Source organism: Muntiacus reevesi, chromosome 9 (genome assembly GCF_963930625.1).
Source record: "Muntiacus reevesi chromosome 9, mMunRee1.1, whole genome shotgun sequence".
Lineage (NCBI taxonomy): Eukaryota > Metazoa > Chordata > Mammalia > Artiodactyla > Cervidae > Muntiacus > Muntiacus reevesi.
Window position 1 is genome coordinate 9397120 of NC_089257.1, and position 72089 is coordinate 9469208.

Genomic DNA, 72089 nt, shown 5'->3' on the forward strand with positions numbered 1-72089 from the left:
CTGCAGGGGGCCCAGATTCAATCCCTGGTCAGGGAACTGATACCACAACGAAGCCTGAGAGCACAGCTACTGAGCCCTAGGGCTCTGGGGCCCACAGGCCAGGACTAGAGAAGCCCACGAGCCTGAAGCAAGACCCAGTTCAGTTCAGTTCATTCGCTCAGTCGTGTACAACTCTTTGCGACCCCATGGATCGCAGCACGTCAGGCTTCCCTGTCCATCACCAACTCCCGGAGCTTACCCAAACTCATGCTCATAAAGTTGGTGATGCCATCCAACCATCTTATCCTCTGTTGTCCCCTTCTCCTCCTACCTTCAACCTTTCCCAGCATCACGGTCTTTTCAATGAGTAGTCTCTTTGCATCAGGTGGCCAAAGTATTGGAGCTTCAGCTTCAGCATCAGTCCTTCCAATGAATATTCAAGACTGATTTTCTTTAGAATTGACTGGTTGGATCTCCTTGCAGTCCAAGAAACTCTCACAAGTCTTCTCCAAAACCACAGTTTAAAAGCATCAATACTTCTGCACTCAGCTTTCATTATAGTCCAACTCTCACACCCATACACGACTACTGGAAGAAGCATAGCTTTGACCAGATGGACCTTTGTTGGCAAAGTAATATCTTTGCTTTTAAATATGCTGTCTTGATTGGTCATAGCTTTTCTTCCAAGGAGTAAGAGTCTTTTAATTTCATGGCTGCAATCACCATCTATAGTGATTTTGGAGCCCAAGAAAATAAAGTCTGTCACTGTTTCCATTGTTTCCCCATCTATTTACCATGAAGTGATGGGACCGTATGCCATGATCTTAGCTTTCTGAATGTTGAGTTTTAAGCCAAATTTTTCACTCTCCTCTTTTGCCAAAATAAATATTTTTTAATTTTTTTTAATTAAATTTAATTTTTAATTTTAAAAAATTAATTAAAATTTTTAATTTAAAAATTTAAAAAGCAGGGCAATCTCATCCTTATGACCTTATGAAAGGAGATTGACTATGAAGAACTTTGTATCTAATAGGTGATACGAGTCTAATGAATTGTTGAAAATATACTTGTGGAATAAAAGCAAACTGTATCTGGTGTTATTATCCCACTGGTCATGGCTACACGGCTGTTGCTCAGCTGCCTAATAAAAAGCTCACCATCTCTCTGGAACTCCCCTACCTCAGGCAGAGCATTATTTTATTTATTTTTATATATTTTAATGGACAACAGCAGGATGAATACATATTCATACCAAATACATTTGTTAATTTTAAAAAATTAACAAAGGAAAGTACTACAGTATAAGCCAATCGTTATGTACAAACTAGTGCAGATGGAGAAGAAAATAATTTCAAAGGAATTTCCTGTTATATGGGAATCAAAAATTTTTGGAATCACCACCCAGTCACTAGGTGGGTCTTCTCAGACTCATACATTTCAGGTCTGTGAAAGAAAGTCCACTTTCCAATTGGTTAACACATGAAGGCTAAAAGGTTTCAAGAAGAGAATTCTAAAGATTCAAGGGAAACATGAGAGATTTAGTTTATTGGCTGTTTATGTTAGAGGGGTGCAAAATGGTTTTGGTAAAGCACTAAGGCTGTGGGTCACATAGGCTTAGATTTAAATTCTTTTTCAGCCCAACTTTAGATTACTGATCTCTAGTCATATAATTAACCTCTCTGACACTTCGTCTCCTAATTTATGAAATGGGAACATTAATATGACTGCAATTATTGGGCTGTAGTGAAAATTAAATAAAACGAATATAAACCACTTTGCACAGGGTGAAAACACAAGTAAGAAAAGCTGTCATAATTCTTTACAGTAGCATTGATTTATTTACATTCACACCATCCTTAGCATAGGTTCACCATTATGTTCAGGTGAAGAAATATTTAAGACAGAAATAAGTTCTACAGTTTGAGACAAATTAAAGAAGGACATAAATTAAGGTCACAAATCTATTTCCTCCAAAACATATAAAATGAGTGAGTGCTCAGATGAAGACTTTATTCACAGAAAGGGCTCAGTAAACAGCTATCATTATCATCACTATTGTCTTTGCTTTTACATCATCCTGTTTTACTCCAGCTTTCTTGGGGACTACGACTAGATGTTTAAAAGATATATGTGATTTTTTTTAAACACAGTTGCTTACATATATTTACAAAATGATCACTCATAGGAGGTTATGGCAAAATAAAATATCTATTTTTAAAGCCTTTACATATACAGTGAGATCTAACCTGATAATAAAGTCCAAAGAACATGAGAAATGCAAAGCCAGCATTGCCTGATATTCAAATCCTTGGTTGAGAAATCTCATGAAAACAAGTTTCTGAGCTCTCCCTCAGAAATCGCAAGCTCTATACGGAGATCGGCCTTTTGGTCTCTGGAACTGAGCTGTCCCTTCTCTTTCTTCCAGAGGATGGAATCAGGACAGGATCCACCATCAGTGAGAGCTTCTGAAATAAGTGCTGCTCAAGTATCTCACAGCTGATTCCACCGGCTCTCCCACTTGTCACTGTACAGATATTTAAGGACATTTTAATCCCAGAATAGGGCGTCGGTGAGGACTAGCTCTCAATATTCAGAGACCTGCTCACGGGCTGACATGCCACATTTTGCAATGAAGTGAGGCTGGGATGGACGTTTGGTCTCCCTGTGGTTGTGGTTAGTGAAAAACAGTGGTGGTTTCTGGGCTCCTCCGTCAGGAACCACTGTTCCCAGCATCCCATGTGTTCTGGTGGCATCTCTGAAGGCTACAACGTCTGAGCTATTTTAGATTTTCAGCAGACTCACTTTCCCAATTCAGTCATTTAATCCTCACAACTTAAGCAAGTGCATAATGTTAATTCCCTTTTACAGATGAAAAAACAACAACAAAAAAGCAGAGAGGTGAAGCAACTTGCTAACACAGACAAAGCTCATTCACGCTGTAGACAAGATGCGAAATCAAGACTTTTTAAGCCAAAGCTCTTAATCTCTGATTTCAAAACAACTGCCTGTTTCTAAATCTCTTGGAATTTCACTCCATTTATGGTACGGACTCTTTGCTGCAACGCAGATTTGTGATTGCTACCAAGTTCTGGGCACACATTCTTGCTCTTGGTCACTTAGTCATGTCCCACTCTTTGTGACGCCATGGACCGTAGCCCACCAGGCTCCTCTGTCCGTAGGCTTTCCCAGACACGAGTACTGCAGTGGGTTGCCTTTCCTTCTCCAAGGGATCTTTCTAAACCAAGAACTGAATCCACGTTCCCGGCTTGGTAGATGGATTCTTTACCACTCCGCCACCAGCAAAACCCTCTATGACACACACTTGTTCTTAAATCACTGGTAATTTCCCAAAAGAGCTGCTTCATTTTCAGACTCTTCTTTTCTTTTGTTGGAGTCTAAAACTACTTTAACATACAGGTACTTTCTGCTTTAACTGTACAGACTTTATAAATGATGTTTCTTTTATGCTCGCCAATATTCTATTTCCAGTTCTTTTTGTGAACTATGGTATACTGCAGGGAATGATGGAAATTTAATTTTTGAAAACTACTTCTGTGTGCAAATTCTCTCTTCTTGGGAAAGTGATAAGTAAAAAGTTGGTTTTTTTAATTACTGCAGTGGGAGAACATTTATAAACCTCGCAAACCTAGGGTGATCAGAAAAAGTATACTTTGATAAATGTACATTTGGAAGATTTCCTTTACTGTATAACATTTTTTTCACGTGTAGTTGCTTTCCCTCTTTTAAAATAAAGCTTCACTCTAGCTGTCGTGCTGGGTATAGTGAGCATTCAACAATATTGCTGTTGGTCTCTTTCATACCCACAGTCAGGGCAACGTTATGACCTTTGTGAGCCCTTGGCACTTTCATCCTCATGGACTATTTCCTCCATAAAATATTAAAAATCATATTTTCTGACTGCATTGTTGTATAGAGGACTATAATCTGAGTTGAATTTAAATTATGTTAATTTTTTCTTGTTGCTTTAAAATTAAACCATTTCAGGGGCTTTTTAAACTATTGTGGGCTGTAGGCACTGTGTCAACTATGCCTTAATGGATATCAGCCCTGGCTTACAAAATATGAGCCCCTGAAAAAAAACTGATCCAGACTAAAACAGGAGATCAGTTTCTATAAAATATCACTCGTGATTTTTTTTTTAACCTGCACAAGGTTTATTCATCACCAGTTTTCATTATTTGTCCCCAGAGCTTCTTCATGATATTTTTCACTTATGCATTTCTCAGGGTGTAGATTAAAGGGTTCAGCATAGGAGTCACTATGGTGCAAAACACAGTCACAGCTTTGTCAGTGGGGAAGGAGGTCGTGGGTCTGAGGTAGAGGAATGAACAGGGTACAAAGAATAAGACGACAACTGTGACATGAGAGGCACAGGTGGACAGGGCCTTGCGGCGCCTTTCAGAGCTGTGGGTCCTCAGGGAGCGCAGGATGGCAGCGTAGGAAGCCACCAGCATTGAGAAAGTCAGCAAACACAGTGACCCACTGTTGGCAGAAATCAGGGGCCCCAGAGTGTGCGTGTCCGTGCAGGCTAGCTCCAGGAGAGGTTTTAAATCACACATGAAATGGTCAATGACATTGGGGCCACAGAACGGCAACTGAGCCAGGAACAAAATCTGGACCCCTCCATGGAGAAAGCCTAAAGCCCCAGCCATTCCAACCAGGGAAGCACACACAGGTCGACTCATATCGGTCCTGTAGCGCAGGGGCTTACAGATGGCTACATAGCGGTCGTAGGCCATGACAATCAACAAGACAATCTCGGCTCCAGCAAAGAAGTGCTCAGCAAAGACCTGAGTCATGCAGCCACTGAAGGAATGGTGTCCTTTCCAGAGACCAAGTCAAAGATCAACTTGGGTGCTATGGAGGAAGAGTAGAAGCCGTCTATCATGGACAAATAGGACAGAAAATAGTACATGGGAGAGCCGAGGGCTGGGCTGGTGAAGATGGTGACTGAGATGAGCAGGTTCCCTGCCAGTGTGATCAAGTAGAGGATTAAAAACACAGCAGATAAGAGTGTCTGCAGCCCTGGGTTCCGGGTCAGGCCCAGGAGAATGAATTCTGTTACATTGCTCATCCTCTCCATCAGTTCTTCTTGGTCCATCTGGAAAGATTGCAATTGTCCTCAATGATGGTCCCAAATTCAATATAAAATAATTCACATGTACAGAATCAATCTATTTGCTGATACATAAATACTAACCACAGTTTTGTAAAGTGACTTTTGTAGTTTTCAGCAGCATCTTTTTGGGAACATTGCTGTTGTTTGGTCACTAAGTCATGTCCGTCTGTTTTGTGACCCCATTAACTGTAGCCCTCCAGGCTCCTTTGTCCATGGGATTTCCCAAGCCAGAATACTGGAGTGTGTTGTCACTTCCTTCTACAAGGGATCTTTCCAACCCTGGGATTGAACCCATGTCTCCTGCACTGGCATGCAGATTCATCTACCACTGAGCACCAGGGCACGCTTTATAAAAACACTGAGAAACATAATTCTGAATAAAATCTAAATTTGAACTAAAAAATAGATTTGAATTCTTGAGAAGGTACATGCAAATAAACAATCACTCTGCTAGTTTGGCTCTTATTTCATCCTGTCATTGGAAGGTGATATATGTATTTTCCATAATTGTCATCAAAACCACCACCATTTTCCCCACCAACTTCCTAATATGATAAAGGGTCCGTTATGTTAGAAATAGAGCTCTGTGATAACAAACACAGTAGCAGCAAAAAACAGCAACAGATCCAAGTTATCTTACTTGAAATTCATAGAGTTCAGAATTATAGTGAGACAAATATAGTTATGTGCCAAAAATTATGATGAATTTTGCAAGTATTAAATAATGTTTTGTCTTCCTACTGTCTGATCATAAACCTGAAAAAAGGTGGAAGTGTCCTGAATGAAAAGAGAGTTTCCTTTTGATGACTAAATCCCAGGTAAGTCTAATTTAACACCCTCTTCTTTTAATTATTGTGTAGTTATGTGTAATTCTCACATTGACACAGTTTTTATTTTTATACACCTGCACCTTCCAGTATGCTTTAAGAAAAGTGCCATTAATGACAGTCAAGACAAAATGTCTTCATTGACTAAATGCTGAATAAAGGAATGAATGGATAAATAAATAGGAGCACTGTGAACATGAGAGATACTAAGGGATTAGGTGTACTTTATATAACATAAGATTCCTTTGGGCTACTCAGGCAGAGTGCTGTATGTCTGAAATAAACCACATTAATATCATACCAGTTTCAGGGGCGGGGAGCCAAGACAGCGGAGGAATAGGATGGGGAGACCACTTTCTCTCCTACAAATTCATCGAAAGAATAACTGAACGCAGAGCGAAGTTCACAAAACAACTTCTGATCGCTAGCTGAGGTCATCATGCGCCCAGAAAAGCAGCCCATTGTCTTTGAAAGGAGGTAGGACAAAATATAAAAGATAAAAAGCGAGACAAAAGAGCTAAGGACGGAGATCCATCCCGGGAAGGGTCTTAATAGAGGACGTTTCCAGACACCGGGAAACCCTTGCACTGGCGGGCCTGGGGGAAGTGTTTGAATCTCAGAGGGCAACCTGACTGGGAGGGAAACAATAAATAAAATCCACAGATTACGAGCCTAAAAGCAACTCCCAGCAGAAAAGTACCCCAGACACCCGCATCCGCCACCAGCAAGTGGGGGCGGAACGGAGAGGAGCGGGCGGCATTGCTTGGGGCAGGGTCCGGGCCTGAGTGCCCTGAGGACAATCGGAGGGAGCTTTTGTGAGTTCCCAGCTTGAACTGTGGGAGAGCAAAGAGAGAGAGAAAATAAAGGGATCGAGATTCTGGATGGTCGACATCCGCCGGGAGGGTCGAGGCGAGACACAGGGCGCAGGCACCCCACCGGGGCGGGCGGAAACTGAGACTGGGACCACAGAAGGGAGTGGGCGCGCGCACCCGGGGAGAGTGCTCCCATCAAGCGTCAAGCCCCTGGCTGCCTGGACCGCTCTGACGGGGAGGGCACAGGGAGCAGGCGCAGCTTTCTGTTCCGCGCTTTTGTGGATCACCCGAGGGCTGGAACCCCCGCGCAGCGCGGGGCCGCTCCATACAGAGCAGACGGAACCCTGAGCAGCGCGGACAGAGAAAACAGCACCAGCCCATCGCCGCAGCGCGACGGAACTAGCAACCTGAATAAGAGTCCACCTCCACCCGCCTATGTCAGGGCGGAAATGAGGTCCTGAAGAGACCGGCAAACAGAAGCCAAATAAACAAAGAGAACTGCTCCAGAAGGGACTGGTGCAACAGATTAAAATCCCTGTAGAAAACACTGACTACACCGGAAGGGCCTGTAGATATCGAGAAGCGTAAGCAGGAACGAGGAGCTATCTCAAACCGAGCCGAACCCACACTGACCGCAACAGCTCCAGAGAAATTCCTAGATATATTTTTACTTTTATTTTTTTTTTTAATTAAGAAAAAAAAATTTATTTTATTTTATTTTTTATTTTTTCTCTTTTATTTTCCTTTAAAATTCCCTATTACTCCCCCATTACTCCTTAACTTTCATTTTCATAAATTTTTACGATTTTTTTTAATTAGGGAAATTTTTTTTTCTCCTTTTTCTCCTCTTTTTTTTTCTTCTTCTCTTCTATTTTCTATTTTTCTTTTTCTCTTATTTCTTTTAAAGTCCTCTAGTATTCCTCTACTACTCCGTAATTTTCATTGGCAATACACTATAACCTTACCAAAAAAAAAAGTAAAAAAAAGAAGAGAAGCCCTATTTTTAAACTGAACCTTATATATATTTCTAAAATTTTTTGGGGGGTGTTTTGGTTTTTGTTTTTAATATAGTATTTTTAAGAGTCTAACCTCTACTCTAGATTTTTAATTTTTGTTTTTCAGTATATGATATAAACTGTGAACATTTAAGAATCCAATATTCAGCTCCCATTTTTATTCAGGAGCGTGTTGATTATTCTCTCCCAATCTTGACGCTCTGTTTTCTACCACAGAACACCTCTATTTCCTCCTTTCCCCTTCTCTTCCCAATCCAATTCTGTGAATCTTTGTGGGTGTCTGGGCTACGGAGGACAATCTAGGAACAGACAACTACATAGATCTGTCTCTCTCCTCTTGAGTCCCCTTTTTCTCCTCCTGCTCATCTCTATCTCCCTCCTCCCTCTCCTCTTCTTCATGTAACTCTGTGAACCTCTCTGGGAGTCCCTAATGAGGGAGAATCTTTTTGCCATTAACCTAGAAGTTTTATTATCAGTGCTGCATAGTTGGAGAAGTCCTGAGACTACAGGAAGAATAAAACTGAAATCCAGAGGCAGGAGACTTAAGCCCAAAACCTGAGAACACCATAAAACTCCTGACTACATGGAACTTTAAGTAATAAGAGACCGTCCAAAAGCCTCCATACCTACACTGAAACCAACCACCACCCAAGAGTCAACAAGTTTTAGAGCAAGACATACCACGCAAATTCCCCAGCAATGCAGGAACATAGCCCTGAAAGTCAACAAAGAGACTGCCCAAGGTCACACCTAACACATAGACCCATCTCAAAACTCATTACTGGACACTCCATTGCTCTCCAAAGAGAAGAAATCAAGTCACGCTCAAGAACACTGACGCAAGCTTCGCTAATCAGGAAACCTTGACAAGCCAATCGTCCAACCCCACCCACTGGGTAAAAACTCCACAATAAAAAGGAACCACAGACCTCCAGAATACAGAAAGCCCACTCCAGACACAGCAATCTAAACAAGATGAAAAGGCAGAGAAATACCCAACAGGTAAAGGAACATGACAAGTGCCCACCAAGGCAAACAAAAGAGGAGGAGATAGGGAATCTACCTGAAAAAGAATTTAGAATAATGATAATAAAAATGATCCAAAATCTTGAAAACAAAATGGAGTTACAGATGAATAGCCTGGAGATAAAGATTGAAAAGATGCAAGAAATGTTTAATAAAGACCTAGAAGAAATAAAAAAGAGTCAATTAAAAATGAATAATGCAGTGAATGAAATCAAAAACACTTTGGAGGGAACCAAGAGTAGAATAACGGAGACAGAAGATAGGATAAGTGAGGTAGAAGATAGAATAGTGGAAATAAACGAAGCAGAGAGGAAAAAAGAAAAAAGGATCAAAAGAAATGAGGACAGCCTCAGGGACCTCTGGGACAATGTGAAACGCCCCAACATTCGAATCATAGGAGTCCTAGAAGAAGAAGACAAAAAGAAAGGCCATGAGAAAATACTCGAGGAGATAATAGCTGAAAACTTCCCTAAAATGGGGAAGGAAATAGCCACCCAAGTCCAAGAAACCCAGAGAATCCCAAACAGGATAAACCCAAGGTGAAACACCCCAAGACACATATTAATCAAATTAACAAAGATCAAACACAAAGAACAAATACTAAAAGCAGCAAGGGAGAAACAACAAATAACACATAAAGGGATTCCCATAAGGATAACAGCTCATCTATCAATAGAAACCCTCCAGGCCAGAAGGGAATGGCAGGACATACTGAAAGTAATGAAAGAGAATAACCTACAACCTAGATTACTGTACCCAGCAAGGATCTCATTCAGATATGAAGGAGAAATCAAAAGCTTTACAGACAAGCAAAAGCTGAGAGAATTCAGCACCAGCAAACCAGCTCTTCAGCAAATGCTAAAGGATCTTCTCTAGACAGGAAATGCAGAAAGGTTGTATGAATGTGAACCCAAAACAACAAAGTAAATGGCAACGGGACCACACCTATCAATAATTACCTTAAATGTAAATGGGTTGAATGCCCCAACCAAAAGACAAAGATTGGCTGAATGGATACAAAAACAAGACCCCTATATATGCTGTCTACAAGAGACCCACCTCAAAACCAGAGACACATACAGACTAAAAGTGAAGGGCTGGAAAGAAATATTTCACTCAAATGGAGACCAAAAGAAAGCAGGAGTCGCAATACTCATATCAGATAAAATAGACTTTAAAATAAAGGATGTGAAAAGAGACAAAGAAGGACACTACATAATGATCAAAGGATCAATCCAAGAAGAAGATATAACAATTATAAATATATATGCACCCAACATAGGAGAACCGCAATATGTACGGCAAACGCTAAAAGTATGAAAGAGGAAATTAATAGTAACACAATAATCGTGGGAGACTTTAATACCCCACTCACAACTATGGATAGATCAACTAAACAGAAAATCAACAAGGAAACACAAACCTTAAATGACACAATGGACCAGCAAGACCTAATTGATATCTATAGGACATTTCACCCCAAAAAAATCAACTTCACCTTTTTCTCAAGTGCACACGGAACCTTCTCCAGAATAGATCACATCCTGGCCATAAATCTGGTCTTGGAAAATTCAAAAAAATTGAAATCATTCCAGTCATCTTTTCTGACCACAGTGCAGTAAGATTAGATCTCAATTATAGGAAAAAAATTGTTAAAAATTCAAATATATGGAGGCTAAATAACACGCTTCTGAATAACCAACAAATCATAGAAGAAATCAAAAAAGAAATCAAAATATGTATAGAAATGAATGAAAATGAAAACAAAACAACCCAAAACCTATGGGACACTGTAAAAGCAGTGCTAAGGGGAAGGTTCATAGCATTACAGGCTTACATCAAGAAACACGAAAAAAGTCAAATAAACAACCTAACTCTACACATAAAACAAATAGAGAAGGAAGAAATGAAGAACCCCAGGGTTAGCAGAAGGAAAGAAATCTGAAAAATTAGGGCAGAAATAAATGCAAAAGAAACTAAAGAGACCATAGCAAAAATCAACAAAGCTAAAAGCTGTTTTTTTTTAAAAAATAAACAAAATTGATAAACCATTAAAAAGACTCATTAAGAAACAAAGAGAGAAGAACCAAATTAACAAAATAAGAAATGAAAAGGGTGAGATCACAACAGACAACACTGAAATCCAAAGGATCATAAGAGACTACTACCAGCAGCTCTATGCCAATAAAATGGACAACTTGGATGAAATGGAAAAATTCTTAGAAGAGTATAACTTTCCAAAACTGAACCAGGAAGAAATAGAAGATCTTAACAGACCCATCACAAGCAAGGAAATCGAAAGTGTAATCAAAAATCTTCCAGCAAACAAAAGCCCAGGACCAGATGGCTTCACAACTGAATTCTACCAAAAATTTAGAAAAGAGCTAACACCTATCTTACTCAAACTCTTCCAGAAAATTGCAGATGAAGGTAAACTTCCAAACTCATTCTATGAGGCCACCACCACCCTAATTCCAAAACCAGACAAAGATGCCACAAAAAAGAAAACTACAGGCCAATATCACTGATGAACATAGATGCAAAAATCCTTAACAAAATTCTAGCAAACAGAATCCAACAACATATTAAAAAAATCATACACCATGACCAAGTGGGCTTTATCTCAGGAATGCAAGGATTCTTTAATATCTGCAAATCAATCAATGTAATACACCACATTAACAAATTGAAAGATAAAAACCATATGATTATCTCAATAGATGCAGAGAAAACCTTTGACAAAATTCAACACTCATTTATGATTAAAACTCTCCAGAAAGCAGGAATAGAAGGAACATACCTCAACATAATAAAAGTTATATATGACAAACCCACAGCAAGCATCACCCTCAATGGTGAAAAATTGAAAGCATTTCCCCTGAAATCAGGAACAAGACAAGGGTGCCCACTCTCACCACTACTATTCAACATAGTGTTGGAAGTTTTGGCCACAGCAATCAGAGCAGAAAAAGAAGTAAAAGGAATCCAGATAGGAAAAGAAGAAGTGAAACTCTCGCTGTGTGCAGATGACATGATCCTCTACATAGATAACCCTAAAGACTCTACCAGAAAATTACTAGAGCTAATCAATGAATAGAGTAAAGTTGCAGGATATAAAATTAACACACAGAAATCTCTTGCATTCCTATATACTAACAATGAAAAAACAGAAAGAGAAATTAAGGAAAAAATAACATTCACCATTGCAACAAAAAGAATAAAATACTTAGGAGTATATCTACCTAAAGAAACAAAAGATCTATACATAGAAAACTATAAAACACTGATGAAAGAAATCAAAGAGGACACAAACAGATGGAGAAACATACCGTGTTCATGGATTGGAAGAATCAATATTGTCAAAATGGCTATTCTACCCAAAGCAATCTATAGATTCAATGCAATCCCTATCAAGCTACCAACGGTATTTTTTACAGAACTAGAACAGATAATCTCACAATTTGTATGGAAATACAAAAAACCTCGAATAGCCAAAATAATCTTGAGAAAGAAGAATGGAACTGGAGGAATCAACCTGCCTGACTTCAGACTCTACTACAAAGCCACAGTCATCAAGACAGTATGGTACTGGCACAAAGACAGAAATATAGATCAATGGAACAGAATAGAAAGCCCAGAGATAAATCCACGAACCTATGGACACCTTATCTTTGACAAAGGAGGCAAGGATATACAATGGAAAAATGACAACCTCTTTAACAAGTGGTGCTGGGAAAACTGGTCAACCACTTGTAAAAGAATGAAACTAGAACACTTTCTAACACCATACACAAAAATCAACTCAAAATGGATTAAATATCTAAATACAAGACCAGAAACTATAAAACTCCTAGAGGAAAACATAGGCAAAACACTCTCCTACATAAATCTCAGCAAGATCCTCTATGACCCACCTCCCAGAATATTGGAAGTAAAAGCAAAAATAAACAAATGGCACCTAATGAAACTTAAAAGCTTCTGCACTACAAAGGAAACTATAAGTAAGGTGAAAAGACAGCCCTCAGAATGGGAGAAAATAATAGCAAATGAAGAAACAGACAAATGATTAATCTCAAAAATATACAAGCAACACCTGAAGCTCAATTCCAGAAAAATAAATGACCCAATCAAAAAATGGGCCAAAGAACTAAACAGACATTTCTTCAAAGAAGACATACAGATGGCTAACAGACATGAAAAGATGATCAGCATCACTCATTATTAGAGAAATGCAAATCAAAACCACAATGAGGTACCATTACACACCAGTCAGGATGGCTGCTATCCAAAAGTCTACAAGCAATAAATGCTGGAGAGGGTGTGGAGAAAAGGGAACCCTCTTACACTGTTGGTGGGAATGCAAACTAGTACAGCCACTATGGAGAACAGTGTGGAGATTTCTTTAAAAACTGGAAATAGAACTGCCATATGACCCAGCAATCCCACTCCTGCGCATACACACCAAGGAAACCAGATCTGAAAGAGACACGTGCACCCCAATGTTCATCGCAGCACTGTTTATAATAGCCAGGACATGGAAGCAACCTAGATGCCCATCAGCAGACGAATGGATAAGGAAGCTGTGGTACATATACACCATGGAATATTACTCAGCCGTTAAAAAGAATTCATTTGAATCAGTTCTAATGAGATGGATGAAACTGGAGCCCATTATACAGAGTGAAGTAAGCCAGAAAGATAAAGAACATTACAGCATACTAACACATATATATGGAATTTAGAAATTTAGGGTAATGATAACCCTATATGCAAAACAGAAAAAGAGACACAGAAGTACAGAACAGACTTTTGAACTCTGTGGGAGAAGGTGAGGGTGGGATGTTTCAAAGGAACAGCATGTATATTATCTATGGTGAAACAGATCACCAGCCCAGGTGGGATGCACGAGTCAAGTGCTCGGACCTGGTGCACTGGGAAGACCCAGAGGAGTCGGGTGGAGAGGGAGGTGGGAGGGGGGATCGGGATGGGGAATACGTGTAACTCTATGGCTGATCCATGTCAATGTATGACAAAACCCACTGAAATGTTGTGAAGTAATTAGCCTCCAACTAACAAAATAAAATTTAAAAAAAAATATCATACCAGTTTCAGTTTTACTTATTATCACATGCTTATGTCAATATAACTAGGAAAATAAGTTCTTTAATTTTTAGTGAAATCACTTTATATTTTAATTTTCTGTTTTAAATATAACAAATCATATTCATTTTACCATTTGTAGGCTTCTTCGCATCATATTATTGAGTTGAATCCTGCTATTGGCAATGAATTAGTTATTGCCTTATGTTGTAGATAACCAAGTGCTTCATGCTGGCAATAAACCTGGTTCCAACCACAGAGACAAAACGATTTGGCTGCATCATAGACTATGTTCCCCATTTAGAAATGTTCACTAATAGAAAGAAAGGGTATGTGATAGAAAAAAAAAGTAGAGAGGATTTTAGCATTAACATATAAAATAAACACGGAGAAGGCAATGGAGAGGGAAATGGCAACCCACCCCAGTATTCTTTTTTGGAGAACCCCAGGGATGGGGGAGCCTGTGGGCTGCCATCTAGGGGGTCACACGGAGTCGGACACGACTGAAGCGACTTAGCAGCGGCATAAAATAAACAAGATGTTTCTTTCCTTTTATATTAACACATAAGCCCTCTACATATGAATGAGGTCTGTTCCTACAGCACATTGGTAAGTCCAATTTGCTCATTAAGTCCAGCAAAGTTAGCCTAGGTATGCAGCTAACACAGTCAGCTATATAATTTTGTCCTGCAGTCGGTTTATAATAATTTTTGCACAGCTAATGCATAAAAACAAACACAAAAGAGGAAGGGCATTTTTAATCTTACAGTGCAGTGCCTTGAAAGTGCAGTGCTGCAGAACAAGAGCCGGCATACAGGGGCCGGCGCCGCGTGAGCAGGAAGAGAAGCCACCGCCGCAGAGCAGCGAGGAGCCGGGAGGCGGCAGCGCTGGCGGTCTGCGGCGACAGTGACAGGGCAAGCGGCGGGTCGCTCAGGCCTGACGCCGACCACAGGCGTTTGTGCCTTGCGGGTTCAGTTCCAGCGATGAATGCCCTCCTGAAAAATCTGTGCAGAGATGTCTGAGCAGTCGCTCTTTCATTCTTCTCGCAGAGCCCGGCTAGCAACGGACTGCGCTCTGAACGGCGGCTGCAGCTTTCATGCGCCATCTACACCCGGTCCTGTGCCTCCAGAAACTAGCGGTGTCTCCTCAAATAAATCAGATCCGCTCGCCGTCTCCTGATTCCCTTCCGAGCGGTACCAGCTCCATCCCTGCTGCTTTCACGCTTGCTTCCGCCCAACCTGCGCTTGGAATAAAGATTCTGCGCTACTGTGCTCCACATAGCAGTCAGTGCAGCAAAATGCACAAAAGCGCACCGATTGTAGAGGACGGACAAGGCTCGCCAGGCGTGCAAACTGACATGTGATTGAACACGTGAACGCACGTTTACGCCTTCGAAAGTCCACAGCTTGGGGGTTTGTGTGAGGGGACTTACATACATACGTGCATACATGCACACACACACACACACACACACACACACACACACATATATATATATAGAGAGAGAGAGAGAGAGAGTGTGTGTGAGTTAGTCACTCGATCGTGTCCAAATCTTTGTGACCCATGGACTCTAGCTCACCAGGGTCCTCTGTCCATGGGGTTCTCCAGGCAGGAATGCTGGAGTGAGTTGCCATGCCCTTCTCCATTATATATATATATATATAATATATATACACATATAATATCTCACTTACTATATGTAAATATAGACATATGTTTATATGTAACATTTTGTAAAATATATATTTTATAAATTATATACATATATATTTCCAAAATTTAGCAAGTTTTATTGAGTCCAAGGAACTATTAGATATGCCCATAGAAGATCTCATGAAGCACCTAAAACAACCCTGTAAAGTAGTTATTGGCTGTTGAAATCTTGTGACTGCCACATAAGGTAGCATTACATATCAAAATTTAAATTCCCAGCTGAGTTTCATGTTTTCTAAGAATAATATATAATCAATTACAGTATGTAAGTTTCTAAGCATATGAACTGGGCCCCAGTAATAGATAAGGGAAGAGGATGGTTTATCTCTAGAGAAATTTCTCTAAAAAGCAATCCAGATAGATTTGGGTTTTTTTTTTTTTTAGAGTGCAATCAATTCCAATGAATGTGAACTTAGAATTTTGATTATTGTTTGTTAGTTCTATTTTTTAAAAATTAAAATCATGCCCAAATTCTCAATTAACTTGAAGTCATTTAATATTTGCTTCCCATCTGTTACTCTCTCATTATGGGAGTCTAGGTTAGTGCTGGTTATCATTCCTTTGGGCTTGAATTTCCTCTAACTTTTCCTATCATTTTTCAGCAGAGAAGTCAAGGGTCTGAGTGGACAGAAATGGCTGGGAACAACTTCACGGAGGTGACATTCTTCATCCTCTCTGGATTTGCAAATCACCCTGAACTACAAATCAGCCTCTTCATGATGTTTCTCTTTATTTATCTCTTCACTGTTTTGGGGAACCTTGGACTAATTCTGTTAATCAGTATCGACTCTCAGCCCCACACACCTATGCACTTTTTCCTTAGCAATTTAGCATTCATTGATGTATTTTATTCCTCTACCGTAACACCCAAGGCACTGGTAAATCTCCAGTCGATCCGGAAAACCATCTCCTTCGTTGGCTGCTTTCTTCAGATGTACTTTTTTGTGGGTTTGGTGTGTAGTGAGTGCTTTCTTCTGGGGTCCATGGCCTATGACCGCTATGTAGCTATCTGCAATCCCTTACTGTATTCTGTGGTCATGTCCCAGAAGGTGTGCAGGGGGTTGGGAGTCATGCCTTATATGATCGGCTTCACCAATTCTCTGGTCTCCATCTGTGTGGTCAGCAGGTTGGCATTCTGTGATGTCAGCATCAATCATTTTTTCTGTGACACAGCAGCTCTTCTGGCCCTGTCCTGCGTGGATGCATTCAGCACAGAAATGGTGATCTTTGTTTTAGCTGGCTTCACCCTTCTTAGTTCTCTCTTCATCATCACAGTCACCTACATGGCCATCATCTCAGCCATCGTGCAGATCCGGTCTGCAGCAGGCAGACAGAAAGCCTTTTCCACCTGTGTGTCCCACATCATGGGGGTGACCATCTTCTATGGGTCCCTGATTTTCACGTATTTGCAGCCTGAGAACACATCCTCCTTGACCCAGGCACAGGTGGCATCTGTATTCTATACCATTGTTATTCCCATGCTGATTCCGCTTATCTATAGTTTGAGGAACAAAGATGTAAAAAATGCTCTTCTGAAAGCATTTCAAAAACTGTTTCCATGACAAATCTGTGCATGTTGCAATTAAAGCAAACCTGGAGTGTTTCAGGCATTCAGTGGCTCAAACATTTGGGAACTAGTGGAGTAACACCCAAAAGAATAAGACGAAATAAATGGTAACAGAGTCATGAAATGCAGGAGGTGAATTATCATTTTATTTGTTGATATGGAATACTGGATCATCATGTAAGGAGTTCATTTCAGTACATAAATTATTCAGACTTAGACATGCCCAGATTTGTAAAATATCTGAATGGTGACTGAATCCCACCCTGATGTGATTATGCCATCACACTGCAAAATGTTGAAATACTATTAAATTGATTTTTCATAAGTTTTGACATGCTGTTTTCTCCACTATCAACAAGTTGAGAGTATAAAATTGGTAGATTAAGAAATGATGACTCAAATATTATTAACAAGAAATGATTGACTGCTGATTAACTGAGAGGAAGTGAAAGCATAGAAAAATAATAAAAACAATTATAAATCTGTGGTTGGAAGAGAATGGTTAGGGTTAGAGTTGTTAATTTTCATGAGGTGTAAATACAAGTGATAAGAGGACATTGGGTGATACAGAGAAATCTCTCGGTAATGTTCATTCATTTTGCTGTGAGAGTTAAAATTCTTACCATTTATCTGTGAAACCTCATCTTGTGAAGCAGAGAATATTTCAAAAACCACAGAGCTCCATTTCTTAACAAATACAATGTGCTTCCTTAAGTTCAAAGACTGAATAAACTGTGTGCATGTGCGTGTGTGTCTGTGTGTGTGTGTGTGTGGATTAATAAAGCACTGGCTATAGCACAATTCCTGAAGCATTTTGGAGATATCTATAGAGTTAGTGGCTCAGATTCTAAGGAGTCTGCCTGCAGTGCAGGAGACCGGGGTTTGATCCCTACATTGGGAAGATCCCCTGGAAAATGGAATGGCCACCCTCTCCAGTATTCTTGCTGGAGAATTCCATGGACAGAGGAGCCTGGCAGGCTACAGTCCATGGTATCCCAAAGAATTGGACATGACTTAGCAATTGAGCACATTAGCACTCAAAAACTATTAGTTTTGTTGAAAATTCTATTTAAGAAATTATTTCAAAGACATCTGTCAGGGTCTGGGTGTGGTTTGGAAACAAATTTCTAGACATGAGGCAGAATGAGAGGGAAATAAAGTTCATTAGAGTGGGAGATGCTGTTAGAACAGTGGACCAGCTCAAAGGAGAACTGACCTTGAACAGGGGTCCTTAGTCCACCTTTACACCCAGGGTACAAGGGGTGGGGTAGGGGTCTGGCGGGTCATTTGCTGACTGGATGAGGCAGGTATACTGAGCGGGGGCAGAGTAAGGCAAATGCCTTCTCCCTACGGAGTAGGAGGGGAGACAGGTTATACTGCTCAGGAGGACCTGAAATCTGTTAATAGTTACAACCTGGGGCGGGAAGGACCATAAAGGTCTGGTGTTTCTGTTCCTGCATGCCAGGACCGTCCTTGGTTTTATCTGCTCTTTCGTCCTTGGCTCACCACAATATCTTTTATTTATAAATATCTTTCCAAATCACATGTTTCTTAGTGGTTAGGACATTGAAATATATAGAATTATACATTGTATAGGTGATTTTAAGTAGTTGAAATCAACCGGTTAGGTATTGTTGAGAAATGTTGCTGTTTGGAGCAAAGAAAGCTTTATTCTAAGGTTAAGTAAGGTGGATGTGGTGCTCATATTCAAAGGGCTTCTCAGGTGGCTAGTGGTAAAGAACTCGCCTGCCAAAGCAGGAAACATAAGAGATGGGAATTCGACCTCTAGTTGGGGAAGATCCTCTAGAGGAAGGCATGGCAACCCACTGCAGCATCCTTGTCTGGAGAATCCTATGGGCAGAGGAGCCGGCAGAATACATTTCATTCCATCGCACAAAGTCAGACACAACTGAAGTGAGTTAGTACACATGCCCACATGTTCAAAAGACCCAAGCTCCCAGAGGATTTTCAAGGAGAAGTTTTACAGGCAAAATTTGCAGGCAGTCTGCAGGATACGTGGCCTTGCTCTGATGGCTGGTGGTGAGGTCACAGGGTGGTGCTCCAGGGATCTGCCTTCTGGTACCAACCGGTCTGGGGTCCTGGTTCTTGCGCTTAGCCTGAAGCTTCCGTCCTCCACCTGGGTGGGGTCTTAGTTCCTACAGGAGATCTCAGTGGCATGCACGGTTATGTGCCTCCCTTGTGGAGGAAGCTGGACGCTGGCCCATTACTACACTACTGTTTCTTTCCCCATGTGTTCACTGACCTAAACAGTTACTGTTTGAATATGCCCTTCAGAACTCAGGAAAGGTCAAGGACGATGAAAACCTTCTTTCTACAAATAGGAAACTGTGGACTAGAAACTGCATTTGTACCTGGGAGGGCCCCGCAAGGTCCTGCTGGGTCTCAATCCCTCTTTTCTTTGATAATACTCAACTTTGTGGGGAACAGGTGTTGGACAAGGAAGGGAATAACATTTTGGATAGCTATTAGTTGTAAACTCAGCAGCAGAGCTCAGATTTATGAGGACTTGGTATCAACATGATAAAATAAATGGTCATGGTCAAATAAATAAATATTCTGAAAGCATAATCCTAAACTTTAACAAAATGAGTTTCAACATTGGGACATTACTGAGCAAGAACTTGCTTCTGGTAATTTTGCAATCACCATGGTTCTTGAGGTGACTTTACACTGAAAACAACTGAGAGTTTCTCAGTTGGTTTAACTCCCAAAGTTTCTGTTGTCAGATAAGTTTACACTGGCATTTTAATTTCTAGAGATTCCTGTTTTAGTAGCACTGTCTTTTGAGGAATACAGTTGCCTTGCATCAAATGTAAAACACATAAAAATGTAGCTTCTTAATCAATACCAATAAATTATTACCTGAAATTCTGGATGTATAGGCAAACTTCCCTGGAAAAGTCACTTTTAAATCTACATAAACATTGATTTCATTATCATTAATCAGCAGAAAATTTATAATAATATTGTAATCTGATATTTAGTCTACCCCTTTTTAGAGTATTCTTCATCTTGGGCAAATAATCCTCAATGAAATATTTAATATTTGATGAACATTTCTGGAGGGGCCGAAATTACTTTGCTGACAAAGGATCATACAGTCAAAATTATGTTTTTTCCGGTAGTCATGGAAAAAGTAGTAGTAGTTTTTTCCAGTAGTATGAATGTGAGAGTTGGACCTTAGAGAAGGCCGAAAAGCAAATAATCAGTGCTTTTGAACTTGGTGTTGAAGAAGACTCTTAAGAGTCCCTTGGACTGCAAGGAGATCAAACCTGTCAATCTTGAAATAATTACTAAATATTCATTGGAAGGACTGATTCTGAAGCTGAAGCTCCAATATTTTGGCCGTCTGATGTGAAAAGCCTACTCATTAGAAAAGACCCTGATGCTGGGAAACATTGAAGGCAGGAGGAGAAGGGGACAACAGAAGATGAGATGGTTGGATGGCATCATCAACTCAGTGGACATGAGTTTGAGCAAACTCCAGATGATGGTGAAGGATAGGGAAGCCTGGCATGCTACAGCCCTTGGGGTCACAAAGAGTTGATATGATTCAGTGACTAAACTGAACTCTGGAGGAAAGTTGGTCAAGGGGTATCAGTCAATGCATAAGGCATTTAATTATGGGATTTATGAAAGGCTAGTATAAAATTGGTCACATTATATTGTGAAATTTTAGTTAAAAAATTCAGATGCATACTAAGTATGCAGTATAAATGCATATTTAGTATGATAAGTATGCAAATATAGCAGAATACAATTAAGCATTCAATGAACAAAAATAGCTCAGACATTCACCAAAATTTGAGTTTGATTATTTTCATATCATTTTTGAATTTTGTTATGTATTCATTTTATTTTTGTGCACGCTATATTTTAGTATATGATGGTTATCTTTAGAAATCATTTTTTACCACAAAACACACACATGCATAGAAGAACACAAGGGAATTTTTTGGAGATGATGGCTATGTTTAGAACCTTGAATGTGGTGATGGCATTTGGATATGTGCAGATGTCCAAATTCATTAATCAGTATATAGTAAATGTGTATAAATCTTCCTGTATCAATGATGCTTCAGTATAGCTTAAAAAATCAGTTCTGATCACCGCTAGAAGAATTTTCCTTTTCATATTTGGGGATTTCATTTTGTATCTAATGGACATATTTACTCTTAGTGTCACACATATATTTAAATTTAAAATTTCATTGTAAAAAATGTATCTTTCCATTCCTGATGGTTACAGTCATAGATTAATCATTTCTCTAGAAATAATTACTACCACAGGAATAAATTTAGAACATTACAAAGGAAAACTAAAGCATTGGGCTCTTCATTGTGTGGCTCCTAAGGGAAAATGCAACCACCTTTTCAAAGCTTAGCACAGCTACATTTAGTCTTTGAACTCTTGTCCTTGGAGACATGCAAAGCAATCTTTGATGGAAATTGGTCCATAGGGATGACCAGATATTGCATAATCACCAGTCCCCAGTATATGAGGTTCCCTGGAGTTACCAGAGTGAAAGGCAAGGCGTATTCTACTCTGTATTCATGCACAATTAGACCCCTGATATTCTTTGTAGACACAACTTCCTGACAAATTTTACATTTGAACAGCAGTTTACAAAATTTCTACATTGATTTACTTTTCTCACAGAATAAACAAAAGAACTAAAATTTAAAAAGAACTTATCAAAAAATATTATGTTACAGAAACGTTCAGCTGAAATGGTCTCTATATTTTATTTGTGAGGGAACCTTTGTCATACTTCTAGTCAGATAATATTGGAATAGTTTTTTTCTAGCAACTCTGGCTGCTGGTAAGTATTATTCTGAAAATCAGAAAATTTTAGTTAGGTTCAAATAAAACAAGGACATTAGAGAAACATGCATGCAGATATCATTTAACCTTACCCTAGGTACTCCCAGGACTTGTGGAGGATAACATTGATGTAATCAGGGTCTGCAAGGAATGTGTGTATTTCAGAAATATAATTTCTTGAAGAAATTTGATTTTGAATATCGTTATGAAAACTCATATTTTTTTGGAAATTAGTGCTAACATGTGATTTATCACTTTAATACACCCTACTGAATTCCAAAGCTCGGATTTATATTTCATTAGTATTAAATAATATTGGAAAAAAAGAATTGTGCATGATATATTGAAGCAATTCTTTCATCATTATTTTATATCTAGCATTTGTTTTTCACGGTTGCGGAAATTAATTATGAGTAGAAATTAGTATTATGGGCATACACTATGTGATCAATCTATCTTCATAGAATTACTGAGACAACATGTACTAGCTCTGACTGTTGGTAAATTACCTAAATTATCTATGTACTTTTTTTCATCTAAAAATGTGACAAATATTAATATCTATGGCATAATTTTCTCAATGGGATTAAAAGCTTTAATAAAATGAAATGTTTAGAACACTACAAGGCTATTTCTAATTTTCCAGTACAGTAGCTTTTAATATACTACATCTAAATGTCAACTTATACACATTTCTATATTTAGAAATCAAGTAAAGATTTTTCTCTTCATACTTGAGACACCCCTCAATATTATCCCTTTTCAGAAAAAGCTAATATAAATATGCTTTGTTGTTCATAGAAACACAACTCTTATTTGCAGCGATTCCTGGTAAGAACCAACTTTGATTGCTCAACAGTTTGAAGCATTTGAACACTATGGGCAGAAGGAATATCACTCACGTGTCTGACTTCATCCTCATGGGACTGACAGACTCTGAAGAGATCCAGCTGGTTCTCTTCACCCTATTTCTCTTGATGTACCTGTTTACTGTGCTGGGCAATGCAGGAATGCTGTTGGTAATCTGCCTGGATCTCCAGCTTCACACACCCATGTATTTTTTCCTCAGTCACCTGTCATTTCTTGACCTCAGTTTCTCAACTGCCGTCACCCCTAAAACTTTAGACAACTTACTGACTTCCAACAAGCATATTTCATACCTGAACTGCTTCATCCAGATGAATTGTTTTGTCTTTGTGGGTGTCACTGAATGTGTTCTTCTCTCCTCGATGGCCTATGATCGCTATGCAGCCATCTGCAACCCTCTGCATTACCCCGTCGTCATGTCCACCAGACGCTGCTGCTCTCTTGTCTTTGGATCCTTCTTGATTGGCTTCATGGACACCTTTGTCAATGTGCTTTGCTTGAGCAGATTGCATTTCTGTGACTCCAATGTAATCTATCACTTCTTCTGTGATGCACCCCCAGTTTTAGCCCTGTCCTGCACAGACACACGTGATATTGAAATCACAATATCCATTTTTGCTGGCTCCACCCTCGTGGTGTCTCTTATCACAATAGCTGTGTCCTATGTGTCCATCCTGTCCACTATCCTGAAAATTACTTCCACTTCAGGGAAGCAAAAAGCCTTCTCTACCTGCACCTCCCATCTCCTGTCAGTCACCATCTTTTATGGCACTACGATTTTTACTTACGTAAAACCAAGTAAGTCCTACTCTTTGGGACAGGATCAAGTAGTTTCTGTTTTTTATAGTATTGTCACCCCCATGCTGAATCCACTTATATACAGTCTTCGAAATAAAGAAGTAAAAAATGCTCTCAGAAGAGTCTTACAGAAGAGAAAGAGCTCCAAAAAATTAAAGTAACATTGATCCTGAACTTTTAAGCTCCTCTGTTTGTTTGTGATTTTTTTTGTCCCTATAGTGTATTTCCTTGCTCTTTTTCCAAATACACATTGAACTATTTATTTCTTTATTCTATTGATCCAACCTTTGCTTGAATAAATACAATCTCAGGCCTTTCTAAGAATATGACTTAAGAAATCTACACTATAATTGGAAACCATGAAACATGTTTAAACCATGGTCTCAATATCTATGTTTTTAAGGGCAAATGATTTGCAAAATGAAAAGCATAGTTGTCAGTTTTTGAAGGCTCCTGTACAAATTCCCATGCATAATCAAACCTTAGAGAATTTTATGATTGAAAAGAGTTCCATTTGGGAAAAATGATACCAGTTTCAGAAATCATTTCCTTTACTTGGTGGAGAAGCAAGAGAGCAGAGTGAATATGAGTACTTTGTTGAGAACCAAATGTTCAAGGATTTAGATTCCAAACTTTCTACACAATTACCTGTAGAATGCTTTAAAAAAATCACTGAAACTTTAAGCTTCAAGTTCCTAAACTGCACGGATAAACAACAATTCCAGGCCAAAAGAGTTGCTGTAAAGATTAAACCAGTTAATGGATGCTAACTTTTTAAGGCTAGATCATTGAAAAAGCAAGAGAGTTCCAGAAAAATATCCATTTCTGCTTTATTGGCAATGCCAAAGCATTTGACTGTGTGGATCATAATAAACTGTGGAAAATTCTGAAAGATACGGGAATACCAGACCACCTGACCTGCCTCCTGAGAAACCTATATGCAGTTCAGAAAGCAACAGTTAGAACTGGACATGAAACAACAGACTGGTTCCGAATAGGAAAAGGAGTACCTCAAGGCTGTATATTGTCACCCTGCTTATTTAACCTATATGCAGAGTACATCATGAGAAACGCTGGGCATGAAGAAGCTGGAATTAAGATTGCTGGGAGAAATATCAATAATCTCAGATAAGCAGATGACACCACCCTTATGGCAGAAAGTGAAGAGGAACTAAAGAGCCTCTTGATGAACATGAAAGAGGAGAGTGAAAAAGTTGGCTTAAAACTCAACATTCAGGAAACTAAGATCATGGCATCCAGTCCCATCACTTCTTGGCAAATAGATGAGGAAACACTGGAAACAGTAGCTGACTTTATTTCTCTGGGTTCCAAAATCACTGCAGATGATAATTGCAGCCATGAAATTAAAAGATGCTTACTCCTTGGAAGGAAAGTTTTGACCAACCTAGACAGCATATTGAAAAGCAGAGACATTACTTTGTCAACAAAGGTCCGTCTAGTCAAGGCTATGATTTTTCCAGTAGTCATGTATGGATGTGAGAGTTGGACTCTAAAGAAAGCTGAGTGCCAAAGAATTGATGCTTTTGAAATATTGTGTTGGAGAAGACCCTTGAGAGTCCATTGGACTGCAAGGAGATCCAACCAGTCCACCCTAAAGGAGATCAGTTCTGGGTGTTCATTGGAAGAACTGATGTTGAAGCTGACACTCCAATATTTGGCCACCTGATGCGAAGAGCTTACTCATTTGAAAAGATACTAACACTGGGAAAGATTGAGAGCAGGAGGAGAAGGGGATGAGAGAGGATGAGATGGTTGGATGGCGTCACTGACTCAATAGACATTGGTTTGGGTGGACTCTGGCAGTTGGTGATGGACGAGGAGGTCTGGCGTGCTGCGATTCATGGAGTCTGCAAAGAGTTGGACACTACTGAGCGACTGAACTGAATAAACATTGACCATTACCATCAGAACATTCACATCCCCGCAGTATTTTCATTGCTCAATGACTTTTTCTTAACAAATATTCATGTGTAGTTTTATAAATTAGTTTTGGTTGATTTAACGGACAAACACACAAAAAAACGAAAGGAAAACAGCATTTCACAATTTTGCATTTAGAATGGAGTGTGTTAATATTGAAGATATTTGAAAAATTTAAGGAAATAGAAATGCCTAAGAAGTTATTCAGGGTTTTGTATGTGTTCTTCTAGATTGATAGTTTTTATTTATTTATTCATGTTAATTTGAGGCTAATTACTTTACAATATTTTGGTGGTTTTTGCCATAATAGGACATGTATCAGCCATGGGTGTACATGTGACCCACATCCTAAACCCCCCTCCCTCTCCCCTCCCCATCCCATCCTTCAGGGCTGTCCCAGTGCCCCGGCTTTGAGTGTCCTGTTGGCACGCATCGAATTTGGACTGGTGCTCTGTCTCACATATGGTGATATACATGGTTCAATGCTAGTCTTTCAAATCATCCCACCTCACCTTCTCCCACAGAGCCCGAAAGTCTGTTCTTTACGTCTGTGTCTCTTTTGCTGTCTCGCATATAGGGTCATTGTTACCATCTTCCTAAATTCCACATATATGCATTAATATACTAAATTGTTGCTTTTCTTTCTGACTTCCTTCACTCTGTATAATAGGCTCAAGTTTCATTCACCTCATTCAAGCTGAGGTAAAAAAAATGCATAAAAGTGCATTGCTTTTAATAGCTGAGTAATATTTCATTGTGTATATATGTCACAGCTTTCTTATCCAGTCATCTGCCAATGGACATCTAGGTTGCTTCCAAGTCCTAGCTATTGTAAACAGATTGATAGTTTTAAATATATATAAGTGTGTGTGTGTGTTTATTATGTATATGAACAATATTCTTATCATTTCCTGTGTCCTTTTTTGAGGTTTTCTGTGTACACTTACAAGTTTAACCTTTGATTATTTCTCTATCATTGAAATCTAAAAGGACTGTGTTTTGTTTGTAGGAGAATCTAGGTTCTCATTTTGCAGTGTTTTGGACATGAAATATTTGTAAGTTTATAAGTTAAAATTCTGCATGCAGTGTTATCACTTTTACGGCTCCCAGAATATATCAATTCTATTTTATTAATATTTATTTTTTATTGATGCATAATTGTTTTGCAATGTTGCGTTACTTTCTGATGTACAACAAAGTGAATCAGTTATACTATGTATATTCCTTCAGGCTTGGATTGGAGTTCCCTTCCCAACTGAAAATATTTAAAAAGGCTACCTTTCTGTTACAGGTCAATGAGCTTCAGTAAATGCTACTTTGTTGAAATTCTGTGTATTTTAAAACATTACTGCCTTTCTGCTGATTTCTATAGATTTGATATGATTATTAAAAATAAATTATTAACTAAATGCTTGGTTCATCTAATTTTTTTTTTTTTTTTTAAGCAGAGGAAAGTTATAAAGCTAACAGTTTGCAACGACTTCAGAAGCTCTGGTAACGCATAATCTTTAATCATTTAGAATACTAAAATTTCTTATATTTTAAAGCTTTTCTTATACATAACCTTGAATTATAATTTTAATTTTCTCTATTGAAAGCATATTTCAGAAAGCATTTTTTTATTTTCTAGGTATTTCATATTTCTTGTTTAAACTTTTGTAACTACATAGATCATTTTATTCAAGCATCAGTGGTTATAAAAACATTTGTTATTTGAAATTTAGATTGCTTTCTATGTAAAACAATCTTTGATTTTTGTAACTATTTTTAAATGCTAAAAATAATATGCATAAGCATAAACTCTTTATTAGGAGATAATGTAAATGTAAATTACTTGTATTAATTCAAAATTCTCAACAAATTCAAATGTTTTAAATGTGCATTGTTTCACCTACCTAATTTATTTTAATTATTTTCTATTTTTACAAATTCTACTTGAGATTATTACGATTTATTTTTGCTCTGATATCCATGTTTTCTAGACTCTATATTTACAGCAATTGCTATTTATTTTTGCTTGCATTTGTTCAATAATATACCTTTTTACTCTTCTCTCATCTTTCAGAAGCATAATGCTTTTTCTTATATTTCTGGTCATTTTTCATTTTTCTAGTCTTTTGACAAGCTATATTTTTACCTTGTTTTCAAGATAAAGGTGATCACTTCTCGGCCTTTTGGCCAAGAACAGGTGTAGTATCAAGATAAAGGTGATGCCTTTCTGCAGTGGAGTACAGAATTTAATTTTTATTCACTGTAATGTGCTTCCCTAAGATCAAAGAGTTGATAATTTTTTAATGTGTGTGTATGTGTGTGTCTATGTGTGTGTGTAGAAACATGAAGTACCTTAGCATAGCATAATTCCTAAGCCATTTTGGAGGTATATTTAGAGATCTCATTTCTCCAAATCAGGCAGAAAAACTTCATTAAGTATTAAAAATGAAACTGTTTTTTTTTTTTTTTTTCATTTATTTGTATTAGTTGGTGGCTAATTACGTTACAATATTGTAGTGGTTTTGCCATACATTGACATGAATCAGCCATGAATTTGCAGGCGTTCCTCATCCTGAGCCCCCTCCCACCTCCCTCCCCATCCCATCCCTCTGGGCCATCCCAGTGCACCAGCCCTGAGCACTTGTCTCATGCATCCAATCTGGAGAGGCGATCTGTTTCACACTTGATAATATACATGTTTCGATGCTGTTCTCTCAGATCACCCCACCCTCGCCTTCTCCCATAGAGTCCAAAAGTCTGTTCTATACATCTGTGTCTCTTTTTCTGTCTTGCATATAGGGTTATTGTTACCATCTTTCTAAATTTTTGCTTTTACTTTTCCTTGAAAAGAGACTTGAACATCAACCCAGTTTAATGTATTCTTCCCAACATTGTTACAAAATGAGCTCTGGAAAAGATGAAATCCCCATTGCTGCCTTCACTGTGCATGAATCATTGAGAAGTAATGAAACAAATTGAGCAGTCAAAACATTTATTGAAAGGAACCAAAGATTAATTTCATGAAGTTCTTTTAGGAGAAAATACATGTATTTAAAATATTTGTCTCTCCCTTCAACAAGATTGTAAGCTCTTTGAGAAAAATTTATTTAGTCATAGTTTTTCTCTCCACAGCATGAAACAAACGCGACACATGCAGCATATAAGTAAATGCTTTCTTTGCTTTTTTGGCTTGTGGAAACATAGTGATGGATTCATTAAGGTTAAGAATTCTATCTTATTCATGTTTATATCTTGCCTGGTATTTAGTCAATCCTATGCATATCAGCACTCAAAAAACATTAATTGAAAATTCTATTTCTAGAATTCTTTCAAAAACATTGCTTACTTATAGATTAAAAATGGCATAGTGATTAATAGATTTCTTTCCAAATGATTTTTTTCTTTAATGGTTAGGATAAGGAAACGAGTGTATGTAGATTTATACTTTGTTGATGTGTTTTGTAATCATCGCAGTCAACTGGTTAGGGCTTCTCATGTATCTTACATATATCACAAACCAACGTCCTGCAGAAATAAACAGTCTTCAGTCTTGGGGCTAGCTGAAGACATTTCATGTGAAAGGATGCGTGTGTGTGCACAATGTATACATTTGGCTTTAAAATTTTAATTTTCTTCTCTGATCTACATTACTGACATCTGACTCCTGAAAACTTCACTTTACAACGTGATTTTACATTATAAACTATTGCAAGTGACAGCTGATGAGATATACTATGTATTATTTTAGAGATTTATTAAGGCTGTCTTAACAAGTCATCACTCATTCCCTTTCTTAAACCTACATACAGTTTTCCTTCTAAGCACAATATCAGATTTAGATAATTGCTTTCATCATATTTCACCATCATCACAGAAAATTATTAAACTATTTCCCTTTATTTTTTCTCTATCAAAGCTTTCCACTTATGCACTATAACTAAAATGCTCAAATTTTTACAATTGTGTGAAAAATGTCAGCTACTGAAATTTATTTATATTTACCTATATTTTCCTCAGTTCTAATTGTATGCACTTTCACTTGCACTGTGTATGTATTCTGTAGATCATTTCAGGCCTTTATATTTATTTAGTATTAATAAAATTATATATCAAATTGCTATTTTTATGTTTTAATGTTTACTTGTTAATCTCTCTCTAAGAGCAGAAACATACCACAAATTTCCAGTTAATCATAAAATGTAGAAATATATTTCACTTGTCGAGCTATGATTAAATGTCCATATGTATACATATTTTTATATACACCTCAAGTTTATCCTTGGTGACCTCTCCTCATTCTCTCTTTGAAGTGTTCTATCTGTGCCGTCCCTCAAAACCTCTAATATACATCTTTCCAGAATGGGCCAAGCAGGTATTACTAGGTGCTAGAGAAAAAACAATAAATTCATCCTGAAAGGGAACAGAATTTTCAATGCCAATAGGTGCTTCCTAGGCTCAAGTATTATCTTGTTATTAAGAAAATAAATAAAAATAAAACAGTAGACACAGAAGATGTTCTGGAAATTGAATAGAAGTTATCCTTTTGTAGGAAGCATTTACATTTAAAGGGGACATGTCCATGTAGCTCAGAGGGTAAAGAATCTGCCTGAAATAAAGGAGACCAGGGTTCAATCCCTGGGTGGGGAAGATCCCTTGGAGAAGGAAATGGCAACCCACTCCAGTACTCTTGCCTGGAGAATCCAAATGAACAGAGGAGCCTGATGGGCTACAATCCAATCCATGGGGTTGCAAAGAGTTGGACACAACTGAGTGACTAACACTCATACTCTTCCTGGTGGCTGAGACAGTAAAGAATCTGCCTGCAACACAGGAGACCTGGTTTTGATCTCTAGTCTGGGAAGATCCACCGGAGAAGGGGATGGATACCCACTCCAGTATTCTTACCTGGAGAATCCCATGGACGGAGGAGCCTGGCGGGTTACATACAATCCATGAGCTCACAAAGACTCACAAAGAGTTCGACATGACTGGCTGACTATCACTTTCACTTTGCCTCCCTTTATGTACGAGGAAGAGAAAGATGACTAAATCTCTATTCAGTGAAGAAGGAATGAAACTGAGTCTGCATTAACAACTGTACTCTTGGTTACTATTCTTTCGCTGGCTCCCACCCTCCCACATCTTCTTTTATCTTTAGCTGGAGATGGTATTTAAGGTAGTGGCTTGGACCCTTTTTGGAGAATTACTGTTTTCTTGGGTGTCTCCCATGTATAAAGGGGGCATACATGTTACTAAATTTCTATTTGTTTTTATTATGGTCATCTGCCTTTCATTACAAGGAGGTGGGTTTCAGCCAAAAAGCTGAACGGGCAGAGTGAAAATTATTTTTTGTTCCCCACGAATCTCATAAAGTAGGTGCAAAGTGATACAACTTAGATAACAATGAATGAATTAGAAAACAAAAAAGATAATTTAATAATATTTATCCAAAAAGACAGAGGAGCCTGGTGAGCAATCCATAGAGTTGCAAAGAGTTCGACATGAATAAAGGGATTAAGCAGCAGCAGCAGCATCCAAAGAGAAAAACAGAAACATTCTTTCATTCATTAAAGAAGAAAGAAAAAAAAAAAAATAACCCAAGAGAGAAAGGAATGCATGTGGATGGCATAGTTAAAACTAATAAATTAGAGAATGAAATTATATCATATTAAATCAAGAAAGTTTTTTTTTTTAAATCTATGATTAGACTTTGGTTTCTGCTACTATACAATAAACGGTATAATAATGGCCCCGAATCATAAAAAAAAAATTGAACATAATCAAGATAAATTTCAACGATGGGAAAATATTAAGCAAGTGACTTGCTCCTAGTAACTTTTCAGTCACCAAAATTATAGTCATCAAACTATAATCACGCATTTATAGTCAAAATTATAGTCACAAAATTATAGTCACCAAAAGCTACAGGGAAGCCCAGGTAGCTCAGAGGGTAAAGAATCTGCCTGCAATGCTCTCGACCTGGTTCAATCCCCAGGTCGGGAAGATTCCCTGGAGAAGGGCATGGCTACCCACTCCAGTATTCTCGCCCAGAGAATTAAGAGGACATAGAAACCTGGTAGGCTATATAGTCCATGGGGCTGCAAAGAGTTGGACACAACTAAGTGACTAATGCTAATATTATGGTTGTTGATGTGGCTTTTACATTGAAAATTACCATTAGCTTCTTATTTGACTTAACTCTCTAAGTTACCTATCATCAAGTAAGTTTATTCTGGCTTTTTAATCTAAAGAAGACTGGATTCCCTGGTGGCTCAGAGGGTAGAATCTGCCTGCAATGTGGGAGCCCTGAGTTTGATCACTGGGTCCAGAAGATCCCCTGGAGAAGAAAATGGCAACCACTCCAGTATTCTTGCCTGAGAAATCCCACGGATGGAGGAGTCTGGTGGGCTAGAGTCCGTAGGGTCTCAAAGAGTTGGACTTTCAGTGAAAAATTAATTGGTTACTCAAAAAAAAAAAAAAAAAAAAAAAAAGGAAAATTTTATTCAAGTCGAGGATTATAACCTGAGGACAACTCCTCAGAAATCTCCAAGAACTGTTCTGCCCATTGGAAGTCAAAAGACAGTTCCATAAGTTTTGAGACGGAGACATGTACATTAAATGATGTATATTTGACAGTGGATGCAATCTGGATCTAAGCAATAATGGGTCATGGTGCACGGGAAAGTGTTAGTTGCTCAGTTGAGTCTTACTCGTTACGACCCCACGGGCTGCAGCCCACCAGGCTCCTCTGTCCATGGAGTTTCCCAGGCAAGAATACTGGACTGGGTTGCCATTTCCTCTTCCAGGGAACCTTCCGGACCCAGGGATTGAACCCAGACCTCCCACATTGAAGGCGGATTCTTTACCATCTGAGCCATCAGGGAAGTCATGGGTCATAGTGGTCCCATATGAGATCAAGAAGGAATATCTTAAGGGGTTGCTCTGTTGATGCTAGAAAAATGTTGCTCTTTAAGGCTGAGCAGGTGCTTCTGTTGCTGGTGGAGGCTTGGCCAATGCATAATGCAGATACACATGCACAGGAGAGGGGAGAGAGGAGGTGAAAGGTCAGAGGAAAGCTTTTGTTTATAATTTTTCTTATCTCACCACAAAATATGAATTTTATTTCACACCTGTTCTAGCAGAATGAAGTTTGGGTGAGTATAATTGCTCTTCCAAAATTCATTATAAGTACAATAAATGCACAATTTTTTCCTTTTTTCCAAACAAACTATCTCCTAAAATTCTGGAGTATGACCAGAGTTTCCAGTAAGAGTCACTTTTAAATCTATATGAAAATTGGTTTAATTATCATGAATTAATGAAAGATTCATGAGTATTTTAATCTAATTAGTCTATCCCTTTTTATAGTCTTTTTTTGTTGTCTCATCTTGGATGAATAACATTCAATAAAATTCTTAACATCTGAAGAAAACTTCACTAGAATAAAGTTGGTCATGGGGTATCAGTTAATAAATAAAATGTGAAATTATTGGTTTTATGAGAGGCTAGAATAACATTGGTCATAGTATGTTATGAAATGTAAATTATCAAATAAGGGTAGATAATGAGCACTCAGTATGATAATAATTATGAAATTATACAGGTATGCAAACAAACTTTCTATTAAAAAAATCATCCTGAGAAATTTATCAAAATGTTACAAAAGTTTTGAAAATTTTCACATCATTCTTTCAATTTTCTTAAATTCTCAATTTGTTTCTAATGAAAATGCCTACTCCCATAATAGTGTCACACAATTAAATATAAAAGACTCATTGTGAATATGTATCACTCTTTCCCTGAAAGTTTCAGGCATAGAATAAGCAAGTATTTTTCTATAAATAGTTTCTCTACCACCCAGGGCAATATTTAGAGCATCACACAGGAAGACCAAACCATTAGGCCCTCCACTATGGGTCTTGGAAAGGAAGACATCTAGTTTCTCATGACCTGGCACACCTGCATTAGTCCTTGAAGACATGCCAATTCCCTTTTGCCCTTGGAGATATGCCAAGAATTCTTCCTTGGAAACTGGTCCACAGGGATGACCAAATGTTGCAATCATCAATCCCCAGTATGTGAAGTGCCCTGGAATTATTAGGATAAGAGGCAAGGCATATGCTGCTCTGCTTCTGATATTCATTTTAGACATAAATTCCTGGCAGATGTTACATTTGATCAGGAACTGAACAAACTTTCTAGGTTGATTAATTTTTCCCTCAGAATAAAACAAAATGACTGCACTAAAACTTAAAAAGAATTTATCTCAAAGAAAAAATATTATATTACAGAAATTTTCAACTGAAATGGTCTTGATACTTTATTTGTGAGCAAATGTTAAAGTTGACATTCTTCTGGACAGATAATGCAGAAGAAAAGTGTTTTTTGATCAACCTTGCCTCCCGGTAAGCATTATTCTCAAAATTGGAAGGTTTTAGTTGAAATTAAATAAAGTAAGGATAATATCAGAAAAGTATGCATGTGAATATCATTTTATATATCTTTGCCTTCAGTAGTGCCAGGACTGACAGACCCAGAAATATAGAGTTGTTATGATCATGGTATTTCATCAATTAAAAAATATAATTTTGGAAGAAATTTGATTTTGAATGGCCAGGTTATGATAAGTTTGTGTCTTTTGGAAATTAATACTAAGTATGTGGTCAAGCTACTAAAGTCCAAAGGTTGAATGTTATTTTTCATTAGTATTAAATAATATTGGGGAAAATAGTAGAGCATAGTATATTAAAAATATTCCACTATGATTGTTTATTATATGTATATAGCATTTTAATAGGCATATTTGAAATTAACTATGACAGGCATATTATGGACATGCTCTATGGAGTCAATCTATTTTGGTAGAAATACAGAGCCAACATCTAATAGTTGTAACTATGGATACATTACACAAATTATGGTCCCTTTTCTCATATGAAAAATGTGGCTAATAATACTATAATATAATAATCTCATGGTCATTATATGCATTAATAAAGGGAAACATTTAGAACTGTGTCAGGACTATACAAATTATTCAGTATACTACCTTTTGTTGTATTCAAATATCAATTTGCATCTTTTCCTATATTTGGGAATCAAATTATTATTTTTCTCTTTGTACACAGTCCATACTTCATTATCACCAATTCTAAGAAACATTCAGTTCAGTTCAGTACAGTTGCTCAGTCGTGTCCAACTCTGCGACTCCATGAATTGCAGCATGCCAGGCCTCCCAGTCTGCCGGGGTCCAGCCCCAGCAGAATCCAGGGGAACCCTCAGGGTGAACGGCATCGGCGAGAGAGAGACATGTAGGACCGGCCTTGATAGGGCCAAGTCTGCTAGGAGAAGAGAGAGAAAGAGAGAGAGACAGAGAGAGAGAGAGAGAGAGAGAGAGAGAGAGAGAGAGACCAGACCAGGAATGTGAAGCAGAGTCTGGCAGTTGCTTTATTTTTCACCATAGACTTTATGCCCTAAGTCGGTACATTTCTAAGGGGCAGATAAGCACACAGACTTAGTTTAACATTACATCAGCTTGTCCTTCACGAAAGCAGGTGTGCTCTGTATATTTTTGTTTATGAGAGTCTTTTCCCATAGATTTTTTGTACATTATCTTCTGGCCTTGAGGTTAGCAGAAAACAGAAAATTGGCAGTCTCATGGTACAGCAAGTTGTAACATAATAGAAAGACAATCCTGTTAACATAAAAGACAGTCTTTTTGCAGAAATTCTCAGCTAAATTTATCTAAAAAGTTTAGCACGCAAAGACTCTGAGGCTCTGGAGAGGCAGCCCCTGTTTAGCACTCTTGGTTAAAATTAATAATTATCTTATTGTTTTTACACGAGGGCTAAGCTCTTATTTTTCTAGATCTCCAACTATATTAACAATAGTTTCCACTGCACAACCTCAGCACATTAACATCAATCAAACGTTGATCTAATAACCACTTTTAAAACAAAATTTTTTTTTTTGTATTTTCTAATAGGGCTTCCTCACCCCCCAAAGGACTCTGTGCCTATTAGGGCCTTTTTTATGGCTAATCTCTATGTATAATATCTTTTGGCTTTCAGGCCTGTTGACAATGTGTGGCTTGCACCTGGTGCAACTTTTAGCAACTTCAGTAGCCAACCCTGTCTTTTTTGTGGTTAATCTATTTCCTTTCTATTAGGTGTCATCTCCAAGGGAACTAGATAGGATTACATTTTTACAGAACAGAAATGCAAAGGATTGCAAAAACAGCAGATATGGCACAAAAGAGGCTCTTAGTCTAAAAGTTAATTACCTGCAAGAAGTCTCCAGCTAATCTCTATCTAAAGTATTTTCTATTAGGCACATTTGTGGCTATTATTTTTGGAGTTTTTCTCACCCCGCGGGGGGACCTATGTTTAATAGTTTCTTTTGTTAGTGTACTGTGCTTAGGATGTTTAGAACAATCATGAGCATTTTGTGCAAAGAGAGCACATATTTATCAAACAAGCCAGAATGCCAGCAAAAGGGCTTGAACTGAAGCATTTCCTTCATCCCTGGCCCGTTCATAGGGTACCAGCATCCAGGAGATTTATTAATTAGGATTTTAAGTTGGTCCTCATTCAGTGAAAGAGGAGCAGGAGAGCTCTCGGCAGGCAACACAAGAATCCGCAGCAGGGTAAACAAGAACAACAGTAGAAAAGGGGGGAGGATACAGGGTGGGGTGGAGGCCGAGGCCAACCTGGAGGGTCCCTTATCCTAGACAGCCTTGCCTGTCAGCTTCTTTCCTCATGACCTCGTCAAGGATGGGGTCCCGGACGGCCTTGCCTGCCTGGTATTTTCTTCATGACCTCGTCATGGATGGGGTCCCGGATGGCCTTGCCTGCCTGGTATCTTCTTCATGATCTCGTCATGGGCAGGACCTCCCATAATGGCTCCTGACACCTGTCCATCACCAACTCTTGGAGTCTACTCAAACTCATGTCCATCAAGTCGGTGATGCCATCCAGCCATCTCAACTTCTGTCATCCCCTTCTCCTCCTGCCCTCAATCACTCCCAGCATCAGGGTCTTTTCCAATGAGTCAACCCTTCACGTGAGATGGCCAAAGTACTGGAGTTTCAGCTTCAGCATCAGTCCTTCCAATGAACACCCAGGACTGATCTCCTTTAGGATGGACTGGTTGGATCTCCTTGCAGTCCAAGGGACTCTCAAGGGGCTTCTCCAACACCACAGGTCAAAAGCATCGATTCGTCCATGCTCAGTTTTCCTCATAGTCCAACTCTCACATCCATACATGATAACTGGAAAAACCATAGCCTTGATGACATGGACCTTTGCTGGCAAAGTAATTTCTCTGCTTTTTAATATGCTGTCTAGGTTGGTCGTAACTTTCCTTCCTAGGAGTAAGCATCTTTTAACGTCACGACTGCAATCACCATCTTCAGTGATTTGGAGCCTAAATAATAAAGTCTGACACTGTTTCCACTGTTTCCCCATCTATTTCCCATGAAGTGATGGGGCCAGATGCCATGATCTTAGTTTTCTGAATGTTGAGCTTGAAGCCAACTGTTTCACTCTCCTCTTTCACTTTCATCAAGAGGTTTTTTAGTTCCTCTTTACTTTCTGCCATAAGGGTGGTATCATCTGCATATCTGAGGTTATTGATATTTCTCCCGGCAATCTTGATTCCAGCTTGTGCTTCTTCCAGCCCAGCGTTTCTCATGATGTACTCTGCATATACGTTAAATAGCAGGGTGACAATATACAACCTTGACGTATTCCTTTTCCTATTTGAAACCAGTCTGTTGTTTCAGGTCCAGTTTTAACTGTTGCTTCCTGACCTACATACAGATTTCTCAAGAATCTGGTATTCCCATCTTTTTCAGAATTTTCCACAGTTTATTTTGATCCACACTATCAAAGGCTTTGGCATAGTCCATAAAGCAGAAATAGATGCTTTTCTGGAACTTTCTTGCTTTTTAGATGATCCAGCAGATGTCAATTTGATCTCTGGTTCCTCTGCCTTTTCTAAAACAAGCTTGAACATCTGGAAGTTCACAGTTCACCTGTTGCTGAAGCCTGGCTTGGAGAACTTTGAGCATTACTTTACTAAGGTGTGAGGTTAGTGCAATTGTGCAGTAGTTTGAGCATTCTTTGGCATTGCCTTTCTTAGGAATTGGAATGAAAACTGACCTCTTCCAGTCCTGTGGCCACTGCTGAGTTTTCCAAATTTGCTAGCATATTGAGTGCAACACTTCCACAGCATCATCTTTCAGGATATGAAATAGCTCAACTGGAATTCCATCACCTCCACTAGTTTTTGTTTGTAGTGATGCTTCCTAGGGCCAACTAGACTTCACATTCCAGGATGTCTGGCTCTAGGTGAGTGATCACACCATCATGATTATCTCGGTCATGAAGATCTTCTTTGTACAGTTTTTCTGCGTATTCTTGCCACCTCTTCTTAATATCTTCTGTTTCTGCTAGGTCCATACCATTTCTGTCCTTTATAGAGCCCATCTTTGCATGAAATGTTCGCTTGGTATCTCTAATTTTCTCTAGTCTTTCCCATTCTGTTGTTTTCCTCTATTTGCACTGATCACTGAGGAATGCTTTCTTATCTCTCTTTGCTATTCTTTGGAACTCTGCATTCAAATGGGAATATCTTTGCTTTTCTCCTTTGCTTTTCACTTCTCTTCTTTTCACAGCTATTTGTAAGACCTCCTCAGGAAGCCATTTTGCTTTCTTTGCATTATTAAAGAAATATAAATATGTCATGACATATATGGCAACACAAACATTTTTGAAGTAATTTCTGATAAGTTTCAACTTTGATATCTTAACAGTTTGGAGCATTTGAACTCTATGGTCAGAAGGAATATCACTCATGTGTCTGACTTCATCCTCATGGGACTGACAGACTCGGAAGAGATCCGGCTGGTCCTCTGCACCCTCTTTCTCCTGATATACCTGATCACTGTGCTGGGCAATGTGGGGATGATCCTGATAATCTGCCTGGACTCTCAGCTTCACACACCCATGTACTTTTTCCTCAGTCACTTGTCATTTCTTGACCTCAGTTACTCAAGTGTCATCACCCCTAAAACCTTAGACAACTTATTGACTTCTATCAAAAATATTTCATACACCAACTGCTTCACCCAGATGTATTGCTTTGTCTTCTTGGGTGCCACTGAATGTTTCCTTCTCTCCTCGATGGCCTATGATCGCTATGCAGCCATCTGCAACCCTCTGCATTACCCCGTCGTTATGTCCGCCAGGAGATGCTGCTCTCTTGTCTTTGGATCTTATTTGTTTGGCTTTACAGATTCCATTGTCAATGTGCTTTGCATGAACAAACTGCATTTCTGTGACTCCAATGTAATCTATCACTTTTTCTGTGATGTACCCCCAGTTTTAGCCCTGTCCTGCACAGACACACGTGATATTGAAATCACAATATCTATTTTTGCTGGCTCCACCCTCGTGGTGTCTCTTATCACAATATCTGTGTCCTATGTGTCCATCCTGTCCACAATCCTGAAAATTACCTCCACTTCAGAGAAGCAGAAAGCTTTCTCTACCTGTGCCTCCCATCTCCTGGGGGTCACCATCTTCTACAGCACTATGGTTTTCACTTACTTAAAACCAAGAAAGTCCTACTCCTTGGGAAAGGATCAAGTGGCTTCCGTTTTTTATACTATTGTCATCCCCATGCTGAATCCCCTCATTTACAGTCTTAGAAACAAAGAAGTAAAAAATGCTGTCAGTAGGGTCATTCAGAAAAGAAAGGCTTCCAAGCAATTAAAATAACAGTGATGATGAAATTTTAAGCTATTATCTTTTCTTCTTCCCTCTATGGCATTTCCTTCCTCTTTCTCCAGAAATGAATTGAAGACTTTACTTGTTCTTTATTTATTCATTTATTCTGTAGAATTATCTTTTGCTTGACCAAATATTTTCTTGGACATTTTTTAGAACATGCCTTTAGAAATCCACATTATAATTGGAAACACTGACACATGTTAAATCAATGGTGCAAATGTATCTGTTTTTAAGGGTAACTGATTAGCAAAATAAAAATTATATTTACCATCTTTTAAAGTATATCATGCAGATTCAGAGAATTCTATGATGGAAAAAAGCTTCATTTTGGGAACTATGATAACAGTTTTATAAATTATTTCATTTACATTGTGGAAAAGCAGTATGCCAGAGTGCTCTTGTTTTTGAACCAAACACTCCAGACATTTGATTCTAGATCTGCAACTCTTTGCACTGTGTAACTCTTAAATAAAGCATTTCCTCAATCAGACATAATTAATTATGTTTCCAGGTCCATAGAGTTTTTATAAAGATTAAATCATATAGCTGATGAAGTGTTTAAGGTAGTACTATTAAAGGCAGACCATTGTCATCAGAACACTCTTATTTCTTCAGTATTTTTAATGCACAGTGTCTTATTCTAACAGAATATTCTCTTGTTTGTAAAAAATTGCTTTTGGTTCATTTAAAGGACAAACACACAAACAGCTAAGAAAATACTCAGCACCTCACAGGTTTGGATTTAAAATGGTACCTGTCAATATTGCAGAAAACTTGAAAAATGTTGAAAATGTAAGGAAATAGAAATGCCCAAAAAATTAACAACTTTGTATATTTCTTCTAGATTGATAGCTATGTGTGTGTGTGTGTATACATATTATATGCTAGAACAATACTTCTGTCATTTCACATGTACCTTTTTGCAGTTTACTGTGTACACTACCAAGATTAACCTTTGACTATTTCTTTGTCAATGAAGTCTAAGATGAATGTGCTTTTGATACATGGGAAAGATTTAGACTTTCATTTTGCAATTCTTTGGATATGACGTGTTTGTAAATTCAAGTTAAAATCTGCAAACAGTTATATCTCTTTGGTGACTATCTGAAAATATTAAAAAAAAAAATCCTTCCTTTCTATGATGTGTCAACAAACTTCAGTAAATTGCTTTTTAATTGAAATTCTGTGTATTTCAAATCATAATTGCCTTCTCCTGATTTCTACAGATTTATTATGGTCATTAAAAAATTAAATTTATTAAATTGAATACCTAACTCATTTGTTTCAAATTGCTTACCAGAGATAAGCGGTTAAGTTCAGTTCAGTCACTCAGTCGTTTCCGACTCTTTGCAACCCCATGGACTGCAGCACCCCATGCCTCCCCGTCCATCACCAACACCCGGAGTCTACCAAACCCATGTCCATTGAATTTGCGATGCCATCCAGCCATCTCATCCTCTGTCATCCCCTTCTCCTACTGCCCTCAATCCCTCCCAGCATCAGGGTCTTTTAAATGAGTCAGCTCTTCGTATCAGGTATCCAAAGTACTGGAGCTTCAGCTTCAACATCAGTCATTCCAATGAACACCTAGGACTGGGCTCCTTTAGGATGGAATAATTGGATCTCCTTGCAGTCCAAGGGACTCTCAAGAGTCTTCTCCAACACCACAGTTCAAAAGCATCAATTCTTCAGTGCTCAGCTATCTTTAAAGTCCAACTCTCACATCCATACATGACCACTGGAAAAATTATAGCCTTGATCAGACGGACCTTTGTTGATAAAGTAATGTCTCTGCTTTTTAATATGTTGTCTAGTTTGGTCATAATTTTCCTTCCAAGAAGTAAGCATCCTTTAATTTCATGGCTGCAATCACCATCTACAGTGATTTTAGAGCCCCCAAAATAAAGTCAGCCATTGTTTCCACTGTTTCCCTGTCTATTTGCCATGAAATGATGGGGCGGGATGCCATGATCTTAGTTTTCTGAATGTTGATCTTTAAGCCAACATTTTCACTCTCCTCTTTCACGTTCATCAATAGGTTTTTAGTTCCTCTTCACTTTCTACCTTAAGGATAGTGTCATCTGCATATCTGGGGTTATTGACATTTCTCCTGGCAATCTTGATTCCAGCTTGTGCTTCCTCCAGCCCAGTGTTTCTCATGATATACTCTGTATATAAGTTAAGTAAGCAGGGTGACAATATTCAGCCCTAACATACTCTTTTTCCTATTTGGAACCAGTCTGTTGTTCCAGGTCCAGTTCTAATTGTTGCTTCCTGAACTGCATACAGGTTTCTCAAGAGGCAGGTCAGGTGGTCTGGTATTCCCATCTCTTTCAGAATTTTCCACAGTTTATTGTGATCCACACAGTCAAAGGCTTTGGCATAGTCAATAAAGCAGAAATAGATGTTTTTCTGGAACTCTATTGCTTTTTTGACAATCCAACGGATATTGGAAATTTGAGCTCTGGTTCCTCTAACTTCTAAAACCAGCTTGAACATCTGGAAGGTCACGGTTCACATATTGCTAAAGCCTGGCTTGGAAAATTTTGAGCATTTCTTTACTAGCCTGTGAGATGAATACAATTGTGTGGTAGTTTGAGCATTCTTTGTCATTACCTTTCTTTGGGATTGGAATGAAAGCTGACCTTTCCCAGTCCTGTGGCCACTGTTAAATTTTCCAGATTCGCTCACATATTGAGTGCAACACTTTCACGGCATCATCTTCAAGGATATGAAATAGCTCAACTCGAATTCCATCACCCCCACTAGCTTTGTTTTTGGTGATGCTTCCTAAGGCCCACTTGACTTCACATTCCAGGATGTCTGGCTCTAGGTGAGTGATCACACCATCATGATTATCTGGGTCATGAAGATATTTTTTGTACAGTTCTTCTGTGTATTCTTGCCACCTCTTCTTAATATCTTCTGCTTCTGTTAGGTCCATACCTTTTCTGTCCTTTATTGAAAATCTAGAGGTCTACTAATAAGAATTTTATGAAGTAAAAGATAATTGGGAAATTATAATCAAAATGTTGCATTAGTTTTGAATTTTATTATATTTACATTTTGTTTCCAAAATGCTTATTTACTACCCTAATGCATGTGTGTTAAGTCACTTCTCTTCAACACTAAGGACTGTAGCCCCCCAGGCTCCTCTGTCCATGGGATTCAATAGGCCAGAATACTAGAGTGGGCTGTTAGTTCCTCCCCCAGGGGATCTTCACAGGCCAGAAACTGAACCCGTGCCTCTCATGTCTCCTGCACTGGCCAGCGGATTCTTTACCACTAGTGTCACTTGGGAAGCCCACTCCTATAATATTGTCACAATTTAAATATAAAGGTTGCATTGTAAAAAATGCATCATTCCTTCCCTGATAGTTTCAGTCACAGAATAAGGAAGTATTTTTCTAAAAATAGTTTATCTACCACAGCAGGCATAAATTCAGAGCATCACATTGGAAGGCCACAGCATTAGGCTCTTCACTGTGTGGCTTCTAAGGAAAAAAATTAGTTTCTCAGAACTTAGCATAGCAGCATTTAGTACTTGAACTCCTGTCCTTGGAGACATGCCGAGTAATCTTCCTTGGAAACTGGTCCACAGAGAGGGCCAAAGTTTGCATTATCTTCAGCCCCCAGAATATGACGTACCCTGGAGTTTTCAGGATGAGAGCCTTCACTTACGTATATGTACACAGTTGATCCCTGATATTCACTTTAAACATAACTTCCTGGCGAATTTTATGCATGATCAGGAGTTGAACAAAACTTCATTTGATTTATTTTTGCCTCAGAATAAAACAAAATGAATGCACCAAAATTTTAAAAGAGCTTATCTCAAAGAAAACAGATATTGCATCATAGAAATTTTCAACTGAAAAGGTCTTCATGTGTTATTTGTGAGAAAAATTGGAGTTTGACATACTTCTAGAGAGAAAATATTGGAAGAAAGTGTTTTTTCACCAACTTTGGGACTGAAAGTAAGTATCATTCTCAAATTTGGAAGGTTTTAGGTAGGATCCAATAAAACGGGAACTTTATCAGCAGGATATGCATGCAGATATGTTTTAGACATTAAAAAGTGTCAGGATTTGTGGAAGGAGAAGTCCAGAGTTGATATAATCAGGGTCTACAAGTCATTAGCATTTTTTAGAGATATAATTTTGGAAGAAATTTGATTTTCAGTGGTCAAGTTAGAAAAATATCATATTTTTTGGAAATTAGTACTAACATGTGGTCTATCATTTTAATACAACCTATTAAAGTCCACTAAGTTTGGATAGTAGTCATTAGCATTAAATAGTATTTGAAATGAAAGGATAGAACATGGCACATAAAACTATTCATTTATCGTTCTTTATCATATAGCTAGCAGTTTACTTTTGGTTTTGTTGAAATTAACTATAAATAGGAGTACAGTATTATGGAGTGGTGTAGTGGTAAAGAATCTGCCTGCTATGCAGGAGACATGGTGCATACTATGCACCCAGACATTGATCTCTGAGTGGGGAAGATACACCGGAGGAGGATACAGCGACCCACTCCAGTATTCTTGCCTTGAAAATTCCGTGGACAGAAGAACCTGGAGGGCTACAGTGCATGGGGTTTGCAAAGAGTCAGACATGACTGAGCACACACACAGATAGTATCATGGACATGCTCTCTGGAGTCAATCTATCGAGGTGGAATTGTGGATCCAAAATTTAGGAGTTCTAAATCTGTTAACTAAATTATCTGTGCCCTTTGTCTCATCAGAAAAATATGGCTAATTATGGTATAAAAATCTCGTGAAATGCATTAATTAAGTGCCTTAACGGAAGCATTTAGGGCCATGTCAGGCTTATTCTAATTCTTCTAACTCTTCAATGTATTAGTTTTTGTTATAATATATCCAAACGTCAACTCACGCCTATTTTTATATTTGGAAATCAAAATAATTTTTGTCTCTGTGTACACTATACACACCTCCTTATCATCACTTCATGGAAACACTAAATTAATATAAATAAGTGATGTCATTCATACATACACAAAGTAATTTTTTTTTTTTTAAATTTCTGAAGTAATTCCTGCTGAATATCAACTTTGATTTCTCAATAGTTTGGTGCATTTGAACACTACGGGCAAAAGGAATATCACACATGTGTCTGACTTCATCCTCATGGGACTGACAGACTCGGAAGAGATCCGGCTGGTCCTCTTCACCCTCTTTCTCCTGATATACCTGATCACTGTGCTGGGCAATGTGGGGGTGATCCTGATAATCCGCCTGGACCCCCAGCTTCACACACCCATGTACTTTTTCCTCAGTCACTTGTCATTTCTTGACCTCAGTTACTCAAGTGTCATCACCCCTAAAACCTTAGACAACTTACTGAATTCCACCAAGAGCATTTCATACCTGAACTGCTTCATCTAGATGAGTTGCTTTATATTCTTGGGTGGGACTGAATGCTTCCTTCTCTCCTCCATGGCCTATGATCGCTATGTAGCCATCTGCAACCCTCTGCATTACCCGCTTGTCATGACAGCAGACGCTGCTGCTCCCTAGTATTTGGATGTTACTTGATTGGCTTTATGGACTCTTTTGTTAATGGACTTTGCATGAGCAGATTGCATTTCTGCAAATCCAATATAATCTTTCACTTTTTCTGTGATCTATCCCCAATTTTAGCCCTGTCCTGCACGGACACACGTGCCATAGAAATCATCATATCCACTTTTGCTGGCTCCAGTCTAGTGCTGTCTGTCATTACAATAGCGGTGTCCTATGTCTCCATCCTATCTACTATCCTGAAAATCACTTCCACTTCTAGTAAGCAAAAGGCTTTCTCTACTTGCGCATCACATCTTCTGGGGGTCACCGTCTTTTATGGCACTATGATTTTTACTTACTTAAAACCAAGGAAATCCTACTCCTTGGGAAAGGATCAAGTGGCTTCCGTATTTTATACTATTGTCATCCCCATGCTGAATCCCCTCATATACAGTCTGAGAAACAAGGAGGTAAAAAATGCTGTCAGTAGAGTCATGCAGAAGATAAAGTGAAAGTCGTTCAGTCGTGTCTGATTCTTTGTGACCCCATGGACAATACCGTCCCTGGAATTATCCAGGCCAGAACACTGGAGTGGGGAGCCTTTTCCTTCTGCAGGGAATCTTCCTAATTCTGGGATCGAACTCAGGTCTCCTGCATTTCAGGTGGATTCTTTACCAGCTGAGCCACAAGGGAAGCCCAAGAATACTGGAGTGGGTAACCTATTCCTGCTCCAGGGAGTCTTCCTAATTCAGGGATAGAACTCAGATCTCCTGCATTTCAGGTGGATTCTTTACCAGCTGAGCAATGAAGGAAGCCCAGGTAAAGGGTTCTGAACAATTAAAATAGCATTGAAAGTAAGTGTTCATGCTCACCAGCTTATTTTTTTTTCCCTTATCTGTATTTTATTCCCCTGCTTTCTCTTTCTAGAAACAAACTGAACTATTTATTTAATTGCTTTTTTTTTTTTTTTTTTTGAACAATTCTTTGCTTGATCTAATATGATCTTGGGCATTTCCTGGCATTGTGGTCATGCTCAGTCATGTTCGACCCTTTGCGACCCCATGGACCATAGCCCACCAGACTCCTCTGTCCACAGAATATTCCAGGCAAGAACACAGAAATGGGTTGTCATTTCCTACTCCAAGAAATCTTCCCAACCCAGGGATTGAAACATGCATCCTCTACATCTCTTTCATTGGCAACAAATTTTAACCTTGAGCCATGGCAAGTCCTTTTCCTGGAATATGCCTTAAGAAAATAATTTGAAATCCTGAAATATGCTAAATTCATGGTGTCCACAACTGATTTGCAGAATGATGAAGTATAGTTATTACCTTTTAAACAGTATCATACAAATTTGGAGAATTTTATTATAAAAAGAGGCCCATTTTAGGAACAGAAATAGCAGTTTTAGAAATTATTTCATGTACTTTGTGGAGAAGTAATGTAATAGAGTGATTAGTAGCACTTGCTTTGGAACTATCCGTTACAGGATTTCAGTTCTTGGTCTGCAGCCCTTGTAGCTCTGTAAGATTTGAAAAAGTCATTGAAACTTTTGGACTCAAGTTTCCTCAACCTCACCAAGTAAGTAATAATTCCAGGTCTGTAGTGTTATTGTAGGTATTATATCACACAACTGATGTAAAGCATTTATGGCCTTACAAAGAAATGCTAACTATTGTCATTAGAATGTTCACATCCCTGCTTATTTTTAACTTACAATGTTTTATTTTTTTCTTAAAGAATATTATTAATTTATAAATTACCTTTAGTTTATTTAAAAGACAAATACACAAACAACTAAGTAAATGCTCAACACTTCAAGATTTCTTTGAAAAACTTGGAAAATATAAAATTAAAATTTAAAAAAAAGTTTTCAATATATGTTCCTCTGGCCATTCCTGTTGGCTCAGTGGTAAAAAATTGGCCTGCCAATGAAGGAGATGATTTAGGGAGATCCTCCAGAGAAGGAAATGGTAACCCATTTCAGTATTCTTGCCTGGCAATCCCCATGGACAGAGGAGCCTGATGGGCGACAGTCCATGTGGTCACAAAGAGTCAGACACAACAGAGAAACTGAACAGCAGCAATAATATCTTCTTCTAGGGGGCTTCCCTGGTGTCTCAGTGGAAGACAATCCATGTGTCAATGCAGGAGTTACCAGTTTGATCCCTGGTCCCAGAAGATTCCCTGGAAATTGCCAGAAAAGGAAATTGCACTCACTCCAGTATTCTTGCTTGGAAATGCCCATGGATGGAAGAACCTGGAGGGCTAGAGTCCATGCGGTCACAAAGAATTGGATACCATTTAGGGACTAACAACAATATATGCTCTAGATCGATAGTTATGTATGTACATGGTATTACATTATATATATCATATTTCTCTCATTTCTTATGAATTTTTCAGCAGCTTTCTTTGTACTCTTACAAGTTTACCATTAGTTATTCTTTTGTCATTGAAATCTAGGGTGAATGTGTTTTTGGCAAATGGGAAAACTCCAGACTCATTTTGCAATGCTTTGGACATGAAATGTGTGCAACTTCATCAAGTTAAAAATCTGCATGCAGTGATATTTCTTCAGTAGCTATCTGAAAACATAGAAAACCTCTAAATGTGTGTGATGTGCCAAAAAGGTTCAGAAAACTGCTTTTGTTGTTGTTGTTGTTGTTGAAATTCTGTGCATTTTACAATAGCATTACCTTTCTCTTGATTTCTATGCTAATACTGCTACTAAGTCACCTTAGTCGTGTTCGACTCTGTGCGACCCCATAGATGGCAGCCCACCAGGCTCCCCCGTCCCTGGGATTCTCCAGGCAAGAACACTGGAGTGGGTTGCCCTTTCCTTCTTCAATGCATGAAAGTGAAAAGTAAAAGTGAAGTCGCTCAGTCGTGTCCGACTCCTAGCGACCCCATGGACTTCAGCCCACCAGGCTCCTCCGTCCATGGGATTTTCCAGGCAACAGTACTGGAGTGGGTTGCCATTGCCTTCTCCACCTGATTTCTATAAGCTTGTTATGATCATTAAAAATAAATTCTTGAATTAAAAGTTTCCTTCTGTTAACGGACTTACAGCTTGTTTCTATGTTCTGGCCTTTATAAATAGTGATGCAATGAACATTTGGGTGCATGCATTTTTTGAAGTATAGTTTTTTCCAGGTATAAGCCTAGGAGTGGAGTTTCTTCATCATACGGTTGTTCTTTTTTGTGCTGTAATCTGCATAGTAGCCCACTGCTCCACAGTGACCTTGTCCCCACTCCTTACCTTCATGAACTCACTTATTATTCTATCAATCATACTCACTTTGATTTGACCACTGGCATCCTAACTCCTCTGTTCACACTAGTCCTGATAGTTCTTGGAATTTTTCCATTTTCCCTTTCATTCAGAAATTTCCTATTCACAGAGAATTGCATGCTTTCTTTTCTATTTTATTCTTAATAAAAATATTGAGAAGTGTACCTATTCCCTTCCCCCTTGCATGTTTCATTTATTTTCCATAGCAGTTATCTACATTTAACCTTTTATAATATTTTGCTAGTGTATTTTGGTTCTTGTCTGCTGCACTTCACTCACTTTCTAAGTTTAATGAATGAAGATTCTTGTTTAGTTTGTTCAGCATCATCTCCCCAGCACCTAGATCTAAACCTCAATGAATGTATCTTAAGATTGCAATTTATAGAGGATGAAATTAAAGAACACAACAAACAACTGGTCCATAATCACTCACTAGTGAAAGAACAAATTCACATTTGAACACTGATAGTCTAACTCCACTGTTAATATTTCTCATCATTGTCTGACTGGACATTTTCAACAAAATTGTACTATGATTACCAGAACTTAGAAAATAAAATCCATTACTATATTAAAGAAAATATTACATAAAATACCAGGGGCTGTTGAAAGGCTTATATGGCTGGCAGACATTCTTTAAAACATGCTAATACCAGCCAGCATGATTTGGACAATGCTAGCTAAGTCTTCTCAAACATCCAGGCTCAGCCCTATTAACAGAAGGAAAATTCCATTAAGCAAAGAACAGCTTGCCCAATGATGATATTTTTCTAGGAAGAGAATCTGTAATAGTCAGGGTACAGGCTAGCCTGATATAAAAATGGGATTCAGAAAGACTGGCTCAGCAAAGAAAAAGTATCCTTGGTTATAAACTTTCAGATTTTAGCTGACTAGGGTATGTGGATGAGTCCTTTTCACAACATAATTCTAGAAACTGGGCTTCCTTGGTGAATCAGGGGTAAGAAATCCTGCTGCCAATGCAGGAGCAGCAGATATGGACCCTGGTCAGTAAGATCCCCTCAAGAAGGCCCAGTCTAGCATTCTTGCCTGGAAAATCCCACGGAGAGAGGAACCTGGTGGGCTACAGTACATATTACCAAGAAGAGTCTGATATGATTTAGTGAATAAATGACAACAATCCTGCAAACTAAGTTTCTTCTATGTTGCTGATCATTGTCCTCCCAAATGCTGTCCTCTTCTGCACTGTTTAATGATTGATTTTTTAAAAAGTAATATTTGGTACATTTCATCACAAAGCCATCTGGTTTTGGTCTAATCTTCAGTATATAAAGTTAATTGAAAGCATAAATTCACTTAAGTGCATGCATGAAAATGTTCATAAGCACTATGAATGAAAGCCAAAGAATAGAAACAACTCAAATGACCATAAAGTGATTCATTGGAAGGACAGATGCTGAAGTGTTGCAGCTGAAGCTTCATTATTTTGGTCACCTAATGAGAAGAGCTGACACATTGGAAAAGACTCTGATGCTGGGAAAGAGTGAAGGCAGGAGTAGAATGGGACAAGAGAGGATGAGATGGTTGAATGGAATCACGGACTCAATGCACATGAGTTTGAGCAAACTCCAAAAGTTAATGGAAGACAGAAAAGCATGGCATGTTGTGCTCCATGGGATCACAAAGAGCTGAACATGACTTTGTGACTGAGCAACAACAAAATATTATTTACATGAGATGAAGGAAAAGAGATTATGGGAATTTTTTTTTTTTTATGAATAAATTCCATTAAAGTCAGGAAAATAGAAAAAAGGAAAAATATATAGACAAAGAAAGCAAGACATCTTTTAAAGATGCTCAAAGATGTTCAAAGATGAACACCAAGCCAAATTAAGAAAACATATCACAAGGTACAAATAAGATATTTTTTTCCTCTGAAAAGAAAAAATAAATAAATTTGCTAATTAATGGATATAATATATTCTAGGTTAGTGAAAAGTGATCAGTACTAAAGTATTTATTAAAGTCATTTTTTGTTATTTATTACATTAATTTTTATACAATTTTAAGAAGTAAATTTCTTTAAAGTTTCTTTACATTATTTCTTATCTAGCCATAAATATTATTTTTATTTCACACTTGTCTTAGTAAGACAAACATTTCATGATTAGAATTGGTCTTCCTAACTTCATCAAATTTACAATAATTTATTACAACTCCTTTATACAAACCTACAAATCCACTCCTGAAATTCCGGTGTATAAGCGGAGTTTCCCGTAAGAATTCCTTTCAAGTCTACTTGACAACTGGCTTAATTATAATTAATTAAATGGCAATCCACTCCAGTACTCTTGCCTGGAGAATCCCATGGACGGAGGAGCCTGGCAGGCTACAGTCCACAGGGTCGCAAAGAGTCGGACACGACTGAGCGACTTCACTTTCACTTTCTTTAATGAAAGAGTCACAAGAATATTTTAATCTGACTTTCAATTTACCCCTTTTTAGAGTCTTTCTTTGTTTCTTCATCTTGGATAAATAATATTCAATAAAATTCTAAACATCTGAGGCAGACTAAACTAGAAAGAAGTTGGTTATGCGGTATCAGTCACACATAACACATGAAATCATGGGTTCTATTATAGGCTAGTATAACATTGGCCATACTATATTATGAAATTTAGAATAAAATGAGGGTGGATAGTGAATCAGCAGTATGATAATAACTGTGTAAATCTAAAGGCACAGTGCTGAGCGAGCAGCGTGAGGAGATACCCCACGTCCCAGGGCAGAGAAATCCCATTACGACAGTAGGCGCTGGAGCGGCGGTGAGGAGATACCCCACGTCCCAGGGCAGAGAAATCCCATTACGACAGTAGGCGCTGGAGCGGCTGTGAGGAGATACCCCACGTCCCAGGGCAGAGAAATCCCATTACGACAGTAGGCGCTGGAGCGGCTGTGAGGAGATACCCCACGTCCCAGGGCAGAGGAGAAGCCCCAGCAAGATGGTGGCAGTGGCGATGTCTCCTTTAGAGTCGAGCCACATTCCCACCAGGGTCACTCAGGCGGCTCAAAGGTACCTTATGCCCACCGGGGCCCAGAGTCCCCACAGAGACTGAGACAGTGAAGAAGGAATTCATAGGGCTTGGACTCCCATCTCAAATCGTGCCAGGCCGCCTCTCCAATGGACTCTGAACGCTGTGCTTAGCGCCTGTGGGAATGACAATGGAAGGATAAGATCCCCTCTGGGCATGGGAATCTTGAAGATCACATCCAGGTTACTCATTGCCTAAGAGAAAACAGACACTAATCATCCCTGCCTCTGGACAGTATCTATCGGAATGTAGCCACAGGCTTATTGATTATTAACTGTTTGAACACAAAACACGTGAATGATGAGGTTATTGTGATTGTATTTACCCTTCCTTTGTAAGCCTCAAGGGATTTGGGCTGGCGGGTTTGGACAGGTACACATGGGGTATAAAAGATTTTCACAAATACTGGTCGGGGCCCTTGGCTAAGAGGAGACTCTGCCTTGGGCCCACCAGTGTAATAAACTGCACTCCACTATCTGCATTGTCCTTCTGAGTGAGTTTGTTTCCCAGAAAGCATGGCTATAACATTTGGTGCGTTGACCGGGAAACTCCTCACTTTGAGGAGACAGGTCTCATTTGAGGCCACCCTGAGGCTTTGTTGCTTGAATCTCCTAGAGAGGGGAAGGCGCCTCGCCCCTCTGGAAGGATTCTGCTTTTCATTGCTTGGACCTTTCACGTCAACAGGTAGTGGACGGCAGCAGGGGAACTGAGTGCTCAGGTGAGGAGGAACCCACCTGGCAGGGTGGAAGAGGGCCCTGATCACTCCACTGGGAGGGATTAGAAGGAGTGGGGACCCACAGGAGCCTGGAATAGGCAGGCAGCGATTGCTTGGTACACAGGTTGACGAGTGTGCTAGGGTTTAAGAAGGAAATTTGTGAAGGTCATTTAGGAGGTATGTCCACGCCGTCTCAGGGAAAATTATTGCCAAGCAATCACCAGGGGATTTTTAGGATAGGTACTGGTCCTTGTATGTGTAAGAACGAGAGCGCTGGAGTATCAAGAGGCTTTATTGGGCAATCGCTCCCGGGCAGAGCTCCCAGGCATGAGCAGGGGGAAAGCGGGAGTCTGCAACCTGCGGAAAGGGGGCGACACCTATATACCCTGGCGGATGCAGAAGTGGTGGGACCTTTCCATATATGGTTAGAATTGGGCTCTAGGGTGCTGAGTGGACTTTTTGGTCTCATGTCAGTTTTTGATTGGCCGGAGTCTTGGCGCCTTCACGTCCATCAGTCTGCCTGGCTGTTGATTGGTGGATGTCTGTTCCTGGGACTTATCTGGGACTTTCTGGCAGGGGCTTCTCTGTCAGCATTTTCTGGCTGGCGCTTTCCCGCCTGCGGTCAGCGTGACCTTTCATCCTGGCCTTTTTGGTGTAGGACAAGGGGCGACATGTGTCTTCTGGCTACTTCCTGCTGAACGGGGGCAACGTGGGGGTCAGGGCCGGTCGGGACTAAAGGTCAGCTTATGCAGGATTGTGAGGTGGGTCTATGTCTTCTTGATTGAGTTGAGTGTAAGCTGTTAGTATCATGGCCTGTCCGGTCGCGGCCTGCACTATTTCTTGGACCCTGCGAAAAACAAGTTGGAGGATGCAGGGGCCTATGGTGAGGCTCATAACCAGCAGGAGTATAGGGCCTAGAAAGGGCAAGAGGTATGGGAGTAAACCATTCAGTCCGGTCCAGAGGGGGCTTTCCTGGAGCTGTCTGCGACTTTGTTCCAGGTCGTCCTGTATTTCTTTAATCTTAGTCCAAACTATTTGGGAGCTGTTGGCATAGAAACAGCATTTTTCCTGTAAGAAAAGGCATATGCTGCCCTCTCCGGCGGTGAGGAGGTCTAGCCCACATCTATTTTGGAGGACAACTTCTGCTAGAGAATCTATTTGCTCCTGAAGTTCTAACATGGTGTCAGCCACATGTTGGATGTCTGATATGATCTGTTGGGAGAGCTTGGCGTAGGTGTGCTGTGAGAGGCTGATCTCTGCTGCCCCTGCCGCTAAGTTGGTGGATAAACCCAGTCGCACCAGCAGGGGTACCATTTGGATAGCTCGTTTTTTTCTCCTGGCCACATGGTCTAGAGTGGGTATGGGGACTGATTCTTTTCCTGATATCAGGTCAATGTCCAGGAGCAGGACTGTGAGTACACAGGTTCCAGTCCAGTTTGTAGGGAGGAAAGTATAGGCCAGGTTTCCTCCACAGACAAAGACCAGGGGATGAGGGGCGCATATTGAGGTGGTGATGTTCTGTATTGTGGTGCAGCTGGCAAAGTCTCCCACCCCCACGTCTAGAGCTGTCTCATTGTCTGTTATTTGGCCTCTTAGGCAGTATCCTATTGAGGCTTCTATCGGTTATACCCGCAAGAGTGGTGTCACTTTACATGCTGCTGGGTCTACAGAGGTGTTGACCAGTTGGGAGAGGTTGGCCAGCACGGCTAGCAGGCGAGGGGTTCCTGTGGCTAGGCATATCCAGCAATCTTGGGCCCACTTGGGGCTGGACTAATTTAGGGTGTTCCATGTTAGCTGTATTAAGTTTGTAGTTGCTGGGTCTCGTTGTAGAGGGCCCTGCCGATCAGGCAGGACCAGGGGATGGTAATGGACTTTTGGAAAGTAATGGTCCATTACTTCTTGGAGTCTTTGTTGGGCTTGTTCCCTTCGTGCCATATCCTGGACCCCTCCTCCATCTGAGACGTGTATGGGTGCCTTTAGGTTCCAGCAGATCTCTTTACCTGCCTTATTTGGGAATGCAGGTGAGGAAGGGCCTGGGCCCGATGTACCCGGGAAGTGTCCTGTTTGTGTTACAGTCCAATAAGTCTTATTTTTTGGGCCCCTGCATTGGCGTGCCTGTTCTTTAAGGTAGCATATAGAGTGGAGAGTTTCCTGGTATTTTAAGCAAGAGCAGTTCTTGAGCTGACCTGGGGGCAGGGATTCTGGGGTCTGGATGACATTAACGCATTGCCATGAATTGGCTTTTCCAGTGTGTGAGTATCCATTTGAGGAAGACTCGTATCCCGACCCTATAAAGTTGTAAGCCATTTTGTCCCCGCAGATGACTGATTGGACTTGCCTGACGCTTCCCTTGGGATATTGGGAGACAGTCCCCCGGCGCAGTTGCAAGGCTTTCCCATTTGCCTGGCCAGGATTTGCCTCGCCTTAGCCAGGTCATCAAATCCCCTGTAGGTCTGACCAAGGAGAACAAGCAATAGGAGGGTGCCTGTCATTCTCTGGCCACTGGTGGAAAGGGGGTCCGGGAGATTTTTAGTTTTGCGGGACCCGTTAGAGAGGACTAGTATGTGTGTCCTGGTGAAGTCTTTGGACCCGAGTCTAAGCCTGGATCTCTTTCTGGAAGGCCGGGGGGGGGGGGGGCGGGGGGGGGCTCGTTTGAGCCTGGTCACGTGGTACCAGGGTTCGAGGCCTGAGAGCTTGGCTGCAGTGGGGGTGGTCAGGACTCCTGTGTAAGGACCCGTCCAACGAGGTTGGAGGGGCCTGGGAGACAGGGTCCTGAGTAGCACCTGGTCCCCGGGCGACAGCGGTCTGATGGAGCCGTCACCTTCTCCAGGTTGTGGCAGGACCCGATCTGCGTGTTCCCTGAGTAAGGCACGCAGGCGGGTGAAGAGGGGCAGATAATTGGCCAGGGGAGGTGGTTTTTCTGGGGGCAGATGGGTCAGCAGGTAGGGCCTGCCGTACAGCAGTTTGAAGGGGGTCAAACCTGTCTTTGAGTGCGGTGTTATGCGGAGGCGGGTGAGAGCCAAGGGGAGGAAGTCGACCCAGGAGAGCTGCACTTCTGAGGCGAGCTTGGCGAGGTGGGCTTTGAGGACCCCGTTGGCCCGTTCTACCTTACCCGATGACTGGGGTCGGTACGGGATGTGAAGATGCAAGGTGATGTTGAGGGCTGCAGCTACCTGCTGGGTTATCTGCGAAACAAAAGCAGGTCCGTTACCGGATTGGAGGGAGCTAGGGAGTCCGAACTGGGGGATAATGTGTTTGACCAGCGCTTCGGATACTATTGCGGCCGTTTAGCAGGAAGTGGGGAAGGCCTCGACCCATCCTGAGAATGTGTCCACGAGCACCAGCAGATAACGATAAGCCTGGTATCTGGGCATGTGAGTGAAGTCCACCTGCCAATCTTGACCAGGCAGATGTCCTCTCAGCTGGTGGGTTTCCTGGGGGGGCCGGAGCCCTCCTTGAGGAGAGATTGTTGCGCAGGTCAGACAGGAGCGATGTACGGTCTGGAGTCACTGAGGTCAGAGAGGAATCTGGAAGCCAAGAGGTCACTGAGGCGGTGAGGGGAGAAAATGGTTAGAGGTTGATTTTGAAGTAACTTTTTTGCGTCCGTGTAAACCGCTGCTGCCGCTGCCAGTGCCCGTAGGCAGGGGAACCATCCCCTGGCAGTGGGGTCTAGTTGTTTGGAGAGGAAGGCGACAGGCAGCAACTCAGAGCCCACAGGCTGTACCAGGGCCTCAAAGGCTATTCCCCCCTTTCCATCAGTGTAGAGATGATATAGGTAGTTTGGATTAGGCACGGAGAGGGGAGCGGCGGACGTCAGGGCAGACTGTGACGTGAGGAAGGCTCGGGTGACCTCGTTCTGTGAGGAGAGCGGCCCCTCTGGGGTTTCCTTCGCTGCTGTATGGAGGGGTCTCACCAGTGTTTGGATCAGGCAGGGAGAGGGGAGCGGCAGACGTCAGGGCAGACTGTGACATGAGGAAGGCTCGGGTGACCTCGTTCTATGAGGAGAGTGGCCCCTCTGGGGTTTCCCTCGCTGCTGTATGGAGGGGTCTCACCAGTGTTTGGATCAGGCAGGGAGAGGGGAGCGGCAGACGTCAGGGCAGACTGTGACGTGAGGAAGGCTCGGGTGACCTCGTTCTATGAGGAGAGTGGCCCCTCTGGGGTTTCCCTCGCTGCTGTATGGAGGGGTCTCACCAGTGTTTGGATCAGGCAGGGAGAGGGGAGCGGCAGACGTCAGGGCAGACTGTGACGTGAGGAAGGCTCGGGTGACCTCGTTCTATGAGGAGAGTGGCCCCTCTGGGGTTTCCCTCGCTGCTGTATGGAGGGGTCTCACCAGTGTTTGGATCAGGCAGGGAGAGGGGAGCGGCAGACGTCAGGGCAGACTGTGACGTGAGGAAGGCTCGGGTGACCTCGTTCTATGAGGAGAGTGGCCCCTCTGGGGTTTTCTTTGCCTTTGTATGGAGGGGTCTCGCCAGTGTTTGGATCAGGCAGGGAGAGGGGAGCGGCAGACGTCAGAGCAGACTGTGACGTGAGGAAGGCTCGGGTGACCTCGTTCTGTGAGGAGAGTGGCCCCTCTGGGGTTTCCTTCACTGCTGTATAGAGGGGTCTTGCCAGCGAGTCATAGTTGGGAACCCAATGGCGGGAGAATCCCGCCAGGCCCAGGAAAGACAGGATTTGGGCAGGGAAAAGGGAGCGGCCGATATCAGAGCAGACTGTGACGTGAGGAAGGCTCGGGTGACCTCGTTCTGTGAGGAGAGCGGCCCCTCTGGGGTTTCCTTCGCTGCTGTATGCAGGGGTCTCGCCAGTGTTTGGATCAGGCAGGGAGAGGGGAGCGGCAGACGTCAGGGCAGACTGTGACGTGAGGAAGGCTCGGGTGACCTCGTTCTGTGAGGAGAGTGGCCCCTCTGGGGTTTCCTTCACTGCTGTATAGAGGGGTCTTGCCAGCGAGTCATAGTTGGGAACCCAGTGGCGGGAGAATCCCGCCAGGCCCAGGAAAGACAGGATTTGTCTCTGTTAGTTGGAGGCTGGATAGACCAGAGTAGTTGGCAACGGTCAGTTGTGAAGGCCTTGGTGGTGGGGGTAATTTGTAATCTCAGGTAAGTAACAGAGGACTGGGTGAGTTGGGCCTTTGCCTGTGAGGCCCGGTATCCTTTGGAGGCCAGGAAGTTAAGGAGAGCTGTGGTGTGTTGTTTTGAGAGATGTTCGGAAGGGCTACATAGTAAGAGGTCATCTACATACTGGAGCAGGGTGCCAGGGCTAAGAGGGCAGAGGGCCAGGTCCCGGGCCAGGGCCTGGCTGAAGTAATGAGGGCTATCTTGAAACCCCTGAGGCAGGACCGTCCACGTGAGTTGAGTGGCCTGTCTGGTGTCAGGATCAGTCCAGGTGAAGGCGAACAGAAATTGACAGTCCAGGTGGATTGGGATGGAAAAGAATGTGTCTTTGAGATGGATTACCATGAAGTGGGTGGTGCCCGTGGGTATTTGGGACAATAAAGTATAGGGGTTGGGGACCAGCGGGTGTGCAGGGACAACGGCCTTGTTGATAAGCTGGAGGTCTTGGACTAGTCGGTAGGCTCCTGAGGACTTACGGACCGGAATGATGGGGGTATTACATGGGGACGAGGTGGGGACCAGTAGGCCCTGTCCCAGGAGGCGGTCAATGATTGGCTTAAGCCCTCGAAGGTTGGGCTGGGACAGGGTCAACTGGGCCTGAGCCAGAAAACAGGTGGGGTCTTTTAGGTGGATGAGGACTGGGGGTTGGTGTTGGGCAATTGTTGGGATCTTGGTGTCCCAAACCTGGGGATCTATTTGGTAGCTAGAGGACCCAGTGAGTAGCAGTAGGAATCTGCCTGTGGAAGGGAAAGGCCCTGGGGCTAGGTGAAGTGTGACCTTGAGTTTTGTTAGAATATTTCTCCCTAGTAGAGGGGTCGGACAGGAGGGAATAACTAGAAAGGAGTGGGTGAATAGGCAATTGTCTAAATGGCAGTTTAAGGGCTTGGTCTCTAAAGGCTGTGACGGCTGGCCATCAATTCCCATTACCGAGACCCAGGAAGGACGCGAGGTGCCTCCGAAAGAGGGAAGGACCGAATAGGTAGCCCCCGTGTCAACCAAGAAGTTGATTGACTTACCCGTTACCTGGAGCATTACCCTGGGCTCGGCTTGGGTTATCGGGGTTCCTGAGTCGGGGCGGCTTCAGTCTTCATCGAAGGTCAGCAGTTGTAGGGTGGGGTCTGGGCTCGGAGTCATCCTGGGTCACTCTGATCCCTTACCCCCTGGGGTCAGGGCCCGAGAGGCCAAGGGACAGTCACTTGCCCAGTGTCCGCATTACCTGCACTTTGCGCAGGGTCTTGTGGGCAGTCTTGGGTTAGGACACATTTTGGCCCCGTGTCCCTCTTTGCCGCATTTGAAACAGGCCCCCGGTGGGGGTTTTTGTGGGCCCGAGCCCGTTGCCAGCCGCAGGGCTGCTACCAGAGCCTGGGTTTGTTGGTTGAGGAGGCTGGCCTGGAGTTCGGCCTTTTGTCTCAATCTGGCTTTACGACTAGCCTCTGCAGTCTCTTCCTGGGCATTGTAAACTTTAAAGGCTATTTTTACCAGGTCTCGTAAATGTAAGAACGCCGCGGCAAGACAAAGAGAGCGCCGGAGTATCAAGAGGCTTTATTGGGCAATCGCTCCCGGGCAGAGCTCCCAGGCGTGAGCAGGGGAAAAACGGGAGCCTGCAACCTGTGGGAAGGGGGCAACACCTATATACCCTGGCGGATGCGGAAGTGGTGGGACCTTTCCATATATGGTTAGAATTGGGCTCTAGGGTGCTGATTGGACTTTGCGGTCTCGTGTCACTTTTTGATTGGCGGGAGTTTTGGCGCCTTCACGTCCATCAGTCTGCCTGGCAACGGGCTGTTGATTGGTGGATGTCTGTTCCTGGGACTTATCTGGGACTTTCTGGCAGGGGCTTCTCTGTCAGCATTTTCCAGCTGGCGCTTTTCCGCCTGCGATCAGCGTGACCTTTCAGTATGCTTGTATTCTGCCCTCCCCCAGGAGGTGTCCTGTCTGCTGTGAAATTCTTGACCCCCTCGGAATTGTTAGGCTAGAAGGAGGGGGATACAGAAGTGAGTATGAATTGGCTTTTCCGGAGATGGCCTGGGACATGGGAGATTTAACCCATCTGTTTTCATCCGCACCTGATCAAGCCCACCAAGACAGAATGGACTTTAAGGGAGAAACAGTCTTGGACCATGTGATGTTCTGGTTCAGCTGTACTGACCGGCAGGTGAAGACACGCCGATCCCCCTTCTCCCTCTGGGGTCTGGCAGGTAAGGCTCTTCTCACCCCAATTAGGAAGGAGACAGAATGGCAATTTAAGTGTCACTGAGTGGAAATATCAGAAGTACATAGAGTACTGAGAACTTCGTAGACAGAACAAAAAGGAAAAGTAGAAGAAGGTCTGAGAAGGTAAGCAAGATGGGGGAAAGTGAATCTAAGGCAACTGTATTGGAGTGAAAAATTCAAAGAAGGGATTAGGAGGAGACTATGGGGTGAAGATGAAGCCTAACTGCCTTCACATACTCTGTGAGGTTGAATGGACCCCAATGGGAGCAGGATGGCCACCAAAGAACACCGTGAACTTAAAAATAGTGGAAGCAGTCTATACAGTAGTCACAGGCGAGCCAGGACACCTAGATCAATACCCATCTATTGACTCACGGCTAGGGTTAGCTTGAGACCCTCCTACTTGGACAAGGTTCTGTATCCAGAGGGAAAGGGGAAAATATTAATGGCACAAAAATTGACTGATGATAAAAAAGGAAATTCTACAGGATTTGGACGGGGATGAGCTGACCCCTCCCCCATGCTTGATAATGACACGCCTGCCTCCCAGTGCTTCACCAGGACCGGAGGTCGCCTTAATGCCCAATCCAGGTCCAGGTGAAGTTTCTGCAACAGCCGCTGCTCCTCCGCCAACTTTCCCGGAGTTCGTAGAGCCGCCGTTTGGGGAGGCTCCAATCCTGGTAACAGAAGCCTCTTGCCAACACTTCCAGGATCCAGCTCCAACTGAACCGCGCAAGCTATACCCGCCTCTCTCGGTGAGTACTGACAAGAAGGAGAGGGAGACGTTGGAATTAAGCAGAGACTGCGCTCTGCCAGAGAGCTGAAGGGAACGAAAGAGAACAGACAAGAGACTGACAGTGCAAGCTGCTGCTCTGGGAAAGTCTATCTCGGGTCCTCTGGAAAACCTCATCTGCCCCAGGGACAGGACAGTCTTTCAACTGGTCCCAAGGGAGGCCCTCGGCCCATTACAGCCAAACCAGTGTGCCCAGTGCCGAGGTTTGGGCCACTGGAAGAATGAATGCCCTAAGGCAAGGAAGAAAGAGGAAGCTCCTGCAGTTGTGGGGCTTGCTGACTTGGAAATTAACTAGGGCTGCCAGGGCTCAGAGATATCAGGTCCCTGAGAGCCCATGGTAACCATAGGAGTTGGGGAACAAAACATTGACTTCATGGTGGATACAGGAGCAGAACTGTCGGTAGTAACAAAACCTGTGGCACCACTGTCCAAAGAGACTACCGCTGTAACTGGGGTATCGGGAGAAGAGATGATTAAATCGTTTTGCCAGCCCGGAACATATCAGATTGGGGGGGCGGGGGGGCCACCAAGTGATTCATGAATTTCTCTGCATTCCTGAGTGCCCAGTACCATGGTTGGGAAGAGACTTGCTCTCCAAACTAGGAGCACAAGTGACTTTCTCCCCTGAGGAGAGGCCCGCCTTCTGGACGGACTCTATGACTTATTTGCCCTCTCTCTCAATTCCACCCCAAGATGAGTGGAGGTTGCATGAGCCCCTGAAGTTAGAATCGGGTGGGCCAGGAGAGCATGAGGGAGCTAACTCAATTATTCCCTGAGGTCTGGGTGGAAGACAACCCCCCCTCCCCTCAGGCTGGCTAAACATCACGCCCCAGTGATAATAGAACTCAAACCAGGCACCATCCCGGTTAGAAAGCGCCAACACCCACTATGGATAGAGGCCTGAGTTGGCATACTGCCCCACATCAATAGATTGAAACAAGCAGGCATTCTAGTAGAGTGCCAGTCGGCTAGGAATACGCCAGTCCTGCCAGTTAAAAGGGAAGGAGGACAGGACTATAGGCCTGTACAAGATCCCAGGCTAGTCAACCAGGCTACTGTGACTTTACATCCTACTGTTCCAAACCCCTATACCTTGCTTAGCCTTCTCCCACCGAGGACTAAAGTTTACACTTGCCTAGATCTCAAGGATGCCTTCTTCTGCATACACCTCGCCCAACGTTACAGCCCATCATTGCCTTTGATTGGGAAGATCCAGTTGGGAGCACCAGATAACAAATGCTAACTCCACAGCCATCTTTGGGAAGCCTTGGTTTCTGATCTGGACACATTCCATCCGGAAGAGTACGGATGTCAGCTCCTACAATACGGGGATAACCTGCTTCTGGTTGCCTGAGACCAAGGAGGAATGCTGGAAAGGGACAAATGCACTGCTCCAGCTGTTGATGGAAGCAGGTTACCAGGTGTTGAAGAAGAAGGCACAGATCTACAAAGAGGAGTAAGGTATCTGGGGTTTGCTTTAAAGAAGGGCTCAAGGTTTCAGACCCTAATTGGGTCCCATATACTGATGGCACTAGCTTGATAAAACAAGGACACCAACTCTTGGATTTCCAAAGTGGAAGGGGCCATCAAGACTGAAAAGAGAGGGTGGGAATTGCCAAGTGGCAAATTATTGGTACCGGAGGAGCTGGCACACACTCTGGTAAGCCAAACACACCAAGCGACCCACCTAGGCCATGCTGCCTGCTCACAGGTTAATGCTGCCTCTCTGGTATTCAGACAAAATCCTCCGGGTATTCAGCTGAAAGGCACACTGCCCCTTGAACACCTGGGAGTGGACTTCACTGAAATGAAACCTCACCGACACTACCGTTACCTGCTGGTCATGGTATGTGCGTTCTTGAAATGGGTAAAAGCTTTTCCTACCTGGACTGAAAGAGCATCAGAAGTAGCCCGGCGCCTGCTTAGGGAAATGGTTCCCAGATTTGGATTTCCTACCAGCATTGGATCAGGCAATGGCCCGGCTTTTGTAGCTGATTTAGTACAACAAGTAAGCAAAACTTTAAACTGCACACTGCACATAGGCCCAGAGTTCTGAGATGGTGGAATGAACCAACCGGACACTTAAAGAGACTCTCCAAGTGGATCTGACTGCTCCAGGAGACTGACTGCTCCTGAGTGGACTTACTTCTAATGGCTCTGCTCAGACTCAGGATGATCCCACAGGCCCAAGGCTATTCTCCATACGAAATTATGTATGGGAGGCCTCCTCCCATAATAAAACAGGTGTCAACAAATTTGCCTCAGGTAAGGGGGGATAGGATTTCACAGCAGATGGAAGTGGGTAAGGTAATAAATTTGGTAACTAAGTTTGTACAAGAAAGGGTGCCATTCCCCGTTGGGGAACAGATTCATGAGTTTACACTTGGTGACCAAGTATGGGTCAAAGATTGGAAACATGATTTGCTAGCCCTTTGGTGAAAGGGCCCTTATGTTATTCTAACTACCCCTACTGCAGTTAAAGTTGCAAGTATTGTCCCTTGATCCATCACACCAGAGCAAAGAAGTCATACCACGCTGACCCGGAGGACACCAAGTGGACCACCCAGAAGGACCCCACCGACCCACGGGAAATCAAGATCATTCTGAGGAAGAAGAAGAAAATGAGGTCCTGGACGAGCCCTCTACAGGATGGAGCTGGGTAAACGACTCCTGCTGCTTGGCCTCACCAATGCAATTCTGAACTTGGGTATGTGGGGCTATACCCCTGTCAGTAATGGACAGACTTCCCTGGTGGGTATCGCCACTCCATTATGGGAGCTTTAACAACAGAAAGGAACTTTCCTCTCTCTCACCAACCATAACCTTTCTTTGCTCTCCTGGTGTCAGAAGAAGCCATCAATGGGTCAGGGACATAGGGTTACATTTAACATGAACGCCAGCCTTACGGAGATAACAAAGGCTTATAGCTATATGAAACTTAAAGAGGAAAAGTGCTCCCTTACAAAAGGGGACAGGCCTCCCAGTACCTTGAGCAATACTACCAGGTCTGGGATGAATATTTCTGGATGACTCCTGAGAAAGGACAGGATTGCCCCTGCTACTATTTGCTGGGAACAAAAAGAACAGAAAGTTGGATTTGGAGACCGTCCCCTAGACCCAAAAGAATTGTTACCTGTGCCCTGAACAATATAAACAAATCTCGGAAGTTACCTATCACCCCAATCAGTCTGCTCAGTGGCCCGGTTCCGACTGGCCTGGAATCTGCTGGCTAGCCCCCAATGGGACCCAGTGGCTCTGTGGGTTTAACTTATGGCCATGGTTACCAGTCAGCTGGGTGGGGTGTTGCACATTAGGATTTGCTTTCGCCCCTGGCAGAATTAAGCCTAGCCTACACCAGCCTCCAGTAAACCTGACTTATCTGCATGCAAGATGGACACAATCCATGTTCCAATGGTATGACTATCTTGCTGCCTTGTTTGTACCCTCTGTAGGGACAACAGATATCATGGTTAAGGTAGAGACCTTAACTAATTTCACTAAACAGGCCCTCTTAGACAGTAGTAAGGCCATTCAAGCTTTGAATGAAGAACAGATTCAGATGAGGAAGGCAGTAATTCAAAATAGGATGGCATTAGACATACTCACAGTAGCCCAAGGGGGGACTTGCACGAATGTTGTGTGTACATCCCTGACCTGTCTGAAAATGTATCTACTGCCTTGGAGGATATGCAAAATCAAGTGAAAGTCATGTCTAATGAACTGTTGTTATAGTACTCTTGATCATACTGCTTTGTGGGCCCTGCTTCCTACAATGCCTTGTGAATTTTGTAACCCAGAAGTTGATAGCATTCTCTCATGTGGGTGGCAGGAAGGCTAAGGTACAATATATCTCAATAAATGATGCTCGTTATAGAAACTAAGAGCATCAAGAGGGGGGAATGAAGAAGGAATTCATAGGGCCTGGACTCCATCTCAGGTCTGTCCGTGCTGATCGTGCTAGGCTGCCTCTCCAATGGACTCTGAACTCTGTGCTTAGCGCCTGTGGGAATGACAACGGAAGGATAAGATCCCCTCTGGGCAGGGGAATCTTGAAGATCACATCCAGGTTACTCATTGCCTAAGAAAAAACAGACACTAATCACCTCTGCCTCCGGACAGTAGGAATGTAACCACAGGCTTATTGATTTTTAACTGTTTGAACACAAAACATGTGAATGATGGGGTTATTGTGATTGTATTTACCCTTCCTTTGTAAGCCTCAAGGGATTTGGGCTGGTGGGTTTGGACACGCATGTACACATGGGGTATAAAAGATTTTCACAAATGCCGGTCAGGGCCCTTGGCTAAGAGGAGACTCTGCCTTGGGCCCACCAGTGTAATAAACTGCACTCCACTATCTGCATTGTCCTTCTGAGTGAGTTTGTTTCCCGGAAAGCATGGCTATAACAACAGAACTGTGTTTGAGCGTCTCATGAGCAGGTCCGGGTCAGCAGTGGCCTGCCGCAGGGACACGGCTCAGGGTGCAGCAGACCTGGGCATGGCACAAGCCTCTTGGAGGAGATCGCCATTAACCTCACCGCAGAGCCGCCAGAACTTACACAGGACTGGGAAACAGACTCCTGGAGGCACAAACAGAACCTTGTGCACCAGGACCCAGGAGAAAGGAGCAGTGACCCCACAAGAGCGCCGTGGAATCTCCAGCAGAGGCGTGGGTCGGCGGAGGCCTGCTGCAGGGTTGGGGGCACTGAGTGTGGCAGTACATGCATGGGGCCTTTTGAAGGAGGTCACCAATATCTTTATTACATCCTCAGTAGTTTGGCCTCATCCTCAGGTAAATAGCAGTGTTCCCTTGTAGCTCAGCTGGTAAAGAATCTGCCTGCAGTGGAGGAGATGCAGGTTTGATCCCTGGGTTGGAAAGATCTCCTGGAGAAGGAAATGGCAACCCACTCCAGTATCCTTGCTTGGAAAATCTCATGGACAGAGAAGCCTGATGGGCTGCAGTCCATTGGGTCACTAAGAGTCGGGCATGACTGAGCGACTAACACCTACTTACCTAACCTCTTTACGGCTTCCCTGGTAGCTGAGTTGGTAAAGAATCTGCCTGAAATGGGTTCAGTCACTGGGTCAGGAAGATCCCCTGGAGAAGGAAATGGCAATCCCATGGGGCCCCAAGAGTGGGACACAACTTAGCGAATAAACTACTATTACTACTACTAAATGGCTTCCCTGGTGGCTCAGACGGTAAAGTGTCTGCCTGCAATGCGGGAGACCCGGGTCTGATCCCTGGGTTGAGAAGATCCCTGGAGAAGGAAATGGCAACCCACTCCAGTATCATACCTGGAGAATCCCATGGACGGAGGAGCCTGGTAGGCTACAGTCCACGGGGTCTCAAAGAGTTGGACACGACTGATCGATTTCACTTTCACTTTCACTACTACTAAATAGCAGGGAGGGAACACAGCTCTACCCATCAACAGCAAATCAGAGTAAAGATTTACTGAGCATGGCCCCGCCCATCAAAACAGGACCCAGTTTCCCCCTCAGTCAGTCTCTCCCATCAGGAAGCTTCCATAAGCCTCTTATCCTTCTCCATCAGAGGGCAGACAGATTGAAAATCACAATCACAGAAAACTAACCAATCTAACCACATAGACCATAGCCTTGTCTAAGTCAACAAAACTATGAGCCATGTTGTGAAGGGCCATGCAAGACAGATGGGTCATGGTGGAGAGTTCTGACAAAATGTGGTCCACTGGAGAAGGGAATGGCAAACTACTTCAGCATTCTTGCCTTGAGAACCCCGTGAACAGCATGAAAAGGCAAAAAGATAAGACACTGAAAGATGAACTCCCCAGGTCGATAGGTAACCAATATGCTATTGGGAGTCAGTGGAGAAATAACTCCAGAAAGAATGAAGTGATGGAGCCAAAGCAAAAACAACACCCAACTGTGGGTGTGACTCATGATGGAAGCAAGGTCCAATGCTGTAAAGAGGAATATTGCATAGGAACCTGGAATGTTATGTCCATGAATCAAGGCAAATTGGAAGTGGTCAACAGGAGATGGCAACAGTGAATGTCTACATTTTAGGAATCAGCAAACTAAAATGGACTGGAATGGGTGAACTTAACTCAGATGACCATTATATACTACTGTGGGTTAGAATCCTTTAGAAGAAATGGAGTAGCCATCATAGTCAACAAAAGAGTCCAAAATGCAGTTCTTGGATGCAATTTCAAAAACGGCAGAATGATCTTGGTTCATTGCCAAGGCAAACCATTCAATATCACGTTAATCCAAGTCTATGCTCCAACAAGTAACACTGTAGAAGCTGAAGTTAAACTGTTCTGTGAAGACCTAAAATACCTCCTAGAGCTAACATGCAAAAAATATGTCCTTTTCATTATAGAGGACTGGAATGCAAAAGTAGGAAGTCAAGAATCCCTGGCGTAACAGGCAAATTTGGCCTTGGAGTACAGAAAAAAGCAGGTCAAAGGCTAATACAGTTTTGCCAAGAGAACGCACTGGTCATAGCAAACACCCTCTTCCAAAAACACAAGAGAAAACTCTACACATGGACATCACCAGATGGTCAACCCTGAAATCATATTGATTATATTCTTTGCAGCTAAAGATGGAAAAGCTCTATACAGTCAGCAAAATCAAGACTAGGAGCTGTCTGTGACTCAGATCATGAACTCCTTATTGTCAAATTCAGACTTAAATGGAAGAAAGTGGGAAAAACCATTAGACCATTCAGCTATGACTTAAATCAAATCCATTACGATCATACAGTGGAAGTGGAAAATAGATTCAAGGGACTAGATCTGATAGAGAGAGTGCCTAGTGAACTATGGATGGAGGTTCATGACATTTTACAGGAGACAGGGAGTAAGACCATCCCCAAGGGGGGAAAAAATGCAATAAGCAAAAAGGCTATCTGAGGAGGCTTTACAAATAGCTGTGAAAAGAAGAGAAGCCAAAAGCAAAGGAGAGAAGGAAAGATACCCATTTAATAGCAGAGTTCCAACAAATAGCAAGGAGAGTGAAGAAAGCCTTGTTCAGAGAACAATGCAAAAAAAAATAGAGGAAAAAAATAGAATGGGAAAGACTAAAGATCTCTTCAAGAAAATCAGAGATACCAAGGGAACATTTCATGCAAAGATGGGCTTAATAAAGGACAGAAATGGTATGGACCTAACAGAAGCAGAAAATATTAAGAAAAGATGGCAAGAATCCACAGAAGATCTTCACGACCCAGATTATCATGATGTGTGATCACTCACCTGGAGCCAGACATCCTGAAATGTGAAGTCAAGTGGGCCTTAGGAAGCAGTACTATGAACAAAGCTAGGAGAGGTGATGGAATTCCAGTTGAGCTATTGCAAATCCTAAAAGATGATGCTGTGAAAGTGCTGCACTCAATAAGCTGGCAAATTTGGAAAACTCAGCAGTGGCCACAGGACTGGAAAAGGTCAGTTTTCATTTCTATCTCAAAGAAAGGCAATGCCAAAGAATGCTCAAACTATTGCACAATTGCACTCATCTCACATGTTAGTAAAGTATTGCTAAAAATTCTACAAGTCAGGTTTCAACATGAAGCCTCTGAAATTCCAGATACTCAAGCTAGTTCTAGAAAAGGCAGAGGAAACAGAGATCAAATTGCCAATATCCATTTGATTGTCTAAAAAGCAAGAGATTTCAAGAAATACATTTATTTCTGCTTTATTGACTATTTCAAAGCCTTTGATTGTATGGATCACCACAAACTCTGGAAACTTTTGTAAGAGATGGGAATACCAGACCACTTGACCTGCCCCTTGAGAAATCTGTATGCAGGTGAGGAAGCAACAGAACTGGACATGGAACAACAGACTGGTTCCAAACAGGATAAGGAGCATATCCAGGCTGTATATTGTCACCATGTTTATTTGACTTATATGCAGAGTACATCATGAGAAATTCTGGACTGGAGGAAGCAAAAGCTGGAATCAAGATTGCCAGGAGAAATATCAATAACCTCAGATATGCAGATGACACCACCCTTATGGCAGAAAGTGAAGAATTAAAGATCCTCTTGATGAAAGTGAATGAGGAGAAAGAAAAATTTGGTTTATAACTCAACATTCAGAAAATTAATATAATGGCATTTTGTCCCATCACTTCATGGCCAATAGATGGGGAAACAATGGAAACAGTGACAGACTTTCATTTTTGAGGCTCCAAATCACTGAAAATTGTGATGGAGCCATGAAATTAAAAGACGCTTGCTCCTTGGAAGAAAAGTTATGACCAAACTAGACAACATATTAAAAAGCAGAGACATTACTTTGTCAACAAAGTTCCATCTAGTAAAAGGTATGGTTTTTTCATGGGTCATGTATGGGTGTGAGAGTTGGACTACAAAGAAAGCTGAGCACCAAAGAATTGATGCTTTTGACCTGTGATGTTGGAGAAGACTCTTGAGGGTCCCTTGGACAGCACAGAGATCCAACCAGTCCATCCTAAAATAAATCAGTCCTGAATATTCATTGGAAGGACTGTTGCTGAAGCTAACTCCAACACTTTGGCCACCTGATGCTATGAACTGACTCACTGGAAAAGACCCTGATGCTGGGAAAGATTAAAGGCAAGAGGAGAAGGGGACGACAGAGGACAAGATGGTTTGATGGCATCACTCACTCAATGGACATGCGTTTGAGTGAACTCCAGGAATTGTTGATATTTAGGGAGGCCTGGTCTGCTGCAGTCCATGGGGTCACCAAGAGTCGGACACAACTGAGTGACTGAACGTAACTGAAGCCAGAGAAGTTATCTAATAATCTCATCCTTTCCCACCCTATTTTCCTTTTGCCTCAGCCTTTCCCAGCATCAGGGTCTTTTCCAGTGAGTCATTTTTTCACATTAGGTGGCCAAAGTATTGAAGCTTGACTTACAGCATTGGTCATTTTAATAAATATTCAGGGTAGATTTCTTTGTGACCTCATGGATTGTATGAGCCATGGAATTCTCCAGTCCAGAATACTATAGTGGGTATGCTTTCCCTTCTCCATGGTGTCTTCCCAACCCAAGGATGGAACCCAGGTCTCCCACATTGCAGGCAGATTCTTTACCAGCTGAGTCATGAAGGAAGTCCAGGAATACTGGCACAGGTAGCCTATCCCTTCTCCAATGTATCTTCCTGACCCAGGAATCGAACTGAGGTCTCCTGCATTGTAGGTGGATTCTTTACCAACTGAGTTATCAGGGAAGTCCACCTTCCCATTATGAGCCAGGGGTCTTCTGATGCAATAAATCATACATTTGGGTATGTATACTAGCACCCTGCCAGAAAAGAGAAGTGTTATTTATGAGATTGAGTCTCAACAACCCTTGAAGTCTTAAATGTATGTAGAGAGTTATAGACATATATGGTGTGCATATATAATGTATAAAATGTAAACAATTTTCTCTAAACTCTATTTATAGTTGGTCCTAAAAGACGATGCTGTGAAATTGCTGCACTCAATATGTCAGCAATTTGGAAAACTCAGCAGTGGCCACAGAACTGGAAAAGGTCAGTTTTCATTCCAATCCCAAAGAAAGGCCATGCCAAAGAATGCTCAAACTACTGCACAATTGCACTCATCTCACACGCTAGTAAAGTAATGCTCAAAATTCTCCAAGCCAGGCTTCAGCAATACGTGAACGGTGAACTTCCAAATGTTCAAGCTGGTTTTAAAGAAAAGGTAGAGCAACCAGAGATCAAATTGCCAATATCTGTTGGATTGTTAAAAAAGCAAGAGAGTTCCAGAAAAACATCTATTTCTGCTTTATTGGCTATGTCAAAGCCTTTGACTACATGGATCACAATACACTGTGGAACATTCTGAAAGAGATGGGGATACCGAACCACCTGACCTGCCTCTTGAGAAACCTATATGCAGGTCAGGAAGCAACAGTTAGAACTGGACATGGAACAACAGATTGGTTCCAAGTAGGAAAAGGAGTACATCAAGGCTGTATATTGTCACCCTGCTTATTTAACTTATATGGAGAGTACATTGTAAGAAATGCTGGGCTGGAGGAAGCACGAGCTGGAATCAAGATTGCTGGGAGAAATATCAATAATCTCAGATATGCAGATGACACCACCCTTATGGAAGAAAGTGAAGAACTAAAGAGCCTCTTGATGAAAGTGAAAGAACAGAGTGAAAAAGTTGGCTTAAAGTTCAACCTTCAGAAAACTAAGATCATGGCATCACTTCATGGGAAATAGATGGGGAAACAGTGGAAACAGTGGCTGACTCTATTTTTCAGGGCTCCAAAATCACTGCAGATGGTGATTGTGTTATGCCCGATGTCCGAATCCCCGAGCGGGAAGAGAGAAGTCTTCCAAGACAATGCAACTGGCAAAAAGGGGAAGTTTATTACTGATGCGAGTCAGGACTCCCTGCCGCAACCAACGCAGTGGTGCGGGTCAGAGAGCCCCGAGCCCAAGCTGTTACACAAATTTATAGGGTGAGAAGCGGATTGGTTACACGTTTGCAAAGCAATTTCATTGGTCAAAACTTTCTCTCGCGCGGGGCTTTCCTGGGGGTTTCCGCCCCGTTCCTAATTTCCTAATTGGCAAACAGTGGTCAGTGTTAAGTGAAAGCTAATTGATCCTAATTGGCAAACAGTGGTCAGTGTTGGTCTGATAATCTTACCAAGTAGTAAGGCCTACTCCTAATCTAAGCTGCATTACTTCTGCTCGCCTCACAGATTGCAGCCATGAAATTAAAAAACACTTACTCCTTAGTAAGTGAACAACCTAGACAGCATATTAAAAAGCAGATACATTACTTTGTTAACAAAGGTCCATTTAGTCAAGGCTATGGTTTTCCCAGGGGTCATGTGTGGATGTGAGAGTTGGACTATAAAGAAAGCCGAGCACAGAAGAACTGATGCTTTTGACCTGTGGTGTTGGAGAATACCCTTGAGAGTCCCTTGGACTGCAAGGAGGTCCAACCAGTCCATCCTAAAGGAGATCAGTCCTGGGTGTTCATTGGAATGACTGATGTTGAAGCTGAAACTCCAATAATTTTGCCACCTGATGAAAAGAGCTGACTCATCTGAAAAGACCCTCATGCTCGGGAAGACTGAAGGCGGGAGGAGAAGGGGATGACAAAGGATGAGATGGTTGGATGGCATCACCGGCTTGATCAAGATGAGTTTGGCTAGACTCCAGGAGTTGGTTTTGGACAGAATGCCTGGCGTGCTGTGGTTCGTGGTGTCACAATGTGTTGAAGATGACTGAGCGTTTGAACTGAACTGACTTGACCTTAAACATACTATCAATAACTATTGCCACCTACTGTCAGTATAATTTTTGGAGTTTGAAACTGGACCTAATCTATTTCTATAATTTGACAGTAATTAGAAAATATTTTGATAATGGAATAAAGATATATGATATTGAACTAAGCTGGAAAAGTCATGCCCATATACCTGGATGGAACACATTGTGTGAGATCACATGGAGGTTCGTCATAGGAGTTCCAGAATGGAGAAATAACTTCATAATGTGTGCTAAAGATTTTCTATAATTAATGTGAGCTTACATCAATCTACCAAATCACAAGATTATAGCTATAACAATAGGGTGTGAAACAAATCACAGAGTGAATGACAACTGCAATATACTTACATCAGTGTATATTTAAGATGGATTAGTTTAAAGGTAGTGATCAGCATATAAATGATATGAACTATATTTGTAAAATGTTACTTTGATGGACTCAGTGCAGTCACTCAGTCGTGTCTGACTCTTTGCAACCCCATGAAGAGCAGCACGCCAGGCTTCCCTGTCAATCACCAACTGCCGGAGCCTACCCAAAACCATGTCCATTGAGTCGGTGATGCCATCCAACCGTCTCATCCTCTGTCCTCCACTTCTCATCCTGCCCTCAATCTTTCCCAGCATCAGGGTCTTTTCAGACGAGTCAGCTCTTTGCATGAGGTGGCCAAAGTATTGGAGTTTC

At 41.5% G+C, this 72089-nt stretch overlaps 3 protein-coding genes and 3 pseudogenes across 3 annotated transcripts; 5 read left to right on the forward strand and 1 right to left on the reverse strand.

Moving 5' to 3' along the window:
• Positions 1-4154: 4154 nt before the first annotated feature.
• On the reverse strand, positions 4155-5083 carry LOC136173974 (olfactory receptor 4C45-like; annotated as a pseudogene).
• Positions 5084-16245: 11162 nt separating this feature from the next.
• On the forward strand, positions 16246-17175 carry LOC136175279 (olfactory receptor 8I2-like). The gene has a single exon (XM_065945595.1). It carries the CDS (start codon positions 16246-16248, stop codon positions 17173-17175), a length of 930 nt encoding a protein of 309 aa, XP_065801667.1.
• Positions 17176-22903: 5728 nt separating this feature from the next.
• Positions 22904-23851, forward strand: LOC136175215 (olfactory receptor 8H3-like). Its single transcript, XM_065945540.1, has one exon. The coding sequence runs from the start codon at positions 22904-22906 to the stop codon at positions 23849-23851; it is 948 nt and encodes a 315-aa protein (XP_065801612.1).
• A 14604-nt stretch (positions 23852-38455) lies between these two features.
• Positions 38456-39403, forward strand: LOC136175219 (olfactory receptor 8H1-like). The gene has a single exon (XM_065945545.1). The coding sequence runs from the start codon at positions 38456-38458 to the stop codon at positions 39401-39403; it is 948 nt and encodes a 315-aa protein (XP_065801617.1).
• A 3651-nt stretch (positions 39404-43054) lies between these two features.
• LOC136175518 (olfactory receptor 8H1-like) lies at positions 43055-50030 on the forward strand (annotated as a pseudogene).
• A 12745-nt stretch (positions 50031-62775) lies between these two features.
• On the forward strand, positions 62776-64926 carry LOC136175519 (endogenous retrovirus group PABLB member 1 Env polyprotein-like; annotated as a pseudogene).
• The last annotated feature ends 7163 nt before the right edge of the window (positions 64927-72089 follow it).

What these genes read in the sequence shown, in the direction of transcription:
- LOC136175279 (XM_065945595.1), top strand. Translation starts at nt 16,246, where the DNA reads ATGGCTGGGAACAACTTCACGGAGGTGACATTCTTCATCCTCTCTGGA.
- LOC136175215 (XM_065945540.1), top strand. Translation starts at nt 22,904, where the DNA reads ATGGGCAGAAGGAATATCACTCACGTGTCTGACTTCATCCTCATGGGA.
- LOC136175219 (XM_065945545.1), top strand. Translation starts at nt 38,456, where the DNA reads ATGGTCAGAAGGAATATCACTCATGTGTCTGACTTCATCCTCATGGGA.